Raw genomic sequence first — 72,089 nt, 5'->3', positions numbered from 1 at the left:
CCTGGTTCCCCCCCACCACCACCAAAATAAAGAAGATTTACAGGTGACAAACATATGAAAATATCACACATAAAGAATTGCAAATTTAATCCAGAGTAAGATGATGACCATACACCTATTAGAGTGCCTCAAATTTTAAAAAAACTGACAATATAAATTGCTGACAGAGATTGCAGATCAATAAGAACTCTCATTTATTACTGGCAGGAATAAAAAATGGTATACCCACACTGGAAGACTGTTTGGCAGTTTTGTACAGAACTAAACATGGTCTTACCATAAAACTGAGCAACTACACTCCTAAGTATTTAGATAATTGATTTGAAAGCAGGTCCAAATGAAAACCTGCACATAGCCTGGTACAGTGGTGAACACCTGTAATCCCAACAACTTTAGAGACTGAGGTAGGAGGATCACAAGTTCATGCCAGCCTAAGAAACTTAGCAAGGCCCTAAGCAACTCAGTGGGACACTGTCTCAAAATAAAAAAAAAAATTAAAGGCTGGGGATGTGGCTTTAAGTGACCCTGGGTTCAATTCCCAGTACCAAAAAAAAAGGAGGTAGGGAAAAGAGCCTCACATAAATGTTTATATCAGCTTTATTCATAATTGACAAAACTGGAAGCAACCAAGATGTCTTTCAAAAGGTGAACAGATAAGCAAACTCTGATATATTCATACAATGGAATATTATTCACTGGTAAAAATTAAAAAAAAAGGAACATTAAATGGGTATTTGTTAGTAATAAAAGTAGGTTGAACATATGGTTCTAACTATATGATAGTCTGGGAAAGACAGTGTTATACTTAGAGTTAAACATATACAAAAATTTAATAGTAACCCACAAATAGCCCAATTTTATAAAGAGTAACAGATCTAAACAGATATACCTCAAAAGAACACACACAAATGACCAACAGGTATATGGGGGAAATGTGCATTATCAGTAACCATCAGGGAAATACAAATCAAAACCACAATGAGATATCATTCATACTTGTAAGAATGACTATTATCAAAAAGATTGAAGATAGTAAATGTTGAAGAGAATGTGGAGAAAAAGGAAATCTTGCATACACCATTGGTGGGAATGTAAATTAATGCAATCATTATGGGAAAGTGGGGAGGTTCCTCAAAACATTAAAAATAAAACTACAATATAATCCATAAATCCCACTACTGGGTATAAATCTATCCAAAGGAAATGAAACCAACAATTCATTTCCTTTGCACTCCTATGTTCATTGTAGCCCAATTCACAATAGCTAAGAAATATAAATGTCTATCAGCGGATGAATGAATTAAGAAAAGTAGAACATATACACAATGGATACTTTTTGTTCAACCATGAAAAAAAGAATAAAATCCTATAATTTGCAACAACATGTATAGAAATGAAGATCATTGTGTTAAGTGAAATTAGGCACACAAAAAATACAAAAACCATATGATCTCACCCATGTAAAATCTAAAACTGTTGCTCTCATAGAAGTTCAGAGTAGAATTGTGTTTACCAGAGGCTGAAGAGATTAGGTGGGAAGGAGGCACAGGGAAAGATTTATCAGTAAGTACTAAGTTACAGTTAAATAGAAGCAAGGAATTCTTACATAGAAGGGTGACTATAGATAATAATAATGTACTAATCATTTCACAAAGCTAGAAGAGATTATTAAAGTTTTCACTATAAAGAAATGATAAACATTTGTGCAGACAGATTATGTTTACCCTGTTTAAAGCATTATACAATATAGACGTGTATTGAAACTTCCCATGGTATCCCATTGCTATATACAATTTTTATGTTTTCGTGTATCATTTGAAATAATAATTTAAACTAATTTAAATTTAATAAATAAACAAATAAGACTCAGTTATGAGATGACTGACTAAAGAAAAGAGAGTTTTAAAATAGATATGATAAAGATGAGAAAATTTAGCAAAAAAATTATTTAAAAAGCAAAAGAATTTTTTTCAGAAGTAAAAATTAAACTAGAAGGAACACAACATAATGCCTTAAGAAAAATGTAAGATGAAAATAAGAAATAATTAAAATCTTATAAAAAGAATTAAGTAGAATTTAGAACTGTTAGCTATTAAAGAAAGATACAGTATTTAATACATATGTAATTGGAGTCCTTAAGGAAAAAATCTGAAGTAATGATATAGAATACTAAAATCTATGATCTAGGAAAATAAAACTTGAAACTGCATATTGCAGAAAATGTCTGATGTATCTATCTGAGACAACTAACCCAGAATAATCAAAATCAAGATATATTTTCATAAATATACATGACACTAATGAAAATGTCAAGGAAAAAAACATGAATACCCAGGCAAAAATATTGGTAAATAAATACCACTTATAAAAAATAAAAATATACTGTCAGATATTTTGAAAGCAATACTTGATATGAAAAGATAAGAGCATAGTGAAAGAAATTCAAAAGCAGGTCTGCATCAAATCCACCACTGGCACAGAAAGCACTGAGAATTCCAAATTAATTGATTTGAAGGACACGTGAAGGGTTTCACAGGTGATGAATGCCGATATTAAATCTACTGGAGTTTCACATACAAGATAAAAAGAGATAACATCCAAAATTGAGATAAGATTTCTTTGAAAGGGGCATAAGAAATATGGATACTTAAAACTCTACCTTGAAAATAAGTACATTTTATCTCAAGATAAAGGATGGAATGTGGAATGGAGATTTAAGTTTTCATTTGGTTCATGAAATCTATAAGGCCATAAAACAGGTTATATAAAAAGCTTCATAATTCAATTTATATGTACATTAGAAGGAACTTCCAGGTGTTACTGTAAATCCTCAATGTATTGTTTCAGCAGTACTAATTTAATGCCAATATATTCTAGATGATGTTTCACATTGTTAAGCTCTTTCTGTTCCTTTGGGAACTGAACTCTTTTCTCCATAGTTTTTGCATTTGACATTATGTTTGAACTTTTATGTGGTAATTGACATGTGACAGGGCAATGACAGATTGGAATCCACCCCAAATCCAGGCATCATGAGTAAATCTTGCTTATCCTCTCAAAGTCAAATGGTAGGCATATCCCATCTCCTGTTTTCATTCAACAAGAGTGCCAGATTCCTTTAGCTAAACTGATTTCAGAGTAGAACTGCACTGACCTCAACTAATTTCAAAATGCTGCTTTTTATTACTGCATTTGTTGAATAATTTGCACAACTGAAAATGGTCAGCTTTGAAGGTGAAATGGAAAATCTTGAAATTAGAAAAGCAATGATGTTGCCAAATTTATAAATCAAGCATTTGGGAAGTGAAGACTAGAGTATTTCATCCATCATTGAGCAAATATGCTTTCTTCTCTTCTCAGCAGCATATGGATTCTTCTCTAAAATGGACCATACATTATGCCAAGAAGAACCTTCAGCAAATACAAAAAAAAGAAAGACTACTACCCTGCATTCTATCAGATCATAATGAAATAAAACTAGAAATCAATGTTAAATAATATAGAAATAAAACTAGAAATCAATGTTAAAATACAACATAGAAGCTACTCCAACATCTGGAGACTAAATAGCATGCTATTGAATGATGAATGGATAGCAGGAGAAATCGGGGAGAAAATAAAAAAATACTTAGAGGTTAATGAGAACGCTGATACAACATATCAAAATCTCTGTGACACTATGAAGGCAAGGCTAATAGGAAAGTTCATTACATTGAGCTCATACCATACATTAAAAGAATAAAAAGACAAAATATGTCCAAACATTACACCTCAAAGCCTTAGGAAAAAGGAGAACAAATCAACACCAAAATCAGAAGACAGGAAGTATTAAAATCAGAGCTGAAATTAATGAAATTGAAACAAAAGAAACAATTCAAAAAAAGACAAAACAAAAAGTTGGTTCTTTAAAAAATAAATCAAATTGATAAACCCTTAGCTACACTAACAAATAGAAAGAGAAAACACAAACTACTAAAATTTGTGATGAAAAAGGAACTATCACGGTGGACACTACTGAATCACAGAAGATAATTAGAAACTATTATGAAAATTTATACTTCAATAAAATATAAAATCTTGAAGACATCATCAAATTTCTAGAGGCATATGATCTACCCAAACTAAATCAATTGGACATACATAATTTAAACAAATCAACTTCAAGCAATAAAATAGAAGACACCATCAAAAGCCTACCAACCAAGAAAAGCCCAGGACTAGATGGATTCTTAGCCAAGTTCTACAAGAACTTCAAAGAAGAACTAACATCAAATACTCCTCAAATTATTCCATGAAATCAAAAAGGAGGAAATACTTCCAAACTCATTCTATGAGGCTAGTATCACCCTGATACCAAAACCACACAAAGATACATCAAGGTAAGAAAACTTCACACCAATATCCCTGACGAACATAGATGCAAAATTTTTCAATCAGATTGCAAATTGCATACAAAAACATGTTAAAAGATACTGCACCACAATCAAGTGGGATCACAGGGATGCAAGGTTGTTTCAACATATGGAAATAAATAAATGTAATTCATCATATCAATAGACTTAAAGACAATAATCATCATTATCTCAATAAATGCAGCAAAGAATTTGACAAAATATAGCACACTTTCATGTTCAAAACACTAGAAAAACTAGGGATACTAGTTACATACCTCAACATTGTAAAAGCTATCTATGCTAAGACCAAGGCCAACATCATTGTAAATGGAGAAAAAAATAAAAGCATTCCTCTAAAAACTGGAATGCCCTCTTTCACCACTTCTATTCAACATAGTCCTTGAAATCGTAGCCAAAGCAATAAGACAGACTAAGGAAATTAAAAGGATGTGAATAGAAAAAGAAGAAATCAAACAAATCACTATGTGCCTTCAACATGATTCTATATTTAGAAGATCCAAAAAAATTCCACCAGAATATTTCTAGAACTAATAAATGAATTCAGCAAAGTAGCAGGACATAAAATCAACACCCATAAATCAAATGCATTTCTATACATCAGTGATGAATCTTCTGAAAGATAAGTCAGGAAAACTACATCATTCACAACAGCCTCAAAAAAATAAAATACTTCGAAATCAATCTAACAAAAGAGGTGAAAAATATCTCTACAATGAAAATTACAGGACACTAAAGAAAGAAGTTGAAGAAGACCTTAGAAAATGGAAAAATTTCCCATGCTCTTGGATAGGCAGAATTAATATTGTCAAATGGCCATACTATCAAAAGTATTATACAGATATAAGGTAATTCCTATTAAAATGCCAATGATGTTCTTCATAGAAATAGAACAAACAATTATGAAATTCATTTGGAAAAATAAGAGTCCCAAAGAAATCCTTAGTAAGAAGAAAAAAGCTGGAAGTATCACAATACCAGAACTTATACTATAGAGCAATAGTAACAAAAACAGCATGGTATTGGGACCAAAATAGACATGTAGACCAATGGTACAGGATAGAAGACACAGATACAAATCCACATAAATACAGTTATCTCATACTTGATAAAGGTGCCAAAAACATACATTGGAGAAAAGATAGCCTCTTCAACAAACGGTGCTAAGAAAACTGGAAATCCATACCATATGTTAAAAAATGAAATTAAACCTCTATCTCTCACCCTACACAAAAATAAACTCAAAGTATATCAAAAACTTAGGCATTAGAAGAGACATTCTGTGCCTATTAGAAGAAAAAGTAGGCCCAAATCTTCATCATGTGAGCTTAGGACCTGACTTTCTTAACAAGACTTTTAAAGCAGAAGAGGTAAAATAAAAAATCAATAAATGGGATAGATTCAAACTACACGCTTATTTTCAACAAAGGAAACAATAAATAACATGAAGAGAGAGCCTACAGATTGGGAGAAAATCTTTACCACATGCATATCAGATACAGCACTAATCTCCAGGATATATAAAGAACCCAAAACACTTAACAACAAAAAACAAATAACCCAATCAACAAATGGGCACAGGAATTGAACAGACACTTCAAAGAAGAAGATATACAATTGATCAACAAACATATAAAAAAAAAGTTTATCATCTCTAGAAATTAGAGAAATGCAAATCAAAACTACTCTAAAATTTCACCTCACTTCAATCAGGAAAGAATAAGAAGTGTTGGCAAGGATATGGGGGGGGAGGTACATTCATACAATGACGATGGTACTGCAAATTGGTGCAATCACTCTGGAAAGCAATCGTGGAGATTCCTTAGAAAACTTGGAATGGAACCACCATTTGATCCAGCTATCCCACTCCTTGGTTTATACCCAAAGGACTGAAAATCAGCATATTACAGTGATGCAGCATGGATAAAAGTTATAAGACTCTTTAGAGAAACATTGGAGAGGACCTAAATAAGAAGAGACTATACTATGTTCATGAGTTGGAAATGCATGTTTTGAAGATATTAGCTCCCCAAAAAATGATCTATAGATTTAATTCAATACCAATCAAAATTCAAAACTCAACTAGAATTTCTTTTGTATATGTGAAACTTTAAAAACCACAGTTTAAATGAAATAGTGATGGTTAAGAATTATCAATTCTTGGATAAGATAAAACTGGAATATAAGGTGATTTTTTTCAGCACTGGGGATTGAACCCAGGACCTCAAGATAGCTAAGTAAGAGTTCTACTATAGAGCTACATTCCTGCTGCCCATGTGATGTTTTCCTCTAGGTGGATATTGAGACAGAGAATGGCAACTTTGAGGTCAGCCTGAGAAAATTAGCAAAACAATGTCTCAAAAATAAATATTTTTAAAAGAGCTGGAGCTGTGGCTTCGTAGTAGAGCACTTGCCTAGAATGTGTAAGGCTGTGGGTTCAATTACTACTACTGGGGGGAAAAATCTAATTTACATACCCACCTCATCAATTTAATTTTTATGGCGAGAATATAAATCTATTCCATAAAAATAACTATTAGCAATTTTGAAACACAGTATATTACTATTAACTATACCCAGAAATAGTAACAATTATTATTTGTCAATTAAAATTTACAGCAAAAATAAATAGAATTACTTCCCTTTGAACATCAAAGTAGGAGGATTTATACTACCAGCTCTCAAGCCTTAATTAAAACTACAGTTATAATAACTATGTGTTACTTGCGGTACTGATATAAGACAAAAAGATTAATAAAATAGATTTTACACCTATAAAGACTCATATAATTATGAACAGTATATATGTCATAGGAATGACACTATAAGCAGTAAAAAAAAAGAAGAGATTTTTCCAAGTATAAAAGACAAAAATCATAAAGCTTCTACTCTAAAATATAGGTATGTTTATTGGCTCAGGGTAGGGATGGATTTTTTTCCATAGAAATCTTGCAAGTGCTTTATTAGATTTATATCCAGATACCTGATAGTTTAAAGTGTAATATCTTTTAAAATTTCATTTTATTTGGGTGCACTGGTGCATGCCTGTAATTGCAACAACTCAGGAGTCTGGGCAAGAGAATTGAAGTTGGGAGTCACCCTTATCAGCTTAGTGAGGCCTTAACCAACCTACATGATTCTGTCCCAAAATAAAAAAATAAAACAGCTGCATGTGGTTCTGTGATAGAGCACCCCTGGGTTCAATTCCAAGTACCCCCCACAACAAAAACAAAAACCCCCCAAACCCAAACCCAAAACAAACTGAAGTTTAAAAAATTTTATTTCCAGCTGATTTTTCCAGTTGAATGTTTATATATATTGCCTCTGTCATTGTTTATATGAATTTTTTAAAATTAGAATTGATGTCAAATTTGTATGCATGTGCGAGTTTTTTCTCTTGCAAGAATTAATGTATTGAATGACATTTGTGGTTTTCCTTCGGCAAATGAACCTGTATTTTCTTGGAGAGACACATTTGATCATAATTAGATCACAATTTATAATTCATTCTATATATTCCTTGATTTACTTTAAGTTTAAAAAAATTCTTGCATTTAAATTTCAGAGTGATACTTCCATATCCTTGTTTTTCTTCCCGATTTATTTCTTTGCCAGTAGTATTCAATTTATGGTAGTTTCTTAAATAATATAAAAGTGGCATCTCCTTCTATACTCAAAGATTTATATACTCTTTGAATTATTTCTCACTTGAACATAGAACTTACTATTGAAATTATCTGTACCTAGAGTTTTATTGGTGGGAATGCTTCTGATTACTAATTCAGTTTCCTTAGTGGTCAAAGGACTGTTCAGAGCTTTATTTCCTCTTATGTCAGTTATAGCAGGTGACATTTTCAGAGTATATTCCCAATTAATCTAAACTGTCAGCTACATGTTAGCATTTTCTACATTCTAGTGACATTCCCCTTTTAATCATTTTTATTGGGGGAGCATACATTGAACTCAGGGGCACTTGACCACTGAGCCACATAGCCAGCCCTAGTTTGTATTTTATTTAGAGTCAGGATCTCACTGATTTGCTTGGTGCCTCACTTCTGTTGAGGCTGGCTTTGAACTTGTGATCCTCCTGCCTCAGCTTTCCAGGCCACTGAGATTACAGGCATGCACCACCACACCGACCAATTCTTCTTCTTTTGTTTTTCATTTTAAAAAATCATTTACTTTTTAGCAGGTGATTCTTTACACCAGAACAAAATATAATTTTGTATAAAATTTTAAAATTGAGCCTTGTAAATTCTTGATATCATTTTTTCTTCCTGTGTCTTTTTTTTCTGGTTCAACTGCACTAGAGGTTATCATTATTATTGATTATTTCAAAAAACCCACTTTTAGCTTTCTTGAGCCTGTTTTCTACATTTACTTTAAAAAATATTGATTGTATAAACAATTAAAATAATAATGTCTTCTAGGGCTGGAGTTGTGGCTTAGTAGTAGAGTGCTTGCCTAGCAAGTATGAGGCACTGGGTTTGATCCTCAGCACCACATAAATAAATAAATTAATTAAATAAAGACATTGTGTCTATCTGTTAGAGTCTGTAAACAAGTCAGGATGGTGCCTGGCATTTTGCCAGGGGGAGTGGTTTGTGAGGTGGTGCCAGCGAGCCATTAAGTGTGGAGATTCCTTATTGGTTGACTGCTGTATCTAGTTTATGTTAATTAAGATAAGCTGTGTGGAATGTATAAATACCCCTCCAGTCCTACAATAAACAGCTCCCACTCCTGCTGTATCAATCTACACAAGTTGTTCGTCACCGCCCCCCGCACCCCCTGTTATTTTGCTGCAGCCAGACTGTGGCATCTATCTACAACTAAAAAATAAAAAAATAAAAATTTAGGCCTCTAATGTTTGAAACCTGATAAAATGGCATATAATTCAAAGGAGATTAAATGAATTAAAAAATAGATCTTGTCATTAGGGCTGGTGATATGGCTCAGTTGGTAGAGTGCTTGCCTATTATATACAAGTCCCTGGGTTCAATCCCCAGCACCACCATCCAAAAAAAATATTTGCATTGTTCCAGTTCTTTGAGTTTACAGCATGTCTGATTTATAAATATGTGTTAATCCATACATGTTTGTTTAATCACTTTTCCATAAGTATGTTATATTCACAATTATAATGTTAAAATACAGAGATAAGTAGAAAAGAATATGAGCATTATTAGAGACAAAAACTATATTAGAACTTCCAAATTAAAAGAGGTAAGATAATAAGCATTTCTTTTTAGTAAATCACCAAAATCATGAAAATAAAAAAGGACATAAAAGTAAAATAACCAGGGCTGGGTTGTGGTTCAGTGGTAGAGCACTCACCTGGTACATGCAAAGCCCTATGTTCAATCCTCAGCACCATATTAAAATAAGGATATTGTATCCAACTACAACTAAAAAAATAAATATTAAAAAAGTAAAATAACCAAAAAACATGAAATAAAATATATAATACATATATAATGCATCACACTAAACATGAATGATCTAAATTCTACATTAAAAGAAAGGCATAATATTAAGTTTCAAAAGCAATATTGAGCTTCATCCTTTCATAAGAATGTACTTAATGTAATGAATAAGGTTTAAAATATAGGGGTTAATGAAAAGATATCCAAGTAAATTCTGATTTTAAAAATGTTTGTTGATATTAATAACAAACTCTTTGGAATTTAAAATTCAAAGAAAAAGAGTAGACAGACATTTTGCAATGATATACAATAATGTATGAACTTCTATTATATACCACCATGATAAACAATAAGAAAACTGCATAAAGTATATAAAGGAACTGTTTTCAGACAATAGGTAAGGAAGGCTACAATCTTCAAGAGAGAATACAAATAAGATCAACCTTAAGATTGTCCTCATCACACTAGGCAAAAGCAAGGGGGGAAAGTAAACAGCCCAGTGGCCTCACTGCACCAGCATAAAGAAATCAAAGCTAAGCAAGGGCCAGAAAAATAGAATTTGCAAAGAAGGATATAAGAAAATGAACTGAGAAAGAGCTCCACAGATCTGCAGAGGGGTCTTCTACAAAATTTGGTTGAATAGTAGTAATGTGCATGTGCATTGGGTAAAACTCCACAAATCCAGGGAAATACTCACTTCAAATGAGTAAGCAGAATAATTCCTAGAACTCATTCAGGGCTGGAAATATTTTGCACTCCCAACAGTCAGAGAAAAGAGACTTCTTAAGACTTTACAGGGCATTAGGTGGTGTCCTAAGGCATTATTATGTTAAAAGCTGGTCAAATTAGTCCTATGCTAAAAGTATCCTAAATGTGCACTAACAAAGTTTAAAATAAAGCTTTGAAAGAAAAAAAATTGTATCAAGAAACTCAACTTCACATCAAATTAAGTTCAATGCTCTTGAAAACAGAATTTCCCAGTAGCAACACTATTGATATTTTGTTCTGGATAATTCTTTGTTATGTGGGATGTTTAGCAGCAATTATTGGATATTTAGCAGTATCTCTGGCCTCTATCACTAGGTTCTATAGTAATACCCTAGTTGTAAGTACTAAAATGTATCCAGGTATTTTCAGATTATCTACTGGGGCAGGAGCAAAATTGTCCCTGGTGGAGAACCATCACTTTAAAGGTAATCACACACACACACACACACACACACACACACACACACACACACTTCAGTACCTAACAATGTAAAATTCACCATGTCTGGCATCTAATCAAATATTACCTGCCATGCAGATCCACACGATCCACTCCAAAAGAAAGATCAATCAAAAGAAGCAGAGAAAAACGTTCAAACAGGGAGACAAGAGTGTTAAAACATCTATAACAAATATACTTATATAATCAAGTATATAGATCAAAAGATGAATATTATGTGGAGATAAATAAAATGAAAGACCCAAGTGAAATCTCACAGAGATAAAAAAAATATACTGGTTAGGATTAGAGACATGACACTACAAAAGGAAAAATTAGTGGAGTTAAAAATATACCAGTAAATGTATCTTAAATGAGGCACAGAGAGTGAAAAGACAAAGAAAACATCAGGTGGTCCAACATATGTGTAATTGGAGTCACAGAAAGGCAGAAAGGAAGAAAAAATATTTGAAGCAATATGGTTAAAATTTTCCCAAATTTGGTGAAAATGGTAAATCCACAGATCAAGAAAATCAACAAATCCCAAATAGACTAACATAAAGAAAATAAGACTAAAGAACATAATGATCAATTTGCAAAAATCAATGATAAAAATGACATTTTTTAAAAGGATAGTTTAAACTGACACTATAAGAAGTGATGGAGGGGAAAGAAGTTACACACAGCAGAACAAAGGTAAAAACAATAGCAATCTACTCATCAGAAACTATTCAAGCCAGGAGGCAAGGGAATGAATAACACCTTACAAAAATTAGCCTATATATCCAGTAAAAATACATTTTCAAAAATGAAAGTGCAATAAAAAATTTTCACAAATTTGAGTGAATTCAATACCAGAACACAAGAAGTATTAAAGAAAATTTTCAGGCAAAAATTAAATGGCACCAATCTAGAAATTTGTATTTAACAACAAAAAAAAAGAATGAATTTCAGAGCTATATTCCTATTCGGTAAAACCCCTGGTATACAGAGAACATTGAATATGTATTTATTAAATAAATTTAATTAATGAGTTATATATATATTTATTTGTGGTGCTGTAGATAAAATTAAGTGCCTGGTGCATGTTAGTCCTGTGTTCTACCACTGAGCTTTACCCCAGCCCAGTGAATTTCAATACAGAGGTTAGAAAGACTTTTCAAACTAACCTTCAAACTTTAAAATGCATAAAATAAAAATTAGACATGTTTGACTATATGAATTTTGAACACTTTTATATTGCAAAATATTCTATAAACAAATCAGTAGAAATGACACTGGAGAAAAGTACATTTGTGATGCACTTAGCAGATAAATAGGTAATATTTATGTTGTCCAAAGAATTTTCCCAAATTAAGAACCACATTTTTTTTCATATATGAAAATGGGTAAAGAGTTTTATCAATAAATCAAAGACAATAAAGTCCAAAACAAAATAACATAAAATTCTCAATTCCACTGGTGACATATAGGAATTTAAAATTAAAATAACAGATATTTCTGTTTGTATATAAAGTATATTGACACCCAATTCAAGTCTTCATACTTGTACTTTGTACAATGATGTCCATCACATTCCACCCTCCTTGTTAATCCCCTGTCCCCTCCCTTTTTCTCCCACCCCCTCTTCCCTATCTAGAATTCATCTACTCCTCCCATGCACTCCCTCCCAATTCCACTATGAGTAACCTCCCTATATCAGAGAAAACATTCGGTATTTGTTTTGGGGGGGATTTGCTGACTTCATACTTAGCATTACAAAAAGTGTGGTATTTATGTGTATTAAGAATTGTAATGCAAAAAAAAAGTTACCTCAGATTAAGTAGAGAGAAATGAAAGGAGGGGAAGGCAGGGGATGTGGGGATAAGAAAAATAGTAGAATGAAACAGACATTATTACTGCATGTATGTATGTGACTGTATGACTAATGTGATTCTACAATATGTATTTTTCTCAGAAAAATGAGAAATTATATCCATCTATGTATGATACATCAAAGTATATAAATGCATTCTACTGTCATGTATAACTAATTAAAACAAATAATAAAATATTTGTTTGATATTTCAGACTGATCACAGCAATAGAAAGAAAATCCTCTATTGCTTCTGGAGATCAGATGAAAAGAATGGTCTTAACTGGTGGAAATTTCAAGTACTACAAAATTTTTGGAAAACCACCTGTTAACATACTTCAAAATTAAAATTATTGATACTTTTTGGTGATCAATTCCACTGTGAGAATCAAGTATCAGTTTTTAGGAAATACATAAAATTATAGTACAACATGTTCTTTGTAAAAGAACACTAAAAACAAAGTCTTTGCTCATCCCCAGGTGAATAACTGAATGTGTAGTGATATGTCCACACTATCATTACCACACAGCTATTAATAATATCACATTTGCAAAACCAAATGCCAAATGTTTTCTCTGATATAAGGATGCTGATTCATAATGGGCTTGGGGTGGGGAGCATGGGTGGATTAGACAACTCTAGATAGAGCAAAGGGGAGGGAGGGGAAGGGAGGGGGCATGGGGTTAGGAAAGTTGGTGGAATGAGATGTACATGTATTAAGAGATGTACATGTATTAATGTACATGTATTAATGAGATGTACATGTATTAAGACACAAATGGTGTGACTCTACTTTGTGTACAACCAGAGACATGAAAAATTGTGCTCTATACATGTAATATAATTTGTATTGCATTCTGCTGTCATATAAGTAATTAAAATAAAAGATTTCCCAAAAAGTCTTGTGACAAAGAGATCTAAAATACATAACGTGTTAAGTATTTAAAACTAAACAATAACAAAAAATCACTACATGAATGTAAATTAATGAATAATTATCTGAGTGCAAATAAAAATATGAAAGGAAAATCACAAGGAGCTTGTTATGGGATACCTGAGAGGGAAACATTGATGTGCCTAGAAGACAACAAAGGAGTGCCAAAAAAATTATTTAAAAGAAAGAAAAATGAACTGTGAAATGAGGCATTTCCGTGAAAAGTTATGAAGCACTTTAAAATAATATATGTATGTAGGCATATTTGTAAATTAAATAAAAAGATTCAAAAATTTAAATTTTGATTAGCCGCATTAAAACAACATTTTTAAAAAAATGCTGAAGTTCTCAAAACGTGGGATTTTTGTAAATGGTGAATACGTAATAAATACAGAAAACTATTAACAGGACAACAAAACCAAATTATTTCAGTTTTGGACACTTCATTGTGGTGACTTCAGGTTTCACTATGAAGAATAATCCAACCTAAATGTCAATAACCAAATTGTTAAAGATGATAAAGAGCAGGGAAATTAAAATTAACCTAAGAAACAATCTCAAAATTGGGGTTAAAGATATTTTAAATTAACAACTGTCAAGAAGGCTAAAATATTTAGTTAAGACTATTTCTTAAGATGTATGTATATATTTTAATATCTAAGGACAAAAAATTATCAGATTGTCCAGGATTTACAAAAATTCTTTAACCAAAAATATAAAGCAAATATGTTAAAAAAAAAAAAAAGTCTATTCTTTAAAATAGGAACTTACCGCTTTCAAGAACTCTGCCTGCCCTTCTCCCTGGCATGTTTCTTCTGCAGAACCCAAAACTGGAGCAAGACCCGGGCTAAAGGCCATTAAGTCGGTCTTGGCTGGGACCTCTCCAGAACACACCCTCTGTCGCCTCTGTTGCGAGTAAGACCAGCTCCCCACCGCACTGGAGCACACCAGCGTGGGCTTCCCACGGCTGCACGCGCCCTCCGTGGGCACCGCGGAGCAGCGAAATGCCATGTACAGCACCAGCGTGAGCACCAACAGGCTGGACACTATGCAGATCGCGATGATCGGGTACACGTTGACATCCACCAGCGCCACCTCTGGGCCAGAGGCACTGGTGGAGGACCGCGAAGAGACATTTGACACCTGACCACTCTCCACCAGTGACACCAGCACTGTGGCAGTGGCGGTCAGTGCTGGTTCGCCAGGGTCCTTCACTAGCACCAGCAGTCACTGGCGTGGCGCGTCCACCTCATCCAGGGCGTGTGTGATACTGATCTCACCAGTATACAGCCCTACACAGAACGGGCTGCGCACACTGCCCACCAGCGTCTGCAGCTCATAAGATAACCACGCATTGTAGCCCGAATCCGCATCAACAGCGCGAACCTTCGCCACCACTTGGCCCACATCCACTGACAGTGGCACCAGCTCGCTCATACAGCCACCTGCCTGAGGAGGCAGCAGCGTGGGCGCGTTGTCATTCTCGTCCAATACAAACACCTGTACCGTCAAGTTGCTGCTCACCAGCGTTGTGTGTGGTCACCTGGAATTGCAGCAGCTCCAACTCCTCATGGTCCAAGGGCTGCAGCACATACACCTTGCCGCTCCCTGCGTGCACTGACACGTAGCTCGACAGCTCACGCTGGCCCACCAGACGCTCAACCAGAGAGTAGGACACTAGCACGTTCTCCCGCGCGTCCGCATCCGGCGCGGACACTGTGAAGATGTGGAAACCCGGTGGGTTGTTCTCCTTCACGAACACGGTGTACTCGGTCTGCGTGAATGCTGGTGCATTGTCGTTCACATCGGCCACCTCCACAGACATGCTGGCTGTGGCCGACAACGAAGGCGAGCCCCCATCACGCGCTGTCACCACCAGCTTATAGTCAGATATAGTCTCAGGATCCAGAACGCTGTCCAGCACCAGCGAATAATAATTCTTGAAGGTGGGCACCAGCTTAAAGGGGACATGGGGCGTCAGAAAGCAGGTGACCTGTCCGTTGGCACCAGAGTCACGGTGGGACACGCTGATCAGGGCGATGACTGCACTAGGTTGTGTATCTTCTCTGTTGGGAAGTGACAGAGTAGTGATGGTTACTTCAGCGGCATTATCGTTTATATCTAGTACTTCCACCAAAAGGGTACAATGACCCGTCATTGGAATATTCCCCTTGTCAACTGCCTCCATGGATATTTCATATAATTTCTTTTCTTCAAAATCCAGTTTACCTTTTGTCCTAACTTCTCCATCGTTGGAATTTATGTTAAATGCATACACCACTGAGGGAGACACGGGCTTTCTAAAAGAGTAAACTATATCTCCATTAATAACTTCATCAGGATCTGTGGCATTTAGTTTAATCAGGAGTGTTCCATTAAGTGCATTCTCTAACACTTTAACTTTATAAACGAATTGATCAAATTCTGGAGCATTGTCATTCACATCCAGAATTATGATCAACAGTTGAACTGTGCCTGTCAGCTCTGGTTTACCTCCATCACTGGCTGTCAGTAATAAACTATGTTCCTGAATTGCCTCCCTGTCTAATGTTTTCCTTAACACAAGTGATAACGAAGACGTTTGTTCAGGATTGTTTTGCGTATCCAAAGTGAAATAATCGTTTCTTTCTCATTTCATCATCACTAAGAAAAAACTTACTACCATTTAAATTGATTCTGACTTTCCAAGTAAGTGACAATAGCAAGATAAAGGTGTTAACACATCATAAGCAAGGAAAAGAAGTGAATCGTTTATCCATTGATATCATTACCAGGTCCAGGCCAAATAACACAAAGAAAAATATATAATAGCTCTAATAAATATCTTTCTGATATTTATTTCTGTGCACAACTCTATAGGAAATGACAGCTGGGTTGATTTCTGTACCTCTTTCCCCTCTTAAACTTTACATAGAGTATTTGGTATTTGTTTGCTCTCATCATCCTCTCAAGCTCCATTACTTCTACTAACATACTTCATTCTCATAATGGGAAAATCTCATGATTATTTCTAATGATTCTTGTCTATTTGGCCCTCCACTGCTTCACAAACTTCTCCACATAAACTAAAATTCATAGTCAACCATTTAAAATATGTCCTTCCAGATATCATAAGATCAGTCACCTGTTTATCTTACTCCTCTTTAACATTCTTTAGCATCCAACACACAATTAACTATTCATTTTCTCTATTCTTCCTATTGACCTCAGTAAAAAGTAGTTATTTAATGATGATGACTATATTCTCTAGAAGTTTACTTACACATTTTCTACAGCTGGACCTCAAGTTAACTAATAAACTCTTCCTATTGCCTTCAGAAATTATTTTATATTGTCCTTCTCTCTTCATAATTCTCCATTCCATTCCTACTGCTTGACTTTTGGCTAATTTTCCTATTAGGAGAGTGAACTCACTGCTCTCTTCTCATATCAACAATTTTCTTTGTAGTCTCTACTTTTCTCCCTATTAGTTCACAGGAAAAAAACTGTCCCCACTTTTAATGCTAACCCTATAATCTGAAAAATATTATTTTCCATTTTCATCTCCTTCAAATTTTTATCTTCACTTCATTCCCTTGCTTCCTGTTTTGTCTTTCATATCACCTTCTTTACTTGCTTCTTTGCTCTCACACAAAAAACTTCTCAAATATCTCTAACTAAAATATGCATCAATTTATATATAAATAATTGTATTATATGTTTTTATTAAAACATTGTATATGAATATATATACTTAAACATGCCACTTCTGGGGGAAAAAACTTTTGTTTATCCCCTTTCCTTCACCTCTAATTTCTAACATTTAGTTGAAGTTTGATCTCAGCTGTGTATCTATTCTCCCTGAGATTTTAGGCCTACCATAGTAGGGTGAATGGTGGTTCCTCAAAAAGATATACCCACATCTTAAGACTCAGAACTTTTGAATATTACTTTATAGGCAAATGATGTAATTAAATTAAGAATCTTGCAAGGAGACATTTATCCTGGAGTATACAGGTGGGTCCTAAGTGCAATCACATGTACACAGAGAATACATGGAGAAGAGGAGGAAGCTATGTGACCATGGAGACAGATTGGAATGACGCAGCCACAAGCTAAGAAATGGCATCACCCATGAGAAACTTAAAGAAGCAAAGAACAGATATATTCCCTAGATGTATTCCCCTAGAGCTTCCAGAGGGAATACAGCCCTGCTAACACCTTGATTTTGGACTTCAGATCTCCAAAACTGAAAGTGAATAGATTTTTGTTATGTACCATCCAGTCATTTCTTATAGCAGCTCCAGGAACTAACACAACTATCCACCTAAATTGTTTTCTTGAAATTATTATTTTTTAAATGTTTCAGTTTCTCTCTTGGTGATTTTATCCTTTCAAGGATTTATATTTTTCCCTCAGGCATTTATTCTATAATCTCCTCTGAATTCTAGATCCATACTTCCAGCCATAGTAGTGTTCTCTTGAAACCTCAAAAATACCAGTTTCTTAAATGTTCCTCTTCATTCCTTACATGACCAAACATATATGAACTGTTTTTCCAACTCTGTTTTGCATATTTTTTAGGGCAATTACATCCTCCCTGTTGACCAAATTGAAAAGGGAGGGGGGGTGTTATCTTCAACTTTTTTCTTTCTCATCATTTATACTGAGTCATCAATCATCTGGCTGATTCTACCTTGCTACCATATACATGGTTCTTTCCTTCCACTTCCATTACTGGCAATTAAACTTGCACATGCTAGAGCCTGGGACATGCTAGGCAAATCCTCTACAGCTACATCTTATATTCCCAATTCCTGTACATGGTTCTTTTGATTCATTTCTACTGTCATAATTTAAGCCTTCAGAGAAATTAGAATGGAGATCAAGGAGGCTATTTTAATGGCTCTAGTACATAAGGAAAAATTAAGGAATCAGGTTTAATGAGTTTAGGTATTCTTTTAATTATTTTTGTAATTTGCCTGAAATCCTAAATTTATGACCAAATTAAAAAATAAGTTTAAGAGTTATCAAACACCTGGTCAGTTTTTAATTTGACATACTATTATTTTCAATGCTAATCACTCATAGATAGCAAGAAAAATGAGAGAAATGGAAATTTTCAGATGTGGTGATCTATAGTCTTCATTATATCTATGTAACTCATTCCCTAAAGTAATGTTGAATAACACATGAATATTCAAAATAAGAATGACTAAGACAAAGATCTTGACTTTTAGCTTGAGATGGCTACATATGTAGAGTCAAAGGTTTTCTAACTTTAATGATATTTACATCTAACAAAATTGCTTATGGCAAATCAAATTTTCAAACAAAAAACTAAAGAGTTATATACTATTCTATACAAAGTTCATATCTACTAATTTGGAATGAAGAAAGTGACATATAATTGTGAAAATTTTTATATGTTAATCAACATCAGAATTTGGGACATATGAGCTTCTCTCATTTAGAGTTCATTAAGGTCAGCAGAAGCAAAATAATCCATGTAAATTGTATAGAAAAGTTCATTATTTTTCTTTCTACATTTCTTCATATTCTCTTGAGATAACTGTTAATTAAATATGTTGTTTTTGAAAATAAGTAAAGATGTACACAGTTACTCAATGTAGAAATGAAAAAATAGAAGGAAAAGTGTTTCAGCTGAGAATCTCTTAATTAGCAGACAACTTGCTAATTTATAAAAACTCCTTATTGTTGCTATTAAACTTCAGTACTCTCTATGAACTTCAATAGGTCTTCCATTATCTTCCAATTATGCATGTAATGTTAGAATATGATAATACATGAAAATTATGTGAAACTAAAGTAAACAAGTGATAAGTGGTTTAAGATTTAAGAAAAGAATGATCAGACCAGAGAACAGTAGACATTTCATGGTTTATGGGATAACATTATGAAGAAAAGAATAAGAAAAAGATGATATGGTTATAACCTAAAATCAAGTTATTACAGGGAAACATATACATAAATGATATAAATAACTTACTTCCCTGGAAGAATTTAAACAATCTTCTGGAGATGGCTAAAGACTGGAACTGAAGAATAAGAGGTCAGTCTTAGGTGGTCCTCTCCAGAACACACTCTCTGTCTCTTGCAAGTACCACCCAACCTCCATCTCAAAAAAGCACATCCTCATGCACTATCCAAGCCGGCATGTGTGCTGGGCAGGCTCTACCAAGCACCGCAGGGTGGCATACACAGCAGCTTGAGCACAAAGAAGCTGGACACCACGTAGACTGTAATAATCAAGTACTCCTTGACATCTACCACCACCATCTTCTGGTCTGAAGCACCTGCCGGTTCCTTGGCTCCTGACTGTTCTCCAGGAGAGACACAAGCACTGAGGCAGTGGCCATCAGTGAGGGCTCGCCATTGTCCTTCACTAGCACCAATAGGCGCTTGTTTGGCGCGTCTGCTTAGTCCAGGGTGCGCCTTGTGCTAATCTCGTCAGTATACAGCCCCGCCCAGAACCGGCTTTGCGCGACACCAGTCGCCAGCAGCAGCTCATAAGATAGTCACGCATTGTATCCTGAATCAGGGTCACTGCATGTACTTCGCTACCACTTAGCCAGCATCCCTTGATCGTGGTACACGCTGACTCACTGTGCCACCTGGGATGCCCGCCCCTGACTTCCACAGGGAGCGAGCATTGTCATTTTCATTCAACTCAAATACCTGCAACGTCACTTTGCTGCCCAGGAGTGGCACGCGAGAGTCCTGCGCCTTCACCTGAAACTACAAAAGCTCAATCTCTTCATGGTCCAGTGGCTGCAGCGCACCCACACTGTCGCTCTCCACGTGCACTGACACGTAGTTCGACAGCATACGATCGCCCACTCACCAGCGAATACGACAGCTGTGCGTTCTCCTGTGCGTCCGCAGCGGGTGGGTTGTTCTTTTTCACCAACATCTTGTACTCAAGTTGCGCAAAAGTCGGCGCATTGTTGTTCACCTCCGCCACCTTCACGAACACTCTGGTGGTAACCCACAGCGAAGGTGAGCTCTCATCCCTTGTAGTAACCACGACTTTATAGGCAGATATGGTCCAAGGCACTGTCCAGAACCAGGGTATAGTAATTTTCGAATGTAGACACCAGCTTGAAGGGTATGTAGGATGACAAGGAGCAGGTGACCTGTCTGTTGGCCCCAGAGTCACGGTCAGACCCGCTAATCCCCCACTTGGGCATCCTCTCTCACAGGGAGTGATAGTGAAGTAACCATTTTCTCAGGAATATTGTCATTCAGGCACAGAACCTCCACCAGAACCAAGCTGTGACCTAACATTGAAGGAATCCCTTTTCAATGGCATTAACCTGAATTTCATAAGCATTATTCTCTTCAAAATCTAATTCCCTGTGGATTCTAATTTCACCTGTACCTGGATTAATTGAAAACTTGCAGTTCTCACTCACTGGCAAAATCATTCTGATTTCACAGGAAATTTCCCCATTCAGGCCTTCGTCCATATCCAAAGCATTTAGTTGAATTATTCTAGTGTTGTTTCTGACATTTTCAAACAATGCTGCTTTATAACCAGGCTTATCAAACTCTGGAGCGTTGGCATCACATTCAGGATGGTTATTCCAATCTGAGCAATCCTGTTAGCTCCGGTTTACCACCGTCAATGACTATCAGCAATAAATTAAGTTTGGGGGTTTCCTCTCTGTACAATAACTTCCGAAAAATTAACACAGGCAATGTGCTTTTATCTTTGTTGTTGCTGTTTGAAGTGCAAAATGCTCATTTAAACTTAGTGTATAAGTTAGGAGAGAGTTTATGCCAAATCCCTATTAGAAGCGCCTTCTAGAAGAAACTGTCCAGAGGAGCAGATTCAGACCTTATGTTGTTTTTGTCTGAGCACTGGTGGGTTGTCATTAATGTCCTTCACCTCCACCTCCACATAGAAAACCTGCAGCGGTCTGTCCACAATCACCTCCAGGTGGATGCTACACTCTGCACTCCACCTGCACAGTTCCTCCCAGTCGATCCGAGAATTCACAAACAAAATGCCATTCTGCAGATTTACATCCAGAAGGTCCTCGCGGTCCTTGGACACCACCCAGAACAGGCCCAGGTCCAGGGTCATGGGGCCCATGAAGCTGACCGGTTCCCCCTTCCCTGGATGCCAGGAGTAAAAGCTAGAGCGGCAATTGCAGGAATCAGTCCTCCACTCTAAAAACACCATTGCAGACAGTGAAGGCTGTTTTAAAGGAGAGCATACATGAGATTTTTATGACCCTTTATGTACCTATTTAATAATTCTTGACCTGCGTTCCAGTCAATATGGAGTTGACCTTATATGTAAATGGTTGATAACTATGTGTGCAGACAGAATTTTCCTTCTTCACCTTTTGAGTGTATAGTGACATATGTGACTGATTATGTAAATACAACAAAAAGACAAGAGGTTCTTTTGGGGCTAGCCATTTCTCAGTCACTCTAAATTCTATTTTGGATCATTTCATGGATCATTTGTGAATGATCCTATTTAGTTAACCTATATGTTATTAGCAACAAAACGAAAATGCCTATGTTGTAGTTTCTGCTTCAAAGTTTATCATTAAAATAACCTTTGATATATATACTCAATGGATATTACTCAGCATTAAGAGAATAAAGTCATGGCATTTGCAGGTAAATGGATAGAGTTGGAGAATATAATGCTAAGTGAAGTAAGCCAATCCCCCAAAACCAAGTGCCAAATGTTTTCTCTGATATAAGGATGTTAATTCATAATGGGGATGGGGGCAGCGTGGGAGGAATAGAAGAACTTTAGATAAGGGAAAGGGGAGGGAGGGGAAAGGAGGAGGCATGGGGGTAGAAAAGATGGTGGAATGAGACAGACATCATTACCCTAAATACATGTATGAAAACACGAACTCTGTGTACAACCAGAGACATGAAAATTTGTGCTCTATTTCTGTGATATGAATTGAATTGTATTCTGCTGTCATCTATAACAAATTAGAATAAATGAAATTTTTAAAAACCTTTGAAAATAAGGCATAAAAGAAGTTACCCTTTAACTATTTCGGGGAATAATCACTCCTAACCTTACACTGCTTACAATTCACACTGTTTTCATGATAAAGTGCTTCCCAAACACTTTATTTTAAGATGTTAGGAAAATGTTAAGAATGTCATTATCTAGTAGAGAAAATGAAACATAAGTATTTCTATGAGCTAAACATTTCACATATATAAATTGTACAACTCTATTGAATATTGTAATTCATCATAAATATGAACAATATTATTGTTTGGGATTCATTGATGTTTATATGTGATGGCTTTTCATACACCTGCTCTTATTCCCATAGCATGTTAAAGCAACGCAAAGCACAAGTTCTAGAAAGCTTTATTTGGAAGAAATAAAGCATTGCCATGAAAATGTATGAGTCAAGCTGCCAAATTTCACAATATTCTAAGCTAACAATGGCAGACCAATATGCAAATGATCTCATGAAGTGTTTTAAGGTACTTAATCTCACCAACCAGAGGCAAAAGAATGTGAACATAAAACAAACATGTTGGTTTCTCCATAAATCTTTCCCTACAGATCAGTTAGTAATTACTCAAAATATAAGTCTCTTCAGAAAATCAAAATGGTGACTATGGTTCAAGGTGAACCAAAAGAGCTTTCATAATTTTTAATGTCAAGATAATCATGAAAACAAAATAGATAAGAAAAATAAACATAGATTTTATAGTTTCATTAACATTCAAACCCAAATCTTCAAGCCCATAATTTGTTGCCACTCCTCTTACATACAACAATAAAGGTAAGTTAAGTATGAGGCCTTTATATAACCAGAAAAAATAACCACTGAGTATAAAATAACTATAAAACTGGCTCTTACTTAAGAAAACCACTTTAATTTTGATATAATCAAACTAATTATTTAAATTGCTGAACATCACCACCAAGTTTCATTTCCTATTTTCCGTTTTCAAAAATGTTATGTACCTGGATTGCTAAGGTACTGTCAGGAAAAAAATACTGTCATGTAGTTCTCATACACTGTTGTACATAATTAAATTATTAAGCAGGTAATAAAATCTGTTATCCTAGTACTTACCTGAACTAAAAAATAAGGTGAAATTATAATTTTACCAAAGAATGTAGCTCTGACAGTAAGAATAAATATGAATGACTCTGAATCTATAAAACTTATATCTGGCAATTTGGAATTATCTAAATGTGCACCAGCTATTTATGTGATGCAAAAGTAATTGTTTACAAAAATTTAAACTGTAATCTAAAATTCTCCAATGTCTTTTTAAAAGTAAATTTAGATGAACTTGACTTAATCAAATGACTTCATTTGGAAATGGCAATAATGTATGCCTTAATATTCATATTTATTATATTTATACAATTTCATATATCTTTTACCTACTTTTAATACTTAAAGAATGTTATTAGCCAATTAATATTGAAATACAAAAGTTTATAAGGAAGAAGAAGAAGGAGGAGGAGGAGAAACAAACAAATATAGGAGTTCCTGATCCAAGTTCCAAGAATGGACTCCTTTAGAATATTATGCCAAATGACATGATGTATAACATTAAAACGGCCATGTCTGATTCTCAAAGAATTCTACAACCATATCCATAACAAAAAAACCCACACAGAATTAGAAGAAATTCCTAGTGGTAAATGATCTTTGCTAGACTCTTACATGATTATCCTACACAGAAAGATTTTTTTCATGAACATTAAGAGATAAGACATTTAAAGACAGAGCAGTTAAAATGTGAAATAGTCAGGTACAGTGGTAAATTCTTTTAATCTCAGTTATCCATGAGACAGAGACAGGAGAATTCTAAGACTGAGTACAGCTCTGGCAACTTAGAAATATCCTATCTATATATAAATAAATAAGTAGGCCTAGGGAAATAGCATAGTGATAGATAGAGCAACCCTAGGTTCAAAACCCAGTACCACAAAAGGAATAAAAGTGAAATGCATACAACGATAATTATCAGTTTTGTTCACTTTAATGGAGTTAAATTCCAGATAAATTCAAAAAATGTAGGAAACAATGCCCATAAGCACTGTTGCAGATATCATAAACATATATGCCCTTAGCAAGTTTGTATGATTTGCTTGAATAATTTTAATAATTTTACTTGCCTAGTTTACTTTAAAAACATGAATCAGGGAGTTTTGCTTGAATATGTGCTAGATAAATCAATTGCAAGCTCACAGGAAAAAATTAAGAATGGACAATTTTATTATTTCCATTGTAGGATGTTATTTCCAGCATATTACAATGCAAGGCTGGATATTTTCCTTCAAATAATATAAAAATAGGTTTTGCCACAGAAGTAGATGCAAAATTAAATTTTATTTGAAGGATAATACATTTAAGATGGATATTAAGCTCTATAGAAAAGGAAATAATTTCAGACCTAATGAAGAGGGTTCAATCACTGACACAGGATTTTTTTAACCAATTAATTCAATAATGTGAAAATATCAAGGCCAATGCTGTTAAAAGAAAAGGGTTCAGGGTAAAAATGGGAGTTCATAATCCACTTGAATCAAATGTATGAAATATGATATGTCAAGAGCTTTGTAATGTTTTGAACAACTAATAAAAAAGAAAAGGGTTGGTAAATTTAAAGAATCCACAAAAAAAAATTGTGATTATTTGTACTCAAGTATCAACAGTAGGGTCAATCTTCAAAAACTTCTTTCAATGTATTTCAACAAACATTCGAAGAAAGAGCACATTCATTAAAAAGAAGAAACCTGGTTTTTCATTATTAAAAGAATGGATATATGTATCATCTGACATATATAACTAACAGACATTGTTCTTTAAAACAATATTCAAAATACAGAGTTCTCATTTTAAAAATTTCTGTGAACAAACATTCCAAATAATTTAACATAAACATTCTGAATAGGTGGAATTTTTAGAAAACTCACCTGTATTGGGTTATTTGATCCTGCCTCCTGCCTTCCTTTTTCATCTTCTCTGTCTAGTCCTGGTGGAAGACTGGGGCTGAAGGCCATTAGGTCGGTCTTGGGCGGGTCCTCGCCAGAACACACCCTCTGCCTCCTCTGTTGCGAGTATGACCAGCTCCCCACCGCGCTGGAGCACACCAGCGTGGGCTTCCCAGGTCCACACGCACTCTCGGTGGGCCCAGCCGAGCACCGCAGCGCTGTGTACAGCAGCAGTGTGAGCACCAATAGGCTGGATACCGCACAGATGGCTATGATCAGATACACGTTGACATCCACCAGCGCCTCTGCCTGGCCCGCAGAGCTGGCAAACATAGGTGAGGCGGCCTTTGGCGCCTGACCACTCTCCACCAGAGATAAGAGTACTCTGGCCGTGGCCATCAAAACTGGTTCACCGTGGTCCAGAACCAACAGGCGCTGACGTGGCGCATCTGTCTCGTCCAGGGCGCGCGTGGCGCTGATCTCACCGGTGTATAGCCCCACGCGAAATGGACTGCGAGCGCCACCTGCAGCTGGCAATAGCTGGTAGGAGAGCCACGCATTGTACCCGGAATCTGCACCCACTGCACGCACCTTACCCACCACGTGGCCGGCACCCACTGACCTTGATACCAGCTCATTCACGTTCACCTTGCCACCTACAGGAGTCCACGTCTCCAGCGGATACCGTGAAGTTGTGGGAGCCTGGCAGATTGTTCTCCTTCACGAATATGGTGTATTCAGACTGTGGGAACGCAGGTGCATTGTCCTTCACGTCGGCCACCTCCACCGACACAGTAGCTGTGGTCCACAGCGAAGGCGAGCCCCCGTCTCGTGCAGTCACGACCAAATTATATGCTGACACTTTTTCTCGGTCCAGATCACTGTCCAACACCAGTGAATAATAGTTTTTGAAGGTGGACACAATCTTGAAGGGAACATCCGGCGTCGGAGAGCAGGTCACCTGGCCGTTGACACCGGGGTCGCTGTTGGATACGCTTATCAACGCAATGACTGTGGTTGGCCGAGTGTCCTCACGTACTGGGAGGGACGGAGAAGTCACAGTAATTTCAGTAGCGTTATCATTAGTGTCTACAATTTCTACCCAGACTGTACAGTGACCTGCCATCGGGGGATTCCCCTTATCTGTGGCCTGCACTTCAATTTCATAAAACTTATTTTCTTCATAATGTAAAGTTCCATTGACCCTCACTTCTCCATTATTTTCATCTAGTGTAAATAAGAGTTTTCCATTGGGCTTAATTGACATTAAGAAGTATGTTACTTCCCCGTTTACTCCTTCCTCTCAATCGGTGGCGTTTAACTTTATCAAAAGAGTTTCTTTAGCAATGTTTTCCATCATTCTCACCTTGTATTCTAATTGATCAAACTCCAGATCATTGTCATTAACATCCAAGATAGAGACCAAGAGCTGAAGGGTGCCTGTGAGTTCTGGTTTCCCTCCATCTGTGGCAGTCAGTAGCAAATTAAGCTTCAGAGTTTTCTCTCTGTCCAGTGACTTCTTTAATATAAGCGACAGTCTTTTAGTCGGCTTACTATTCGGTGGTGATTCTAAAGCAAAATACTCATTTTGACTTAGTCTGTAGGTCAGTAGAGCATTCTCGCCTATATCCGCATCAGAAGCTCCCTCTAGCGGAAATCGCGAGTCTGGCTGCTTAGATTCAAAAATCAGCAGGCTTTGTTCTCTGAGAGAGAACGTTGGCGGGTTGTCATTAATGTCCTTCACCTCCACCTCCACATGGAAAACCTGCAGCGGTCTGTCCACGATCACCTCCAGGTGGATGCTACACTCCGCGCTCCGCCCGCACAGCTCCTCCCGGTCGATCTGAGAATTCACAAACAAAATGCCATTGTGCAGATTTACCTCCAGAAGGACCCTGCGGCCCTTGGCCTCCACCCGGAACAAACGGGGCACCAGCTCTTCCAGTTCCAACCCTAGGTCCTGAGCCATGCGGCCCACAAAGGTGCCATGTTTAGCCTCTTGCGGGATGGAATAGTGGAGCTGGCCACTCCCTGCCTCCCAGGCTGCCAGAAGCAGAAACGAGATCAGTAGTCGCAGAGTACCCAAACTCCTTCGCTGAAAACCTAACATTGCATACGAAGTTGGCTTCCAAAATAAGATTTTCTTACACTTACTGTATCAGATACTTCAATTCAGGTTTAAAATCTCGCTGAATTTTTGAGAAGTTTCGAAGGATCCTTTCATAGTAGCATCCAACATGATGGAGTGGTTTTTTAGGAGGAATGCCTTACCAGACCAATCCATGAGAGGAATCTTTCTTTCAAGCAAAGAGCGACAACTTGTGCCTGAAATTGTGAGTACTGTGAACTGCATCCACCACCCCAGAATTTTCATGTTTTACCTTACTTTTTTCTAAACAATTCCAAAGTGATTTTTATGGAATGTTCAGATTTTAAGTTGTATTGAAATCAAATATATGTGGAAATGGCACTTTGTTTCTTGAATAACATCAAATTTAAATTCTTTCTATGGTTCTTTTAGAATTATAAAATTATTATTTCACTTATCTAAGTACTTAGAGAAAGAGAGAGTTCACTTATTTAAAAAACCTGTTGGAAAAACAGAGTTAATGTTTACCTAAAGTATCGTCCCTCATACAAAAATATTATCAAATCTAAAATACATATTATCAAAATTGAATTATTTTACTTCCAAATTCCTTTGTAACTGGGTCTGCTAGAAAACTCAAAAATAATTTTGACACTGGAGCTTGTTTTTTGTTTTTGCAGAAGTTAGGGCCCTTTGTATTCTAGGCAAGCCCTCTACCACTAAGCTACACGCCTCACCCTCAAAGAAAAACTTTAAATCTTAGTAATAACAACTCTTCAGACTTTATGTTCTGCATACTGTGCTTTTATCTATATGAATATGCCTTCTCATGTCTCTTTTAATTTTTAAAATTAACATGTAATACTTGTACAAATTTATGGGGTACAATTGAATGTTTTCATTTGTGTATATATTGTGTAATAATCAAGCCAGGGTAATTAGCATATCTACCACCTTAAACATACATCATTTCATTGTGATAAAATGTTCAAAATCATCTCTTCTGGCTATATTGAAATAAATAAAGCACTATTGTTAATTATATCATATCTTTTTTCCTTCAGTTCTTATTCTTCATTATTTACATTTAACTGTCTTCTTGTTACAAGTGACTTTATAGCCATTAAAGAACAATAGGAAAATAATCAGAAAAAATAAATAATGTATTTTCAAGTTTGTTAATTTAAAATACAGAATTTACAAAGGAAAAGTCCCTTGGCCTAGATGAATTATGAATTTGACATAGATGATTTCTCACATAAGTTACATTGTTAATACTATGAGACATCCAAATGGAACATTAAGTAATGGAGGAATAATATAATAGAAATAATCCTTTCAACTGTAAAATGATTTTTTCAAAGAAATAACTCCATGAAGTTAAAAATCACCACAAAACAATACCTGTACCATTTTGCTACTTCCAAATCACCAACATTGGTTTTCTCAATCCAATCAAAATACATTAATTAAAATGGCTTGTTGTTGAAGAATTTGGGAATTTCAATAATATATTCATCCAGAACAAGCAAAGTGATTTCTAATATATCTCCTCTGAGTGTCTAAAGATGTGCTTAGAGTTTGGAAATGGAATTTCATAGAATACTAAGTGAAATGGGATTTTTTTTGTTCTCTTTAGATATACATGACAGTAGAGTATATTTTGATATACATATATGGAGTATAACTTTTTCTAATTAGGATACCATTCTTGTGGTTGTACATGATGTGGAGTTTTACTGTTGTGTATTCATATATGAACACAGGAAAGTTATGTCTGATTCATTCATTTGTGTTAAATGTATCTGGAATATACTTTCCTATTCCTATCCACTCTCCCTTCCCTTCATTCCCCTTTGTCTAATCCAATGAACTATTATTCTTCCCTCCCCTGCTTGTTGTGTGTTAGCGTTCCTATATCAGAGAGAACATTCAGCCTTTGGTTTTAGGGGATTGGCTTATTTCACTTAACATGTTAGTCTCCAGTTCCATCCATTTACTGGCAAATGCCATAATTTCATTTTTCTTTAGGCTAAGTAATATTGCATTGTGTGTATATACTACAGAAAATCAGAATTGTTGATGTGAGTTTTCATTGCCTGACACTGTGATTTGGTTATGTTTTCTTTGTCTTCTCATAACCACTTAGGAGAAAAAAGATGACACAATGTAAGTTTAGAGTAGAAAGTGACTCAGAATAAAAATTTTAGCTTAAATATTTTGTTACATAAAGTTGCTTATTTTATATAGGTTTTTTAAGAGTCAAGATCTCCCAGGCTGCCTTCAAATTTGGGGACTCAGGCTATTTTCTTCCTCAGTGTTCATTTTGATGGATCATCTGCAACCGAAAATTATTGCAATAGCATATGAGAAAAATGGTCATCATACTTCTTTGTTGATATTTTTATTAATCTTGACTTTAAAAATACATTCTACTACTAATTTGTGATTTTGTTTCACTTTTTTTTCATTTTTACTCTTTCCCCATAACATTAAACTCTTATTAAAGTAAATTAAAATTCTGTTTAAAAATTTAAAAAGTATACACATTTTATGGCACTGAATTCTATTATACACCTGTCATATTCTATTATACATCAGTCATATGAACTTTTAATTCAAATACAACATTTGACCAGATAACAGTGTATTTAAAATGACATTTGAAGCATGTCAATTTTTTATTTTTCAACAAGATAAGCAACAGATTTCCAGCCACTTAATTATGGGAACTGGGAATTGAGATGTCATGCACAATAAGGTTTTTTCCTAAATACAGATATAAATATGAGAAATTTTACTCATGATAGATGATAATATATATTTGAATTAAAAACAGATGTTAATTTAGGGGTCAATTTTCAATAATATGATATTTTGTGATTATACAAACTGGCCCTGGGCAAATGGCAAGTCAATGAAACATTCAATATGGTGTGTGAGTCAATGATCCATCTTTTTCATTAACTATAATATTTCAGGTGTCACCATCTAAATCACCCAGAGAGAAAAAAAATGCTCTATTCAAATTCATTTTGTGGGATGAGCCTAATATTTGGCTCTAGGCTAATGCCAATAGGTCATATCATTATAATCATTAACTTTGACTTTGCAAAATCAACTGAGGACTAAGAAATTTTGTTCTAGACCTTTACAAAATTAATTTGGTTAGCTTTAAATGCTACCTGTGTATCCTGCTAGTCCTAGTTAGAATGCATAGCTTATGTTATATTAGTGCTATATTTCTTGAAAACATAAAACACAGAAATTAATTTTGTAGCCATTCACAGAACCTCAGGAAGCTCTTTAAAATCAGATTAAAATTCAATATCCAACCACTGTAGGATCTACTGAATGAGGCTGACTCTGCTCTAGCGTGACTTATTTAGTAAATACAATTTCCAATCCTTGTTTAGTTGGCACAAGTCTCTCAGCCAACAATAAGACTGAAGAAGGCTGAACTGAGAAAGACCTACATACATTTAAAGATTTTCATGGAAAACCAAAGCCTTTAAAGCTGTTAAGGAAGTATGAAACATTGTAAACACTTCTGAATCCTTTGACCATGTTCAGGATCCTTGAAGTTACATTATCATTTATACTTGTATAAAACACTATCCTTATTCATGAAAAAGAACAAACAAGGTCACTCTGTTATGTGATATTTGACTTTGGTGTTTTGCAGCATTATTAGAAAATGCAGCCTATGATGTTTCTCATGTATTAAATAACTCTTCTTTATCTCTATCACTTCTAAACAATTTATCCATAGTTCTTATAATACAATTCTTAATTATTTACTGATTAAATAATATAAATGCCTCTGTCAATGTAGCAATTGATTAAAACATGTGATAATCATGAATTCTCCTAAGAAAAACTTTCACCAAAAAAAAATCCTAATGTCCACCTCAATCATAGCACTGCACAAAGTTAATGATTAATATAATCATGAAGGGCTTTTTAAAGCAAAACAGAAAGGAATTCCCTGTATACCAATTGCACTCAATTTTCATAACCAGCACTATTTGATAAAAGAGAAAAGATTTACTGAAGAAAATTCTACATAATGATGAATAAAATAATGGCTCTGGGTCTGGAGTTGTGGCTCAGTGGTAGAGTACTCACCTAGCACAAGTGAGACCCTGGGTTCGATCCCCAGCACCACATAAAAATAAAATAAAGGTATTGTGTCCAACTACATCTAAAAATAAAATATTTTAAAAAGAATGGTCTGGATTGTGAAAGATATGCATTTGAACATTATCTCCATTATGTACTAGTTGAAGGGAACTGGAGAAGATAGATAAATATCTCAGTTTCCCTTATCTTTAAAATTTGGATAGTTCTATGTACAGTATTTTACAAATTATCACAAATGAATTGGGATTAAATGAAAAGATGTATTTTAAGCCCTTCATACCATGCCTAACAAATAGAAATTCTCGCAGTCCGGCTGCAGCAAAACAACCAGGGGGTGATGATGACTTGTTTACAGACTCTAACAAGAAATAGCTTATACAGTGGTGGTTTACTATATAATCACCAACATTTGCTCCTGTTCTCCCCCATCTACAGATGGAGAGATTCACACATAATATATGAAGGCGTGGGTGATGGTAACCCTTTTCTAAAGATTTTCCTAATGTTTATCTTCATGGAAATCATCCTCCTAAAGTTCCTCTTTCTTTTTTTTAATACCTTTTTTTTTAATATTTATTTTTTAGTTTTCGGCGGACACTACATCTTTGTTTGTATGTGGTTCTGAGGATCGATCCCGGGTTGCACGCATGGCAGGCGAGCGCCCTACCGCTTGAGCCACATCCCCAGCCCCTAAAGTTCCTCTTTCAAAACAGAAAATAGCCACTAACACCTTCAAAGTGTTTCTTTGGACTTTACCCTGTCCATAACTTGACTCTCCTTCCAAATGCAAATATGTATTCACACAGCAGAATCAAAGAGTATCTCATTTGTAATTGAAGTCCAAAAGAACAAAATTGTAATTAACCTTCCATACTATTTAATAGATATCTTTACAGGTTTAATTACAAATTCTCTGGGATTTCTTTAAATAAAACAACTCACATGGTGATGGTGCTGAAACCACAAATTTTTTTTTTCTTGCACTGTTGATAATTGAACCCAGGGTTTTGTGCCTGTTAGACAAGTGTTCTACCACTAAAGCTACAACCTCAACACAAAACAAAATATACTTTGTGTTAAATGTATCTGGAGTATACTGTGTTAAATTCTGAATAATCAACAATGAGGTACTCAAGTGGAAGTACCTTTACTGATATTTCATTATTCCTATGCTTAAATTATTAATGTCATTTTAAAGACCACACATCTTGCTAAGCACAGGCAACAATATTGCACTTCACCATTTATGCGAACAATGTCTTAAACTGAAAGCACAAGTACTAATTTTCCTATCTAAAATATTTCAGTACAGCCTTATGACAAGTGCTAAGAATGGAAGAAAATGAGTATGATCTGTGCCCAAATAAATCTTCAAAATAAGTAGAAGAGCTCAATAAATTAAACTGGAAGAAAGTAGCAATGGGTTTAACAGCTAATTAAGCAGAATTGACATCATGTTAGTAAAAGGGAAAATATTGTCTATCTAAAAGAGTAGACTTTGAAAAAAAATGAGTTTGATAATACAAGGGTATTAATGATCCTCCCCCAAAATACTAAAACGACCTCCAAAGGCAAGGCTAAAACTCTACCCACTGCAAAGACCATCTCAAAAAAGCATGCTGTTGTTTATAAAGAAAAAAATTGTATATAAAACGAAGCTGCCTCAACCATGCCCATCTCCATTAGCGACAGATAATTTAAAGATATAGAAAGTTAAGAAATAAACATGTTTTAAACTCAAATTATAAAATAAAATGGTGGTAGTTTTGAATACATAAACATGATAAAAAATGGAGGACACCAATTAGAATAGGAAGAATGAAATTGCTGGAAAACTGAGAAGTTGATTGGAGCCTTGTCCATATTCTACATTTCCCATCATGATCTTTGCCTTCTTCCTAGCAAACTTAACTTTCCGAAGCAAGAGGAAATGTTGACTCATCCTATTTCAATATTGGTATTTTGTTATTATATTTAGCAACTGAAGAATATTACTAAGAAATATTCTCAATGACTGAAATAAAATGTGATGAAGATGGCTAGATTTGCAGTAGGCTTTTAATAAACCATCAAAAGAGAAAGGCAAAAACAAATTTAAGAAAACAATGAATTTACAATAGTAAATTGGTGAACTAATATGTCAGTGACATTAACGGGAATGAAATTCATCACGGTATTGCTGTACTCACATTCTCAAAGATCTCCTGTTGGACTCCACTATCTTCAGAACCTGAACCAGGAGGAATACTAGGGCTGAAAGCCATGAGGTCAGTCTTGGGTGGGCTCTCACCAGAACACACCTGCCGCCTTTGCTGAGAGAATGACCAGCTCCCCACAGCGCTAGAGCACACCAGCGTGGGCTTCCCAGGCCTGCACGCGCCCTCAGTGGGCGCCTCTGAGCACCGAAGTGCTGTGTACAGTAGCAGCGTGAGCACCAACAGGCTAGATATAGCACAGATGGCAATGATCTGGGTGGGCGTGTCCTGGGTGGACGATGCAGAGCACCGAAACGCCAAGTACAACACCGAGGTGAGCACCAACAGGCTGGACACCATGCAGATGGCTATAATCAGGTACACATTGACATTCACCAATGCCACCTCTGCGACAGCAGCTCCAGCTGACGCTCGCAAAGAGGCCTTTGGCGTCTGACCATTCTCCACCAGAGACACCAGAACTGTGGTAGTAGCGGTCAGTGCCGGCTCACCGTGGTCTTTCACCAGAACCAGCAAGCTCTGGCTGGGTGAGTCCGCCTCATCCAGCAAGCGCGTGATGCTGATCTCGCCTGTGTACAGCCCCAAACGGAATGGACTTCGAGCACCGCCCTTCGCAGGCAGCAGTTCATAAGACAGCCACGCATTGTAGCCAGAGTCTGCATCTACCGCCCGAACCTTCGCCACCACGTCGCCGGCACCAACTTACCGCGACACCAGCTGGCTCACAGAGCCGCCTGCTCCTTGTGTCCAAGGTCTCAGCAGTGCTGGCGCGTTGTCGTTCTCATGCAGCACGAACACTTTTAAAGTCAGGTTGCTGCCCAGGGGTGGCACACCAGAGTCCCGCATGCTCACCTGGAACTGCAGCAGCTCCAACTCCTCATGGTCCAAAGGCTGTAAACAAGTCAAGATGGCGCCTGGCAAAATGCCAGGGGGAGTGGTTTGTGAAGCAATGCCATGGAGTCATTAAGTGTGGAGATTCCTGATTGGTTGACTGCTGTATCTAGTTTATGTTAATTAGATAAGCTCTGTGAAATATATAAATATCCCTCTGGTCCTACAATAAAGGGCTTCATCTCCTGCTGTATCAACATATACAACTTGTTCGTCATCCCCCCACTATTTTGCTGCAGCCAGACTGCGGCAATATACCAAAATTTAATACTTATAACATTTATAAACATTGATGGGGCTCACCATAGAGGTGAGTGAGCATGCCCCAGGAAAGCCTGGATTCCATTCTCATCATCAAGTCAAAAAAGTTAATTACAAGTTGTAGATATATAAATGACTTTGGAAATCCACCGTTTAAAAGAGGAAGGTGAATCCATAATTTCAATTAGCAAAATATTTTTAAAAAACAATAAAATGAACAGTTGATTTTAACAAGAAAAATAAGGCAATACTTTTTCTCAATTAATTGTTGGAAAAATATAAGACTCACGTTTTCTATAGAGGTAGGTGCCTGAGGCAAACTAGGGATGAAGGCCATGAGATCAGCCTTGGGTGGCACCTCTCCAGAGCACACCCTCTGCCTTCTCTGCTGGGAGCAGGACCAGCTCCCCACACCAGCGTGGGCTTCACAGGACCACACGTGTCCTGGGTGGGCAACGCGGAGCACCCAAACGCCAAGTACAGCACCGAGGTGAGCACCAACAGGCTGGACACCATGCAGATGGCTATAATCAGGTACACATTGACATCCACCAGAGCAGCGTCCTGGCCAGCGGCACCTGCCAGCGCCCTGGAGGAGGCCTGGGGCGCCTGGCCACTCTCCACAAGAGACACGAGCACTGTGGCGGTGGAGGTCAGGGCAGGTTCGCCATGGTCCATCACCAGCACTAGCAAGCTCTGGCGTGGCACATCCATCTCATCCAGGGAGCGTGTCGTACTGATCTCGCCAGTATAGAGTCCCACGCAAAACGGACTACGCGTGACACCGGCCACCGGCAGAAGCTCATAAGACAGCCACGCATTGTAGCCAGAGTCTGTGTCCACCGCCCGCACTTTCGCCACCACGTGGCCCGCACCAACTGACCGCGACACCAGCTCGCTCACAGTGCCTCCTGCTCCTTGTTGCCAAGGTCCCAGCAGTGCTGGTGCAGTGTTGTTTTCATCCAGCACGAACACTTGCAGAGTCACATTGCTGCCCAGGGGCGGTATGCCAGCGTCTCGCGCGCTCACCTGGAACTGCAGCAGCTCCAGCTCTTCGTGGTCCAGAGATTGCAGAGCATACACCTTGCCGCTTTTCGCGTGCACTGACATGTAGCTCGACAGCGCGCGCTTGCCCACCCGACGCTCCACCAGAGAATAGGACACCAGAGCGTTCTGCTGTGCGTCCGCGTCATGCGCAGACACCGTGAAGATGTGGCACCCTGGCGGGTTGTTCTCCTTCACGAACACCGTGTACTCAGACTGAGCGAACACTGGCGCATTGTCTTTCACGTCAGCCACCTCCACCAACAAGCTGGCAGTGGTCCACAGCAAAGGTGAGCCTCCATCCGTGGCGGTCACCACCACTTTATAGTCAGATACGGTCTCGCGGTCTAAGGCACTGTCCAACACCAACGAATAGTAATTCTTGAAAGTGGACACTAGCTTGAAGGAGACATGAGGCATCAGAGAGCAGGTCACTTGTCCATAGGTACCATAATCGCGATCAAACACACTAATCAAGGTGATGACTGTGCCAGGCAGGGTATCCTCAGATATGGGAAGAGACAGGGAAGTGACAGTCAACTCTGGAGCATTGTCATTAGTACAGTGACCAGCCAGTGGTAGAGAACCTTTCTCAATTGCCTCTACTTGAATTTTGTAAGTTTTGCTTTCTTCAAAATCAATATGTCCTATCACTGTGATTGCCCCACTCACAGCATCTATGTGGAACTTGGATTTTATATCTGGAGAAACATCACTGGAGAATGAGTAAGCAATATCCCCATTCACTCCTTCATCTAAATCTGAGGCATTGGGGTTAATTACCAGCGTTCCTAAAGAAACGTTTTCTGGTAATCTCACTGTATAGAGTGCCCTGTCGAATACTGGGGCATTGTCATTGTCATCCAGCACTGTGATGAGTAACTGAACAGTGCCAGTCAGCTTGGGTTTGCCTCCGTCGGTAGCAGTGAGCAATAGGTGAAGCTCTGGAGCTTCTTCCTGGTCCAATGGTTTGCGTAACACAAGTCCAAGAGGTTTTACCTGTTCGTGCCTGGGTGGTACATCCAATGAGAAATATTCTTTGGGGCTCAGTCTCTAAGTCAGCAGAGCATTGGCTCCGACATCTGCATCCGAGGCGCCCTCTAGTGGAAACCGAGAGTCAAGTGGCCTGGATTTTGCTATAAACAGATTCTTTTGTGTGACTGGGAACACCGGTGGATTATCATTAATGTCCTTAACCTCCACCTCCACATGGAAAACCTGCAGCGGTCTGTCCACGATCACCTCCAGGTGGATGCTACACTCCGCGCTCCGCCCGCACAGCTCCTCCGGGTAGATCCGAGAATTCACAAACAAAATGCCATTCTGCAGATTTACCTCCAGAAGGTCTCCAGGGCTCTTGGAAGCCACCCGGAACAGGCAAGGCAGCAGCTCCGTCAGTTGCAATTCAAGATCCTGGGCGATGCGGCCCACGAAAGTGCCGTGTTTTGCCTCCTCCAGGACCGAGTAATGGAGCTGGCCGCTCCTTTCCTCCCAGGCTGCTAGAATTACCATAAACAGAAGTAGTTGTCAGCTCTCCTTGTTGCATCCACTCAGGTCCACCATTTCAAATTATTGACTTTTATTCCCATTAGAGAGACTTGCTTCAAAATTTAGAAGAATCTTAATATAACTTCATTCCACTCCTTATATGCTGGCCATTGTTTTGCATCCAAAGAGTGAAACAGCAGAACGTCTTTTCAATGGATAAAGGATGAGTTGGTGAATAGGAGAGCAATTGACGGTTTAGAGCGACATCATGTGGCCCAAATTGTAAGTAGGAATTATAAAATTTAGCTTTTTACTAATAAAATTAAAAGTGTATTTCAAACGCTGAATATATTCCTTCATTGTGTTAAAATGTGAAACAATATCTTTCATGCTTCTTGGAGTTATAATTATGTACGTTTAATGAGACCATAATTGTAGCTTTTGAATATTTGGTAGCACCATAATGGCTTTTATGCCTTAGAAGAATTTTTATCAACAGTTTTTAAATAAAGATAAATATAAGTGAAAAATAATGCTAATCATTTAAATAACACTAAATTTAAATTTCTTTGGTTCAGGAAACTTCATATTCTTAGGTTTAATATAACCTGTTAAGAAAACTCCATTGCAATCTGGGGATTTAGTGTTTGAAGTATGTACTAATGGTAGGAAGTTTAGGCTTTTTCTCTAAGGAGGTAAGGAGTATGTGAATGACTTAGATAATTTTCTTATTAAAATAAGCTATTACAAGATTTTTTGAATATATGAAGATAAGAATTTGTATTTGGGTAAGTTTTGAGGAACAAGTATTCTGAATTTCTCTTTTTTTCAGAATTTACATATTCTGATGTAGGAATTCATATTTGTTTACTCTTTCCATCCTTTCTAAGCCTTACGTTTTATGATTACATGCCTTTATTATAATCTCCAATATGATTTGCAGTATTTCTTTCAATGTATAAACATTTCATTAACTAAATGTTTATGCTAATCTGCCATGTGACCAGCAATTGCTTTCAGTCAAGGCTTTTTAGATCTGCTTAGTAATGTTACTTTTCTCAAATGTTTTACCCTGTTCCCAAAAGCAGGTAAAATAATCACATTTTTCTTTTAATGCTTTCCATGTTTGTTGTCTTCCTAAATGAGTTTCTAATGATTGCTGCTTTCCTTGACTATTGCCAAAGCATTTTATTGTGTAACCTTTTCCATCTCAACCTCATTCACCCTCACCAGATACTTACAGTAATATTCCTGAAACACCTTTATCACTATTGCTTCACACTTTCTGATGACTTTCCAAATGACTCTCAAAGAAAGTAAAAATTTCTGTCCAGTTACTCAAAGAGATGTGTGTGTGTGTGTGTGTGTGTGTGTGTGTGTGTAGTGTTGGGGATTGAACCCATGGCTTTGTGCCTGCAAGGCAAGCTATATCTCCAGCCCTCAAGAGATTTTTCTCACATTAATTTTCTTGCCTTATTTCATACTCTCTTGTGAGAATCATATGCTTTAACCAAAGTGGATAATTCCCTGATTTCAGAAATATTTGGAATTTTCTGTGCACTCATTTACTTAAATTTTTCTCTTCCTAAGAACACCAATTATTCTCAATATTCTTAAAATCACTAATATCATCATGACTCTGGAAGATTCACCTCAACGTAGGAAAATAGGCAGAGTTTTCTGTTCAATTCTAATTATACTATGATTTATCTTTCTTCTACCTCTTACAATATTCTGCATTTTATTAGTCATGTTTATGTATGACATGTCTTTATTGTTCTATGAAATTCTAGAAGCCAGGGATTGCATTTTGAGTCAGTGGTTCTTGGCAGGCACAGTATTATAGAGACTGCATAGAAATTTTTTAGAAATGATGACTCAGTAGCAATGGTTGTGGTTCTTCTCTAATTCCTAAGAAAGCAAACTGTTTTAAGGTTGCTAGATACAATCATATACACAAATTTTGCTTTTTATTGATTGGTGTAAAAAGCACTGATTTTGCTGTTCTTAACTAGGGGAGATTTGGAGTTTTTCTTTCTTTTTTGCTCTTTAGTGCAAAATAAGTGTTTACAAATCATTATATATTTCTTTTTAAAAACTCAGAGCAGGACATGCTGAGGTATGATTTGTCACCTCCAACTACTCCAGAGAATGAGGATCATAAATTCAATCCCAGCCTAACACATCTTGATCCAGTCTCAAACAAATAAACAACAGCAACAACAACAACAAAAAAAACCCAGAAAACTCAATAGTTTCTTTCATTAAATATTAGAATTGAGCACACAGCAGGGAGAACAAACCCTAATTCATTCCTTTAATGAAACTTGAACAATTTCAAAATGTGGGAAAATATTTCATTCAGGTTTATGAAAGTCTGGTATTTACTAAAAAACATGAACAACAGAAAATCCTAAAAAAAAATCTTCAGGAAATCACTGAGGGTTCAGCATCTTAAATGTCCTTTGAATTCAAAAGCTTTTCACTGTCAAAATCTCAATTCAATATGTATCTTTGAAAACTGATATCATTTTCTTCAATGTAACACATGGCACTCAAAATGATAGATATATCTCTAATTTGGCAATTATGACCACCCTATGAATACCATAACAAATATCTTTACACCAAGTAAAATGATATGGAATTCATAATAACAACTTTCTCACATAAAAGCTTTTATTTCCCTTTCAGAATAATAATTACTAAATTTAATTAAGCATTTATGACTTGATAAACATTGTTACAAGTACCATATACTTACCAACTTGCTAAATCATTACAATAATTCCCTCTTATTCTTTTGTAAGTAGGAAACTGAGATCCAAAAGAATAATCTATCCAATGTTGCACAACATAAAAATGGTAGTGGTGAAATTTAGCCAAGGGAAAAGAGTATCACTGCTCAATACATTGAGTCACTTCTCTTTGCTGCCTCTCATATAAAGAAATAATGAGTAGTTTAAATAATTAAATAGAAAAATAGTAAAAGTATTATACTTAGTGAACCCCACCAAATGAAATTCACAAATAAGATAATTGCAAAGTCACAGGAATGCAGTTTTTTGTTTTATTTTATTGTTGTTTATTGAGATTTTTTTGTGTTTTTTTTTCCTTTTTGTTTGTTTTTTCAGGATTTGAACCCAGGGTCTTTCCTGTGTGAGCTAGGTACTCCTCCATTGAGCCATACCCCAGTAATGCAGATCTTGTATTAATACACTCTGGTCAAAGTCTAAACTCACTGCAATTACTATTTCTACAGTATTTGTGTCATTAATTAACTGAGTAATAACCATGGGCTAAATAACATTATTGAAGTATGAAATCTCTTCATTCACTCCTTCATATCCATCACAGGTATGCAATCTGATAACCACTCTTTTGTATTTTATCCCTAAATGAGCAACATTAAAAATCACTAATGCCTCTTGGAATCAAAGTGGCCTGTGACACAACATGTAAAATAAAATATAATGGGTAGAGTTTTGGCACAAAATAGATAAATTGAAAGTGTTATGTAATAAAAGTTAGCAGCAGAGGATATTTTAAAATGGAAAATGCAGGGAAGGGGATTTAGTGGTACAGCATTAACCTAGCATGCAGAAGGCCCCAAGTTAGACATCCAACACCAAAAATACAAACAAAAACAGCCGGAAGGGGATGGGGTTGCGGCTCAGCGGTAGCATGCTTGCCTATCATGCGTGAGGCACTGGGTTAGATTCTCAGAACCACACACAAATAAGTGAAAATACAAGTCCATCAACAACTAAAAAATATTTTTTTAAAAAACCCAGAAAGTATAAAACATAAGTGAAATAATGATGTTGAGATTTCAATGTTTGATCAAAGTAAAAGCATATTCAAAATAACTTTCCTGAAGTTCAAGTCCAAAAAGGTAAAATCCTAGGAAATCAACCACAAAAAAGGGAAAATTATATAGAAAATGACATTTCAAATAAAATTTTGATTTTGAGAAAAAATCACGAGATTCACAATATGGTAAATACCTAATCCCACTCTCCACTAAAACCAAAAAAACAAACCAATGAGATTATAATAAGAAAAGAATAAAAAGATATAAATATAGTAAAGTGAATCAAAATTTTAAGAATAAAAAAAATGTAAAACCTAGGCTTTCAGAAAATACTTATAAATTTAAAATAAACACATATTAAACAGTAATTATGAAAATTTAGACTTACTCTGGCACAATGATCTTCATTCAAATCGTGGCTGTCACCTATGTCCGCCCCAATTAGACAAGGTGGAAGGCTGGGGCTGAAGGCTATGAGGTCGGTTTTGGGCGGGCCTTCTCCAGAACACACCCTCTGCCTCCTCTGCTGCGAGTAAGACCAGCTCCCCACTGCACTAGAAGACACTAGCGTGGGCTTCCCAGAACGCACACGCCCTTGGTGGGCGGAGCTGCGCACCGCAGGGGGTGTACAGCAGCAGCGTGAGCACTAATAGGCTGGACACCGCGCAGATGGCGATAATTGATGTCCATCAGTACCACCTCCTGGCCTGCTAGCCCACGGACACCAAAGAGGAGACCTTTGACGCCTGGCTGCTCTCCACCAGAGACACCAATATCGTGGCAGTGGCGTCAGAGCTGGCTCTCCATGGTCCTTCACCAACACCAGAAGCCCCTGGCGTGGTGCGTCCGATTCATCCAGAGCACGCGTGGTGCTGATCTCCCCAGTGTACAACCCTACGCAGAACGGGCTGCGCGCTACACCCGCCGCCATCAGAAGCTCATAAGACAACCACGCATTGTAGCCAGAGTCTGCATCTACCGCGCGCACTTTCGCCACCACATGGCCCACGCCAATGGATCGCAACACCAGCTCGCTAACAGCGGTGCTTGCTCCTTGTTGCCAAGGTCCCAGCAGTGCTGGTGCATTGTCATTCTCATCCAGCACAAATACTTGCAGAGTCACATTGCTGTCCCGGGGCGGTATGCCAGCATTGCGTGCTCTCACTTGAAACTGCAGCAGCTCCAGCTCCTCGTGGTCCAAAGGCTGCAGAGCATACACCTTGCCGCTCTCCGCGTGCACTGACACATAGCTCCACAGCGCACGCTCACCCACCCGCTGATCCACCAGTGAATATAACACCTGCGCGTTTTCCTGCGCCTCCGCGTCATGCGCAGACACCTTGAAGATGTGACAGCCTGGCGGGTTGTTCTCCTTCACGAACACCGTGTACTCCGGCTGTGCAAACACTGGCGCATTGTCGTTCACATCTGCCACCTCCACCAACAAGCTGGCAGTGGCCCACAGCGAAGGTGAGCCCCCATCCTTCGCAGTCACCACCAAATCATACTCAGATATGCTCTCGCGGTCCAAGGCGCTATCCAACACTAGCGAGTAGTAATTCTTGAAAGTGAACATCAGCTTGAAGGGGACATGAGGCGTCAGGGAACAGGTCACCTGTCCATTGGCTCCAGAGTCACGGTCTGACACGCTGATCAGGGCAATGACCGTACCGAATTGAGCATCCTCCCGGACAGGCAAGGATAAGGACGTCACTGCAATCTGAGGAACATTATCATTTTCATCCAAAACGTTCACTAAAACCGTGCAATGACCCGCCATTGGAGGGTGGCCTTTGTCCATCACGTCAATGCAGAGTTTGTATAAACTTACTTGTTCAAAATCCAAATTCCCTTGAATTGTTATTTCTCCAGTGTTTGCATCTAGACTAAACTGGTCAGTAACCATGGGTGGAACAAGATTATTAAAAGTGTAGGAAATTGCCCCGTTCGTTCCTTCATCCCGATCAGAAGCGTTCAGTCTCACAACTGTAGTTCCTTTGTCTGAGTTTTCGAATAGTCTCACTTCATATTCAGACCTTTCGAAACTAGGAACATTATCGTTCACGTCCAGCACAGTGACCAGCAGCTGAACAGAGCCCGTGAGCTCAGGTTTGCCTCCATCAGTGGCTATCAGGAATAAATTATGCTAAGGAGCATCCTCTCTGTCCAAGGATTTCTTATCACGAGTCCAATTTGTTTATTTTCATCACTGTTTGTTTTCACATTTAATGCAAAGTATTCGCTGGAACTGAGTTTATAGTTTAAGATGGAATTTGATCCAACATCTGCATCTGATGCGCCCTCCAGTGGAAACAGAGAATCTGGCAGCCTAGATTCATAAATCAGCACTCTTTGTTCCTTTACCGGGAACACCGGGGGTTGTCATTAATGTCCCTCACTTCCACCTCTACATGGGAAACCTGCAGTGGCCTGTCCACGATCACCTCCAGGTGGATGCTACACTCTGCACTCCGCCCGCACAGCTCCTCCTTTTCGATCCGAGAATTCACAAACAAAATGCCATTCTGCAGATTTACCTCCAGAAGATCCCCGTGGTCCTTGGATGCCACCTGAAATAGGCGCAGCACCAGCTCTTCCAGTTCCAACCCCAGGTCCTGGGCGATGTCGCCTACGAAGGTGCCGTGTTTGGACTCTTCGGGGACGGAGTAGTGGAGGTGGCCGCTCCCCGCCTCCCAGGCTATGAGGAGAGAAAAGGAGAGCAGCAGACATCGTATTCCCAGTCTGCCTTCAGTGGTAAAATCCATGTCAAATATTTCTTGTGTTAATTCCATTAGAAGATATCTTCTGAGCATAAAAATGAAATGCTGAATGTTTCCAAGTCTATTAATTCAATTCTTCTGAGTCCACCATCATTCAGCAGTCTTGTAAAGAAGTAATAGGACGAAAGGGTTTTGTATATTGGCTACTTGTAATTTCGTGGTAGACAGTGACATCATGCGGTTCCCAAGAGTAAGAAATGGATTCATTCAATGGATTAAAGTATCATTCTTTGGTAATTCGTATCTATATGTACACATAGATATACAATATACATAAACTGAGAATATCAAAGAATGCTAGTATATATATTTTTATTTACCTTACTTTGAAAGTAAATCCTTGTCTTTATTATTTTCAAAGTCAGTGCCATCTCTCCTAACTTCTATTATTAGAGGAAACCCTCTATTCATAGAAATACAAATTTTCTTCCAAAATTTTAAACCTTTACTTAAAAAATTTAAATTTGGTGCCAACTAGTCTTGGAAAGTTATAAGTGTGGATGGATAAGAAACTTGCCCATGTATGGCTGTCACAAAACATAGTAATGTTATTATATATACATACATATATATGTATTATATATTGCTCTAGGGAAATAACATAATTTAAAATTACATAATTTTGTCTAAAAACTTAAAACCTCATAGATCATTGATGTCCATTCTTTATTTGTACCATAAATATCAATAATCTTTAGGTTCTTTATGTAATAATAGAAGGTACAATTTTAGTTAACATTCTTTATGACATTTCTTAATTTCTGTGCAGCTTATATTACTCCTCCCACTTAAAATATTTTCATTCCATATATTTCAACACCTCAAATTCTAGTGTGAATTTTACAGTATATTTTTATTCTTGATTCTTCAGTTGTCCAGAATGAGCTCATCCTTTTCTCTGAACCCCAGCCTCCTGGTATATCTTCTAAATGTTCTTTCTCATCCTCTTTCATGCTTCATCTTTCTAGGGTATTCCTAATCCCACATCTTCATCTTTCCTTTCTGTTTCTGATTGTCACTTTCACCCATACATGCTGACTCCTTGAATACAATCTGTTTAATGTGGGAGAATGACTAGTCATTAATAACCTCCAAATTCAAATCTTCAATATTCACATTTTTTTTTCTGAGCATAGTGACACATACCTGTAATCCCTGTGACTTGGGAGGCTGAGGCGGGAAGATTGCAAGTTCAAATTCAGCTTCAGTAATTCAGTGAGTCCCTAACTTAGCAAGACCCAGTTTTAAATTAAAAAAAAGTCAAAAGGGGCTGGGAATGTAGCTCAGTGGTAAAGTATCCCTGGGTTCAATTTCTAATACCAAACAAATTAATTAATAATTCACTTTTTAATACTACTAGGCATTAAAAACAGGGCCTTTTGCAAGCTGGGCAAGCACTCTACCAGTGAACTATATCCCTAACTCCATGTTTTTTTTTATAATGGTATACACATTATCTATGTTATCCATGGTAACTTATTATTACTTCTTCTCCTTTACCAGGCTTATTCAAAAATCTGCCCACAGTCCCCCTCACTTTCACATACACCATATCTATGTAAATGAAGTACAACTCTTCATTGAATTTTACTTAACCTAGAAATGCTAAGACATGAGAATCACTTCAAGGAGAGCTATGTTGTGATCATAACCCAATATTTCAAGAATTACTTTCAATTATTCTCCAATGTGAATTGTATTTTGCAGACGGTATAGAACACTTGCACTTCCTCTTCCTCAATACAGACTTTGGTCAAAGCAACTTTGTTAACATCTCTATCATTACCTGTAAAAATGTTGTCATATATTAAAATCAAGCCCAAATATCACCTTCACCATTAATTCATTTAATGTCATCAAGTGAAGGTGATTTAATTCCTTTTTCAAAGAAGAAAATAAGAGTCACCAATAAAACTTCACAAATGCAAGTGACCATCTCCACCTTTCTCCATAATTCTTCATACATTAAGTCTCACAAGTGTAATACAAAGTTCTTCCTTCCATTAAAAAAAATTGTTAATGTAATTAATGTGGATCCATTTTGCAGTCTTTTTCACAAATTTCCTACTGCAGTTATTTTGAACAATTAAGGAGTTCATTTGCTAATCAATAAAAAACCCCAAAAGGAAAGGTTCTTTTGCTTACGTGAAGATAGGTCTTCATAAAAATACATTGATCTGAGGTCTTCTGATTGAAGGTTTTCTCTAGTAGCCATTCAGTTAATTGTACTTTCTACACTGAATTTCTTGTAAAAATTAAATAAAGTTAAGTATCTTACTTATCTTTCCATTGCAATTCTTAGCAATTCTCAAAAGCTTAATAATGCAACGATTGGGATACCATTAATATTATTGGCTCCAGGGAGAAAATTATAAACCATACTGAAATCCATTATGTAAAATAAATTGATATGGAAAAGAAAAATATTGACCTCCTGATAAACACCTTATGCCTTGTCTTTATTTTGTTTATTCAAATAGTTCATTCTGGTAGAGGGAGATTATGTGAATAAAAATATCCTTAGTCAATCTTTCTATAAACAAGCAGCTTCTTCCACCCCACACAGAAAAGTTTAATAGTGATAATATAAGCTAAAGAGTTATTTCAAAATTAACTTAATTTAAAAAATGTTGGCAGTTGTTAACAGTGGCAAGAACCCATTCTCAATTTCTAAGATTTCCCCAAAGTAACTCAAATATTAGAAATATCTAACTAGTATGGCAGAAGGATATTATAAAATTAAATGCATGTGATAATAAAAGAAATCAGCAATGCAATAAAAAAGGGAACTAACATTTTATTATATGAAGCATGTAATAATTTCTGTTAAACCAACACTTATGCAAAAAAATAAATTATAACAAAAATGGAGAAACATTTCTCATTATTTGATATGAAGAGGACTGTTGTGTGTGGCAAATTCCAATGTACAGTTTTGTGTAAACAACTCTATTTGTAAACAACAAACTCAAGAGAGGAGTTTGCATTATAATACATTTATTTTTTGTATTTGTCTAAACATGAAAAGCAACAATAAGTAGCACAAATTTCTAACTAAATATAAAAGGATTTTTGCAACTGAAAGTGATCACAATCATTTCTCACCAATATAAATAATTTATAAATTGAAAAATATGCAAGTTTCAGATGAATTAAATAATTGATCCATTAAATGTCAATGTTAAGCTTTGGGAAAATTAAATTATCATATAAAATAATTATATAAAATAATTATCATATAAACACATGGAACAGTATAGAATTAGATAAAAATGATAAATTTTATTTTATTTAATGAGTAATGATCACAAAGACATCTTGTAAAATGGGGAGGAGGAAGCAAGATTTAAAAAATTTTTTTTTGCAGTGCTGGGGATTGAACCCAGGGCCTTATGAGTGTTGGGCAAGCTCTTTCCCAATGAACCATATCCCCAAAGCAAACAAGATTAAAATTGATATTAATGTTACATTTTTAAGGGAGTAAGAATGTTTAGTGTATAAAGATTAAAAATCTGTAGAAGTATAACCAAGAAATAGAAATGTTTGAAGTGCTGAAAAAGGAATATAAGGAATATTAAGTAGCTTTGTGGTGAAGTGGAAGGGAAATTATACCTGTCCTCTTTTGTATTACTAGAATTTTAGGTGATAATACATGCATCTCCCATTCAGTAGGAGACATTAACCCTAAAATTTTAAACTATACATAACAAATTCATAGTGAGTAATCAAAGTCAACTCTTTAGACAGAGTTGAAAGGAATAGCATACAAATTGACTGACAAAAGAAAATTAAATTTTTATAGTGTAGTAAAAAAGTAATTGCATTTAAACAGAAAGGAAAAAAGCATACTTGATGGAGTGGTGTAAAAACACTTTTGTGTAGTCATAAAATGAGACATTGGAATAAATAACTCTAAAATACATGTCTTACAATATTTCCCAGAGACTAAAATTTAAAGTGTTTAAACTCTAAAAACTTTGAAAATATTATAACACATGGAAATAAGATGATTAATTGTCTATTTTAGTAACATCATATAAAAATACTAACTACAAGTCATATTAATGCAAAAATATCTTGAATAAGCTAGAATTTTTAAATAATATACTTTTAAGTATAAATTAGTAAAAATATAAGAAATATAAGAAGCTGATATAATAATTACTAATTAATTATTTTATTAATTATTTATTATTAATTTTCAAAAACTAAAGAAATTATCGAAGAAAACATGCAATATGTAATGTTCAAGAATTAAGAGGGAAGAATAAGACTCACATTGTCTGTAGAGTTGGGACCTTGAGGTAAGCTGGGGATGAAAGCCATGAGGTCGGTCTTGGGCAGGCCTTCCCCAGAGCACACCCTCTGCCTCCTCTGCTGCGAGTAAGACCAGCTCCCCACCTCGCTGGAGCACACCAGCGTGGGCTTTCCAGGCTTGCAGGAGCCCTCGGTGGGCGTCGCCGAGCAGCGAAATGCTGTGTACAGCAAGAGCGTGAGCACTAACAGGCTGGACACAGCGCAGATGGCTATGATCAGGTACACGTTGACATCCACCAATGCAGCCTCCTGACTCCCAGCGCCCACAGACACCCGCGAGTAGGACTTAGGCACCTGGCCGCTCTCCACAAGAGACACCAGCACTGTGGCGGTGGTGGTCAGCGCTGGCTCTCCGTGGTCCTTCACCAGCACCAGCAGACTCTGGCGTGGCGCGTCTGCCTCCTCTAGGGAGTGCGTGGTGCTGATCTCGCCAGTGTACTGCCCTATGCTGAACGGGCTGCGTGCTACACCTGCCAAAGGCAAGAGCTCGTAGGACAGCCACGCATTGTACCCCAAGTCAGCGTCCACCGCCCGCACCTTCGCCACCACATGGCCTGCACCAACTGACCGCAGCACCAGCTCGCTATCAGCGCCGCCTTCTTTTTGTTGCCAAGGTCCCAGTAAAGCTGGCGCGTTGTCGTTCTCATCCAACACAAACAGTTGCAGAGTCACGTTGCTGCCTAGGGGAGGCACACCAGCATCGCGCGCGCTCACTTGAAACTGCAGCAGCTCCAGCTCCTCGTGGTCCAGAGGCTGCAGCACATACACCTTGCCGCTCTCCGCGTGCACTGACACATAGCTCGACAGTGCACGCTCACCCACACGACGCTCCACCAGAGAGTAGGACACCAGTGCATTCTCCTGAGCGTCCACGTCAGGCGCGGACACTGTGAAGACGTGGTAGCCTGGCGGGTTGTTCTCCTTCACGAACACCGTGTACTCCGGCTGCGCAAACACTGGCGCGTTGTCGTTCACATCTGCCACCTCCACGGACAAGCTGGCTGTGGCCCACAGCGAAGGCGAGCCCCCATCCCTCGCAGTCACCACCAACTCATACTCGGATATGCTCTCGCGGTTCAAGGCGTTATCCAGCACCAGGGAGTAGTAATTCTTGAAAGTGGACATGAGCTTGAAGGGAACATGGGACGTCAGAGAGCAGGTCACCTGCCCATTGGAACCAGAGTCACGGTCGGACACGCTAATCAGGGCGATGACAGTACCCAAGGGAGCGTGCTCTTTGATAGGCAGAAAGAGGGAGGTTATGGCCATCTCAGGAGAGTTATCGTTCACATCGAGGAGTTTCACTATTACTTTGCAGTGTCCTGTTAATGGGAATGCACTTCTATCTACCGCATCAATATTAATTTCATATAAGTTACAATCTTCGTAATCCAGTTCTCCCTTAACTTTTATTTTACCACTATCAGAATTGATTGAAAATTTAGATTTTACACCATCAGAAACAAGATTACTGAAGAAATATGTTATTTCCTTATTGCTACCCTCATCTTCATCTGAGGCGTTCAGTTTAATAACCAAAGTCTCATTCGGTGTGTTTTCCAACATTTTTACATTGTAAATGGGTTTATCAAATTCTGGGGCATTGTCATTCGCATCCAATACATTGATCAATAACTGAACTGTACCTGTTAATTCAGGTTTTCCTCCATCAGTTGCAATTAGTAATAAACGATGCTCTTGTGTTTCTTCTCTATCTAAAGGTTTCTTCAAAACTAGTTCTAAAACCTTTGTTTCTTCTTCATTTCTTTTAACATCCAAGTCAAAATATTCATTAGGATTTACCTTGTATCTCAATTCTGCATTTACTCCTATATCCAAATCAGATGCGCCCTCTACCGGAAATCGCGAATCTCGCATTCTTGATTCTAAAATATTTAATCTTTGTTCTGATCCAGAGAACCTAGGCGGGTTGTCCTTAATGTCTCTCACCTCCACCTCCACATGGTAAACCTGCAGCGGTTGGTCCAGGATCACTTCCAGGTGGACGTGACACTCTGTGTTCCGCCCACACAGCTTCTCCCGGTCGATTTGAGAATTCACAAACAAAATGCCATTCTGTAAATTTACCTCCAAAAGTTCTCGGTGGTCCTTGGATGCCACACGGAACAGGCGAGGAACCAGTCTGCCAGCTCCAGTCCCAGATTCTGGGGATGCGGCCTAGGAAGGTGCAGTGTTTTGCCTCCTCGGGGACTGAGTAATGGAGCTGGCCGCTCGCGTTCTTGCATGCTGGGAGGAGCAGCAGTGAGAGCAGCAGGCACCAGGATCCTGGACTTCCTCTTTGGGAATATAGCATCGCAATCTGGAGATCTCGTTGCACTTCTCCAATTTCTAGTGCATCACCACAAAATATCTTCTGGAAATTTAATCAAAATTTACATTTTTTTCCCCAATTCCCTCGCCTGTTTGATTTTTTGTAGCAGAGCCACAAATGGAAGGTCTTTTTCCTTCCTGTTAAAAATGTACTCACCATATGCTTTGTGTGTTGGAGGAAGGAGAAAAGATTTGTCAGTGTCCAGCGACATCATGTGGATGAAAGGGTAAGTATTTTTCCATGTTTTGCTTTATTTACCTTATGTTTGTGAAATATTTATCAAATATTACCCAATTTCAGTGACATATTTTCTATGACTCTGTATATCTCCTTTCTCTGGTCAAAATATTAAAACCTAAATTGAAATGAATCAATACAAGCACATCACTAAAATATTAAAAAAATCGCTTCTGAAATCATGACACCCAAATCCCTACTAAAGTAATTTGCAATGTTCTATTTTATTTAGTTAAGGGTTTATATATTTCCAACTGATAAAAAATGTTTTTCCAGTACCAGGTATTTTTTGGTATTAACTATTTATTTAATATTACTATATAATTGTCAAAATAAATAAAAATTTTGAGGTTATCAAAGATCATTAAATGCTTTTGATCTTTTAAAAAATTTTATTTGTTCTTTTTAGTTATATGTGACAGTAGACTATTATTTTGACATATCATACATACATGAATGTATGATATGACATATCATATCATACATACATAACTTCCCATATTTGTGGTGGACATGATGTGGCAGTAGTGGCTATTTTATTTTTGGTACTGGGGATTGAATCCAGTGGGGCTTAACCACTGAGTGAAGTCCCAAGCCCTTTCTAATTTTTTTTTTTTTGAGATAGGGTGTTGCTAAGTTGCTGAGGCTGGCTTTGAACTTGCAAAACTCCTGCCATGTTCACCTCCTCAATCACAGGGACTACAGGCCAACCGTTTTTTAATTTTTATTTATTTTGAGATAGGACCTTGCTAAACTGCCCAAACTGGCTTCAAATCCTCCTGCTTTAGCCTCCTTACTTGCTGGGATTACAGGCATGTACCACCAGGCCTGGCATAATAACATTTAATAAAATTTTGATTTTTCTTTCTCTACTTAGATATCTTCTTTAAATTTTTCCATATCATTTTAAAGGATATGTACTACCTCTGCATTACTCATTAAACAAATTTTTATTCTAATTTGTAATGTTTAGTCCTGAATTTCTATTAATGTTATTTTAAAATAACTAAACTATTTCATTTCATGACATCCTTTCCTGAGTTCCTTTTTTGGAAGTCCAGTTTCCAAATTAATGAAAATTTTGTTCTTTATGTTTTTTATAATATCACCACTTTTGTGTTTACTCAAAATTGTGATATGGAAATTTCAATTTTCTAGAAGTCAAAATATACTTAAACAATTTTTAGTATATACTAAAACAATTTTTAGTAAGCATCTTGATACTATTTTATTTTTTATTTTTATTTTTTAAATTATACATAGGCACAATATCTTTATTTTATTTATTTATTTTTTGTGATGCTGAGGATCAAACCCGGGTCTCACATCTGCAAGGCGAGCACTCTGCCACTGAGCCACAACCCCAGCCCCTGACAGTATTTTAAAATTAGACATATCTAGACAGCATTTCTCCAAGTTGCTAATACTGTACAATTTGAGTAATCATATCTCTTGTATTTATTCAGTAAGTCAAAATCCTACAATTCTCTGCCAGATGTGTAGATTACAGTAAAAGAAATCATGTGAAAAGTATACCCATTTTATAACCAGCTTACTTCTATATTAGTTCCATTATTCCCTCAACTGTTCTTCTGCATGAACTTACATTTGAATTTTACTCAGTCAATATAGTTGACTTCGCTTAATAAATATAGCCAAAAGAATATATCACCAACATTTTAATTGAAATATTTAATATTCTGCTTCTATATACACTCCATAGATTTCTTTAAACATTACAAAATCTTCCTTACCTTTGAGGACAAGAGGACTAACAGAACCATAATTATATTTCTGCATACTTTAACATTTAAAACATGTAATTCTCAGTGTCAAGAAATTCATAATAAAATATAGCTTGGAAAAAATAAGAAATTACCAGAAAATGCAGTAAGCTGAAAGTTATTTGATTTCCAGAGGTCAATCTTGTAAAGAAAGAAAATAATGTCACAGAATTTGTTTTGGTTATAATCTTTGAAAATGTGTTCATCATTGCCTTTATATTTTGTAAGATTATTACTATCCCTATTATCATGACTTTCCTTTAACATTCAGATCAGTTAAACACTATTATAGTTACTACCTTAATGTCCCTAAAGGTTGACAAGGCAAAATCTTTCTTCCCAGGGTGACACTTTGGGAGGTAAAGAATCTTTAAGATATGGGGTTTAATGGGAAGATTTAGGTCTCTGGGAGGGCGGGACATGACTTTAAAAGGGATTCTGGGACCCTGGTTTCTTCCTCTTTTTTTTTTAATTTCTTGGCCAGAGGTGAATGTTGTAGACTCCTAACAATGATTGGTCCTGCCTCAACACAGGCCTAAAAATGAGGTGGCCAACTGATCATGGACTGGAACCTCTGAAACCATAAATCTAAATAAACCTAGTAAGTTGATTATCTCATGTATTTGTTATAGTGACAAAGGATGATTAACAAAAATACGGATCAATTTTTAATACTATGTATTGAACATTATTCATGATAATTTGAAAATATTTTAATACTCAATAGAAGGAAAAAAAGAAAATGATAAGTTTTTTTCAGAATAACATCAGCAGACGGTACTCACATTCTTTAATTTTTATTTTTTGTTTGTTTTTTATTTGGTATCAGGGATTGAACCCAGGGATGCTTAGCCACCAAGCCACATTTCCATGTCCCCAATCCACTTTTACTTTTCTTTTTTATTTTGAGAAAGGGTCTTGCTAAGTTGCTTAGGGACTTCCTACACTGCAGGAGGCTGGCTTTGAACTTTCCCATCCTGCCTCTGCGCCCACCCCTCTGCGGACCCCCTCCCACTTCAGCCTCTTGAGCCACTGAGCTTACCATGCCTGGTAGTTATAGTCTACAGAGCAGTAATTGATGTGAAATGACAAGGCTATTGCATAAATTATTGTAGAAAATTTTATAAAACATTAAATATCCTTTCAAAAAAGTAAATATCAAGTATTAAGAGGTAAAACTGACAATATGGTATTAATAATGTGGTATTGTTTTAATACTTCTGGAAAATATTGATTACTTAAAACTATATTCAATGAAGAAAAGGATTCACATGCATGTCTTTGGGAAAATAGTTCATGGTATTATATAGATATTTCAGGAGAAAATAAGATTCTTGACATTTGATTTATCTTTAAATGTATTGAATTATAACCATGTTTTAAGTTATCACTAGCATTTGTCTTCAAAATTGGTCCTTACACAAAGAGACAAAGAGTTAAACTTAAGCATGTGATTTCAGGTAAGTTTTGTTTTGTCTTGGGGATACAGTTGATTCATCATTAAATTGAGGGGAATGATGTTCTCTTGGGTTACATTCAGTTTAAAAATGCTAGCCAAAGTACATAGAAACTTTGGGGGAGGAAAATTTCTAATGCAATTATTCAATATTCCAGGTAATCAAAGGGAAAAAGATTCAATAATATTGGTTCTTGAGATTCAGTAATGGAGAAGAAAGAAACAGATTTTTCAAATATGGTACAAATCCTGAGCCTGATGCTTGTTTTATTTTAAGTAGGTCTATAAAATAGAATGGGGGAAGTGAATTGAAAGAAACAAAAATAAGATGTTGAAAATATTTGTAATGCCAGATTGCATAGTATCCAACAAAAAAAAAAAAGAAGAGGTAGAGTACTTATTTCAAGTTAAGCTCTATCATAAATACCCTAAATCCACATCTAGCAGATAACTAGAAGTTCATTGTTCTGCTGAGGAAGAAGATAACATCATCCAGAACAATTACAGTTTTTATTCACAATATCCAAACTCAATTCAAAATTATTAGGCATAACAAGAAAGAGGGTCATAAAAATAAACAATAGAAAGAAACACACAGATGATTCAAATATTAAAATGATCTGACAGATCAAAAATACCATGAGTAAGGTTTTGAATTAAATGCATAATAAATTAAAGAGCTCCACCAAAAAAAAACCTGTAATGTATGTTTTAAAGGCAAATTACATTTTAAAACTGAAAAAGCCATAACTGAATTTAAGAATTCAATTGATGATTTTGATAAAGGACTAAAAGAAGAAAAAACTACCAATGTAAGAGAAGAGTCAGAATAATATATATACTATGTAACAAAAAACAAGTGATTAAAAACAATAATGGGGGATAATGCACATAAAGGATATGTTGAGAACATTTAAGATACATGTACTTTGAGTCAAAGAAGAGAGGAAATATGAGTTAAAAGCAATATTTGAAGGCAGACTGCTAAATTTTGTTTCACACTGATAAAACATATCAACCCACAGATATAAGAAACTTTAAAAAGTGTAAGCAAGATAAAAATAAAGCAAACTAGGCATTAATAATAAAAAAGCTGTTGAAATTTTAATATAAAACAGTATAGAAAAAGGCACAATATCTAAACAATAAACTTGGTAGCCATATTCTCAAAAGACATCTGTGAGCAGGTATAGTGGCACATGCCTGTAGTCCTAGTGACTCAACAGACTGGTATTAAAATGTGTGCATTGTACCTAAATAGAATAGTTCTATTCTATTAAGAATCACAAGTTTGAAGCCTGCCTGTGTTTTTTGTTTGTTTGTTTGTTTTGTACCAGATGGAACCCAGGGAAAATTAAACACTGAACCCTTTTTATTTATTTATTTTGAGACAGTTGAGACAGGGTCTTGTTCAGTTGTTCACTAATATGACTAAATTTCAGGGATATTTTGTGTTAAAATAAAAATTAAAAGGGATGGAGGATGTAGTTTAGTTGTACAGTGCCTCTGGATTCAATCTCAACTACAAAGGAAAAGGAGATGGAGAAGAAGTAGTGAAAGAAGAAGAAAAAGGAGAAGGAAGAAGAAAATAGGAGGAGAAGGAGACAACTGTGAAAACAACTACAACTATGGAATGTCATCTTCAAAGTGCTGGAAAATATAACTTCTGATCCAAAATTTAATACCCAGCAAAACTATATTTGAAAAGTGATAGTGAAAATAAAGATATCTACACAAACAAAAACTTGGGGATTTCTTCACCATCAGGTCACTTTAAAATAAATAATTAAAAACTTTTTTAAAAAGAATATAAACCCAGAAAGAAGCCTAAACATAAATTTATGTTAACTGTACAAAACAATGATAATGATGCATTATATATGTATTACTAAAAGATATACCAGTTAAAGAAAGTGAGGAACAGGTAAATAGAGATACTATTCAAGGCCTTAGCATTGTTTTGTCATGGTAAAAGTATTAATTTAATTTAAGTTTTAATAAGACTAGAATGTGGTTTTTTCAGAATGTGGATTTTAATCTCTAGGAAAATTATGTATGTATGTACATATATCATGTATTTATATATGTGTTACATATATATTATATTATTAAAGGTTAACAGGTTTTGACATAAGCAGGATGATGTTTTAGGAATCCTTACACCCTCCACTAACAGACATAAACAAGTCAACAACAACAACAACCCCCCCAAAAAAACCACAGACCAGTTCCCATTGTGACAAATGTAGAAATGAGGTAAGAGGTAAGAGACTCCTGAACTTCAAATATAAAACTTCGATATTAAAGCTGGTTAAAAAAATTTATGGAACTTTCTCCCCATATTCCTCCCCTAGCATGGTGCCACTAAATCAGGAGGAAATACCCAGCTTCCATCTGCTACCTGGGGAAAACTACAAGAAGAGTGAAGCATACATCCCACATTCTGACTTTTCAGCACAATCTGCCCAAGGGGTTGGTTTCTGTCTCACAGGTCTTCTAATGCTAAGGGATTCCTGAAAATTTTAGATGTCTGAGGGCAGCTGAAAGTAATAAAATCTGAGTGGTGTGTTGGTATTCCAGAGGACCTGCAACTCAATAGATAGAAGTTGACACAGTTTAGCAGACTTTCCTTCATAAGAAAATGAGGAGAGTGGAGTAGGTATCCAATGTTCTGGTTTTTCAGTGGGCAGCCCAGATATCTCATTTGAATCAAGGCACTGATAACACAACATATTTTAGATGCCTGGGGACTACTCAGAACAAACAAAAACAAACAAACAAACAAAAGAGGTGAGCAAATACTATGGCTTTAGAGCATTCATGGCATAACAGACAGACACCAAAGTGAACAGAGAATGAGTTACAGACAAAAGAAACCAGTAAATCCCTCTAACTAGGAATTATGCACAAAAATCCAAAGAAGATGTATGCACAGAAGAGGGTTCAGTGAGCCACAGAATTTCTACCAAAACAACTGGTGAACAGAAGTTCAGAAAGACTTGTAAAAGATGACTGTTTTCCAAATAAAGTCATATCAACAGAAGGGAACAGGAAAATATGGCATAATAAAAAGACTTTCAAGAATTTCCAGAATCTAAAGAAATGGAGGGATATGAATTATCTGTCAAAGCATTCAAACTATCATCAAGATGCCAGTGAGCTCCAGAAAATAAAACATAAACAGAAGAGAATTTCAACAGACATAGAATTTTAAAAAACTAAACATAAATTTTAGAGTTGAAAAATACAATAACTGAGTGAGAAAATTCACTAGAGGGATTCAACAGAGGATGTGATCAAAGACAGTAGGTTACCTCATGGATGGGTCATTTGAAATTACTCAGGCAGGGAGCAAGTTTTTTGAGGAAAAAAAAGAGTGAAGAAAACGTAAGGGACTTATGGGACATCAAAAAGGGTCCAATATATGCATTATTTTCATCACACAAAAGGAGAAGAGAGAAAAACAGGCAGAAAACTTGTTTATTTCTAGAAATTATGGGTCACAATTTCCCAATTCAGAGAAGGAAATGAACATTCTTCAAATGGACAGATTCAAGAACCCAACAGTCTTCAGATAGGATGAACCAAAGTAAACTGACACCTGAAAACTAGAATTAAATTGTTGAAAGTCAACAACAAATAGAGGATTTTAAAAGCAGCAAGAGAAAAATAACTAATTATTCAAAAGGGAATACCAAAAAGACTATCAGAAAATTTCTTACCAGAAATCTTGAAGGCTAGAAAAGAGTAAGATATGTTGAAACTCCTGAAAGGAAACATTGCCAGACAAGAATACTACATTCAGCAAAACTGTCCTTCAAATATTCAAAAATGAAGAAAAGACAAAGGCTACTTCTGATAAACAAAAGCTGAGATTCATCACCACTAGATCTACCTTACAAAAAATGCTAAAAAGAAATTATTTGAGATAAAATGAAAGGACACTAAACAGTAACAGTAACATATAAGCATATTAAAGTATCTCACTAATAAAGGTAAATATATAAACAAATACAGAATACTATAATACTGTAATGGCAATGAATAAATTGCCTTTAAACCTGGTATAGAAATTAAATACAAACATAAAATACAAATATACAGAATGTTAATTAGTACATAAGTTTAAAAGAGGTAATTTGGGACATCAGTAACAAAGATGGGAAGGGAATATGTAAGAGTGGGATTTTTTGTTTTGAACTTAAGATGTTATCTATCTAAAATAGATCATTATAACTATGTTTCACATAAACCCATAATAATTGCAAAGAAAATACAAATAGAACATATGCAGAAGAAAACAAGAATGGAATCAAGATGCATCTTTACAAAAAATCAACAAAACACCAAAGGAGAAAACAAAATGACAAAATAACTCAAGACAGAAAACAATTAACAAAATGACAAATGAAAGTTGTTCCTTATCAATAATTTCTTTAAATGTAAATGGATTAAACTCTCCCAATAAAAAGACATAGAATAACTGAATGAGGAATAAGTTCCAAATATATTCTGTCTACAAGAGATTAACTTCAGATTTAAAGACTCAGAGCTTGAAAGTTAAAGGATGGAAAAGAAATATTTCATGCAAAGAATAACCAAGTGAGTGGGTGTAGCAGTAGTTATTTGGACAAAATAAACTTGAAGTTGAAAATTGTGACAAGAACAAAAAGAGCTCTTATGTAATCATAAAGAGGTCAATTTGCCTGGATGATATAACAATTTTACAATATATTTCCCAAAATCACAGCACCTTTATAATGAGGTAAACACTGACAGAACTGAAGAAAGACACAGATAGCAACACAATAAAAGTAGGATATTGCAATGCCCCATTCTCCAGGATAAATCATGTATTAGATCACTGAACAAGTCTTAACAAGTTTTAAAAGGCTGGAATCATACTATTTCCTGACCACAATGGAATCAAATCAATAATGGGAGGAAAATTGAAAAAATCCACAAAGATGTGGAAATTAAACAGCAGACTTTTGAACAACCAGTGGGTCAGACAATAAGTAAATAATGAGGTTAGAAAATATATTTATTAAATCAAAAAGAAAACATAATATACAAAAATTGAGAGGATGCAGCAAACACAGTACTAAGAGGGATTTCTATAACAATAAATACCTAAATTAAAAATAAGAAATATCTTAAATTAAAAATCTAATTTTATAACTTAAGGAATTAGATTAAAAGGCACAAACTAAGCCCAAAGAAGATGGAAGAATAATGATTAGAGCATAAATAAATGAGTGATAGAATAGGGACAATAAACACAACAATGAGTTGATTTTACAAAAAAATCAACAGAATTGACAATCCCTTCACTACACTAAGAAAAAATAAACAAAATTAGAAATAAAAGGAGTGGCATTAAGACTGGTACCACAAAAATAAAAAGGGTTATAAGAGACTACTATGAACAATTACATGCTAACAAATTAAATAACCTATAAGAAACTGACGAATTACTAGAAATATAAAACCTGTCAAGACTGAATTATGAGTAGCTGAACAAGTCAATAACGACTGAGAGGTTGAATTAGTATTATAATACACACACACACACACACACACACACACAAATACACACACGTGCTTTACTTGAGAATTTTATCAAACATTTAAGAAATCAACATCAATTCTTATCAAATTCTTCCAAGAAAAGTAAGAGATGGAAATGCTTCCATCCTCATTTTAGGAGTCAGCAAAAAGTTCAGGAAAACAAAAATTTCCCCCATATCAAAACAATGAAAAAATATTCCAAATGGATTGTAGAGTAATATGAACAATAAAATAAAACACAGGAAATTATGTTCATGACATAAAGAAGGAAAAATTGGTAAATTGAACTTAACTAAAATTAAGAGTTTTTATTCACTGAAAGACACAATTAAAAGAATAGAAAGAGGCCATAGAGTAGACTACAAAATAAAGTTTGTGTCCAGAATATTTTTAGTTTTTAAAGATCTAAGAAAAAATAACAGCATAAAAAGGAAGCTCCCTAGAAGAAATAAAGGGAAATTTAAAAAATATATATATAGAGAAAATAGGTAGGAAATCTAACAGCTAATAAATAAAATAAGATAGAAAAATGTTCAATAATCACATGGAAAGGTGCTACAACTCATTTTTATTTTTATTTATTTAAATAGAGTGCGGAGGGGGGGTACAACCCAAGTCCTTACTATGTTTAGCATGTTATATGCTAATGAGCTACATTATCAGCTTTCAATCTCACTTCAAATTCAGGAAACACGAAATAAATTCAAGAGAAAAATAAAAAACACACCTAGTAAAATGACTAACATCAAAATAATCTGGCAAATATAGAGATGATAGAGAGCAGCCAGAACCAGGTAAAAACAACTTGGAAAATTTGTTGTCATCATTTACTAAAGATAAATATGTATTCTGTGATACACTAATCCAACTCTTAGTTAAACACTTAGGTGAAATATATGTAGATGGACATCAAAAATGTACAACATATTTAAGAATAGCATTGTTTAGAGTAGGCATAATCAAACACAAGGCAAGCTCCTCAACTATAAAAGAAATAACTCACAGTATATTAAAATAATTTTCAATGGAGTTAAATAAATGACAACTACATAACAATACAGATGACTTCATAAACAATGATGAGTGATAAATATAAAGAACACACAAACAGACAAAACATTTTGTGCAGTTTTCCTTAGAGAATTGCAGGAAATATGCAATTAACCACAATTTGTTAAATGTGTGCTTACATTTGGGGGACAATAAGAGAAAGTGATTTGGAATGGGTATGTGAGGGGCTTTAAGCAAAGAGATGACTGATTTTCACTTTCAGAAAATTTAATAGAATTGTTCTGTTTCTGTCGGGCTATATTTGTGTATGTCTTATAGGTGAAAAATAGTAAAACATTTCCTAAATGTTAATTTCCACTGAAAATATGATAAATATAATCCTTACAATATGTTGGAAATTATAGCTATATGAATGTTGAATAATGAAGAATAAAAAGAAAGTAATGTACATGGTCTTCATGTTCTATTTTTTTACTTCCTTTTTATTGATTTATTGTTTTGTTGTCGTTTGTTTTTGAGATTGGGTCTCATTATTGCCTGGGCTTGTCTCGGCGGTTACTCCTTGGCTCAAGTGATCCCTCCACCACAGCCTCCCAAATACCTAGCCCACCATCCTGTCTTGGCTTCAGGACATTAGAAACGTATAAACAGAAGTAGAGAAAATTGATGGAGAGAAATTTGATTATGAGAAGTAAAATGATAGTGCAAAAGAGTATGACTATTCAGATTGAACAAAAGGATTATAAACTAACCTTTGCCAAGGAATCTCCAGTAGTTTGTGGTTGATCCTCTCTGTCCCTAGAATCAGGTAAACTGGGGCTGAAGGCCATGAGGTCAGTCTTGGGCAGGCCTTCGCCAGAGTACACCCTCTGCCTCCTCTGCTGTGAGTAAGACCAGCTCCCCACCGCGCTGGAGCACACCAGCGTGGGCTTCCCAGGTCTACAGGAGCCCTCCGTGGGCACCGCCGAACACCTAAACGCCGTGTACAGCAATAGCGTGAGCACCAACAGGCTGGAAATTGCACGGATGGCAATGATCAGGTAAACGTTGACATCCACTAGCGCCGCGTCATGGCCAGCAGTGCCCGCCAGTGCCCTGGAGGAGGTCTTTGGCACCTGGCCGCTCTCCACCAGAGACACCAGCACTGTGGCAGTTGCGGTCAGCGCCGGTTCACAGTTGTCTTTCACCAGCACCAGCAGGCGCTTCATCCAGGGCAAGGTCGTACTGATCTCGCCTGTGTACAGACCCACACGGAATGGGCAGCGCGAACAACCGGCTAACTGGAGCAGCTCATAAGACAGCCAGGCATTGTAGCCAGAGTCAGCATCCACTGCACGCACTTTCGTCACCAGGTGGCCGGCACCCACTGACCACTGCACCAGTTCATTCAAAGCTCCCCCTGTGTCACCTGTCCCAGGTGCCAGCAGTGTTGGCATGTTGTCATTCTCATCCAGCACAAACACTTGCAGTGTCACGTTGCTGCCCAGGGGCGGCACACCAGCGTCGCGGGCACTCACCTGAAACTGAAGCAGCTCAATCTCTTCGTGGTCCAGAGGCTGCAGAGCATACACCTTGCCGCTCTCCGCGTTCTCTGACACGTAGCTCACCCACGGCCGCTCCACCAGAGAGTAGGACACCAGAGCGTTCTCCTGCGCGTCCGCATCATGCGCAGACACCGTGAAGATGTGGCAGCCTGGCGGGTTGTTCTCCTTCACAAACACTGTGTACTCGGGCTGCGCGCACAATGGCGCATTGTCATTTACGTCAGCCACCTCCACGGACACGCTGGCTGTGGCCCACAGCGAAGGGGAGCCCTGGTCCCTGGCGGTCACCACCAGCTTGTAGTTAGATATGGTCTCGCAGTCCAGGGCGCTGTCCAGCACCAAAGAATAATAATTCTTGAAAGTGGACACTAGCTTGAAGGGAACATGTGGCGTCAGGTGTCAGGTGACAAGTCACCTGTCCGTTGGCACCTGAGTCACGATCTGACACGCTGATCAGTGCGACAACGGTGCCCAGTGGAGTGTTCTCTCTGATTGGAAGTGATAGGGACTTGAATTCCAAAGTTGGGACATTGTCATTGGTATCTTCTACTTCTACAATAACTCTACAGTGGCCAGAGAGTGGAAGCTGTCCATTGTCAAAGCCCTCTACAAGAATTTCATAGGATTTGCATTCTTCGAAATCAATATATCCTTTTACGAAAATTTGTCCTGTAACTGGGTCTATGTGGAACTTGGATTTCACATTTGGTGAAATATCAGTAGAAAATGAGTAAATAATATCTCCATTCGAGCCTTCATCTAAATCTGAAGCATTAACTTTGATTACCAAGGTTCCATTTGGAACATTTTCTGGTAATTTCACCGTATAGAGTGTTCTGTCAAAAACTGGAGCATTGTCATTAGCATCCAGTACTGTAATGAGTAACTGGACTGTTCCTGTCAGCTCGGGTTTGCCCCCATCAGTGACAGTGAGTACTAAAAAAATCTCCGGAGTTTCTTCTCGGTCTAAAGATTTCCGTAATAGAAGCCCAAGACCTTTTACCCGTGGGTCATCGGATGCTTTTTCCAAAGAAAAATACTCATTGGGGCTCAGCGAGTAAGTGAGCAGAGCGTTGACTCCGATATCTGCATCAGAGGCGCCCTCTAGTGGTAGCCGAGTATCAAGTGGCTTGGATTCTGCAATGAACAAATTCTTTTGTGTCGCCAGGAACACAGGCTGGTTTTCATTAATGTCCTTCACCTCCACTTCCACATGAAAAACCTGCAGCGGTCTGTCAACAATCACCTCCAGGTGGATGCTACATTCCGGACTCCACCCGCACAGCTCCTCCCGGTCGATCCGAGAATTCACAAACAAAATGCCATTCTGCAGATTTACCTCCAGAAGGTCCCCGCGGTCCTTGGACGCCACCCAGAACAGACACGGCACCAGCTCCGCCAGCTCCAGCCCCAGATCCTGAGCGATGCGGCCCACGAAGGTGCCGTGTTTGACCTCTTCGGGAATGGAGTAGTGGAATTGGCCACTCCCTGCCTCCCAGATTGCGAGTAGCAGAAAGGAAAGCAGCAGGCGCTGGGATTCCGGGCCACTTCCCCAGGAAAATTCCATGTCAAGCGCACAGAGCTTTATTATGATTAGGAATCTTGTCTCAAAGTTAGGAAAAATCTGTTTGGTCATTTCTGTGCAGCAGCATCCTCCATTTTTCAAACGCCAGATTGAGGATGCAGCTTCTTTCCAGTAAGAAGAGATATTTTCCCTTTTATTCTTGTTCCTGTCAGATGTATTTTATGGTAAAGAGCGACATCATGTGGCTTCAAACCGTAAGTATCGATTCCGGAAACCCATACTATTATCTGAACACATTTCCAGTTTTGGGATAACAAGAATACTGAGGTACCTATTCTGCACCAAAGAAATTTGATTGTGATTCTTAGTTTTACCGCAGAAGTAACTTCTACTACAGTGGAAATCCTTTTTTATACAGATCTTAAGTATTTACAAAGAACCAACTGTAGTTAATGAAAACTTTGAAAATATACAATTGTGAAGTGTTGATAAGGAAACTTCATGATAGTTTCCTTGTATTATTTTGCATTCTAGAGATTATTATTAATTATAACACCCTGCCTATCCTTGTACTTGCATTACTGATGTTGAAGCAAAGGGAATGGTACCTGGGGAAATTGGTTCCAAGGACAAAGCCATTGAAAGATAAATTTGCAAATATTTTTAAGAAGCATTCAAAGACTATCATAATTTCATTGAATATCTTCTTTGAGTCATCTAAGGGCCAAATGCTCAAGGGGGCTTTAACAAGGAAGTAGAAACTTCTAGTTAAAACACAAATATGAAAAATTGTGCTATATATGTGTAATATGAGTTGGAATGCATTCTACTGTCATATATAACAAATTTGATTAATTTTTTTAAAAAAGAAACTTCTAGTAAATAGCTTGTGTGGTGAAGTATTCCAGATAATGTTATTGACTGTAACTTATTTACCTCCTATAAGCAAGAAGAGTATTCTAATTTTTACTCTAATGGTTTATAAATACCTGGCTGATCTTCAATGTCTTAGATGACTACTTAGACCACTACTTTTCCAGTGTCTAAGATTCCTACTTTCTCCTATTGTACTCATATATTTTAGTCAAACAGGATAATTGGCTACTTTCAATTTTTTTCTTAAAATTCTCCTTTAGGGTTGTGGCTCAGCGGTAGAGCTCTCATCTAGCACGTGTGAGGAACTGGGTTCAATCCTCAACACCACATAAAAATAAATAAAGCAATTGTATCCAACTACAGCTAAAAAAATGAAAATGAAAATTAAAAAATAGATACTTAACATTTACTAGACATTTATGATAATAGAAATGGTTTGGTTTTAATTGCCGAATAAAATACATCAATATAAGGTGATCATAAGATTAATCTGGAAATATGATGTCTTAGCACTCTGAAAACTTTTGAAATAATACAAAAATATTTTCCCTACAAAATTGCCCTAATTAAGATATATTTCAATTTTCCATGTGGAAAACGTGGCTTTTAGCTTGATTTTCATGCCAATTTTTTACAGTCATCATCTCTGAATCGTCCCCAGTCTTAATGAGCAATTAAATCTTCCCAATACAGTATTATACATTTTTGTATAAACAGTACAGAAGGAGGTAGTGATAATAGCACTTGTCAAACTTTTTGCTGCTTAAATACTTAAATTCATTTCCTTTGTGTTTGCCTAAACAAAAAATGCCATCTAGTGAAATAGTTTCGGGTTCTCCTCTATGAAGAGCCACACTCACAAAAAACAAATTTTGGAATCATAACAGAAATCAGAGTAATTTCTCTGTTTGGGGACCCAACTTTTCGGTTTTACAAAATGATCATAGATCAAGCACACTGGGAGAAATTGAAAATAATTCAATTCTCAGTCATTTTATTTTAAAAATATTTAAATGTATAGATGAGGAATGCAACAGAATAAAAATATTTATTTGAAATAAATACCTATTCACTGTTCAGTTAGTATAGCATCGATACATCTCTAAGAAGAAAAAAAAACTCAAAAAATTTCAAAATGTTTTTGTCAAGAGTCTTGTTAGTCAAGAATTTCAAGAAGAAGAAAGCTCAATTTGAAGACCAAAGTCTCATATCCATCAAGGCAAGAACTTTGGATGATCATATTATTTACAACAGGATGATAATAGAATTAACAAAATAAATATTAAATCAAGGCTGGATTAATACTTGATGAACAAGTGGCAGCAAAGGATATGCTTGAAAATAAAATGCAAGTGGGAAAAGAGAGGAGTGAGGGACATAATTATTTTACATTTTGGACTCTCTACAATATCTTTGAGCGACAATTGGTTTCAATTTGTTACTAATTGTACACAAGGGGCTCTACACTACTACAATCCCAGCCCTTTAATTTTTTTATTTTCTCACTTAAATTGTTGAGGATGACTTTGAACTTGTGAACTCCTGTCTCTGCCTCCAGTCACCAGAATTACAGGAATGCATCACCATGCCCAACTTAAAAATTCTTTTTAAAATAACATTTAAATATGCCACAGAAGAATTAAAATTTCACTTCATATTGATATTTTTATTATTGCTAATAAAAATAATGAGAAAAATGAAGATAACCAAACATAGCGGTGCATGCCTCTAATCTTAGAGATTTGGGAGGCTGGAACAGAAGGGCCAAGAGTTCTAGGCCAGCCTACATGATGCAATGAAAAGAGGTAAAAGATAGTTATTCTGCAGGAAGCACTTGGCCACAAGTTAGAATTGAATTTTGTAAATAATGAAATTCGGCCAAGAAAAAAAATTTACTTGTACCCAGACATTTAGCAATAAAATAATCCTGCTACTGCACTTATCAACAAAACAAAATAACATTATAAATATTAATCTCACTGTTCATTTCTTCATTCAAAATTTAGTCACGAAGAATCTGACCATTTTAATCACAAAATCAGCAACTGAAAATGCTAATTAGTAGAATAGAGTGTAGTGTAATTAACCTTAAACATGTTTTCAAGGGGGTGAAAACACAGAAATTTTTTTTTTAAAAAAGAGAACGCTTTGGAAAGAATGATAAATTACTCACTTTGGCAGAGAGATCCATGTCCATAGCCAGTTGCTCCTCTCTATCCTGGTTAACTGGACATGGTGGAAGACTGGGGCTAAAAGCCATGAGGTCGGTCTTGGGTGGGCCCTCTCCAGAGCACATCCTCTGTCGTCTCTGCTGTGAGTACGACCAACTTCCCACCGCGCTGGAGCACACCAACGTGGGCTTTCCAGGACCACAAGTGTCCTTGTTGGGTTCCCCAGAGCACCGAAAAACTGTGTACAGCAGCAGGGTGAGCACCAACAGGCTGGATACCGCGCAGATGGCGATGATCAGGTACACGTTCACATCCACTAGCGCCACCTCGCGGCCTGGGGTGCCAGTCAAGGCCCTTGAGGCCTTTGGCGCCTGGCTGCTTTCCACTAGAGACAGCAACACTGTGGTTGTGGCAGTCAGTGCCAGCTCCCCGTGGTCTTTGACCAGCACCAACAGAGGGTAGTGCTGCGCATCCGATTCATCCAGGGCTCGTGTGGTGCTGATCTCGCCTGTATACAGTCCCACATGGAATGGTCTTCCTGCACTACCTGCCACCGGTTGCAGCTCGTAGGACAGCCACGCATTGTAGCCAGAGTCAGCGTCCACCGCGCGTATTTTGGTTACAATGTGGCCAGCGCCCAGTGACCGAGACATCAGCTCCCTCACTGTATCCGCTGGGCCACCCACCTGAGGGGCCAGCAGTACTGGCGCATTGTCGTTCTCATCCAGTATGAATACTTGCAGCGTCACGTTACTGTCCAGGCATGGTACGCCAGCGTCGCGGGCACTCACTTGAAACTGAAGTAGCTCAAGCTCTTCATGGTCCAGAGGCTGCAGAGCATACACTTTGCCCCTCTCCGCGTGAACTGACACGAAGCTTGATAGCGCACGCTCACCCACCCGCTGTTCCACCAGAGAGTAGGACACCAGAGCATTCTCCTGCGCGTCTGCATCATGCGCAGACACGTGAAGATGTGGCAGCCTGGCGGGTTGTTCTCCTTCACGAACACTGTGTACTCGGGTTGTGCAAAAGCTGGTGCGTTGTCGTTCACGTCAGCCACCTCCACGGACACGCTGGCTGTGGCCCATAGCGAAGGGGAGCCCCCTTCCTGGCGGTCACCACCAGCTTATAGTCAGATATGGTCTCGCGGTCCAGGGCGCTGTCCAGCACCAACGAATAGTAATTCTTGAAAGTGGACACTAGCTTGAAGGGAACATGTGGCGTCAGGTGACAAGTCACCTGTCCTGTCCGTTGGCACCTGAGTCACGATCTGACACGCTGATCAGGGCTATGGCCATGCCAAGTGGAGCATCTTCTAAAACGGGTAACGATAATGATTTGGTAACCAACTCAGGAACATTATCATTGGTATCCACAATTTCTACTAAAACCGTGCAGTGATCTGTCATTGGAGGATTTCCTTTGTCTGTCGCCTCTATTTGGATTTCATATGACCCAGTTTCTTCGTAATCTATGTTTCCTTTTACACTGATGTGTCCACTAACACATCAGTGATGTGTTAAGTGAAAGTTGATCTAAGTGAAATTTCGACAGAATCTCTGCTGATACATCTGTATTGAAAGAATATTATTTACTCCTTCATCCAAATCAGAGGCGTTAACGATCACTACTAAGGTACCATATGGAGCATTTTCAAATAATCTGACTTTGTAAACCGACCTCTCAAGTGCTGGGGCGTTGTCATTTACATCCAAGACAGTGATCTTCACTTGAGTGGTGCCAGTGAGTTCTGGTTTCCCGGCATCAACCGCAGATATTAGTAAATGATGATTAGGATTGTCCTCTCGATTTAAAAGTTTTTTCAATACCAGTCCAAGGGATTTAATTTCCTCATCATTTCTTTTAACGTCCAAAGCAAAATATTTACTGGAATCAAGACTGTAAGTCAACAACGAATTAGTTCCAATATCTGCATCGGATGCGCCCTCTAGCGAAAACCGAGAGCCAAGCTGTCGGGATTCGTAAATAAATAGATTTTTTACAGCCATGGGAAATACTGGCGGGTTGTCCTTAATATCTTTCACTTCCACCTCCACATGGAAAACCTGCAGCGGTCTGTGCACGATCACCTCCAGGTGGATGCTACACTCCGCGCTCCGCCCGCACAGCTCCTCCCGGTCGATCTGAGAATTCACAAACAAAATGCCATTCTGCAGATTTACCTCCAGAAGGTCCCCGCGGTTCTTGGACGATAACCGGAACAGACGCGGCACCAGCTCCGCCAGCTCCAGCCCCAGATCCTGAGCGATGCGACCTACAAAGGTGCCATGTTTTGACTCCTCTGGAACCGAGTAATGGATCTGGCCGCTCCCTGCCTCCCAAGCCTCCAGGAGCAAAAGCCAGAGCAGCAGACGCTGAGTTCCAGGATCTTTTCGCCAGAAAAACACCATTGCCAGCTTTTCCTAAATATTTGGTTCCTCTTACATCAATCCAAAATTTAAAAATAATAATTTTATTTCTTTACTCTTCATTTCTTAAACTCCCACCGTCACCATACTTCAGAGATGATGAAGAAAGGCTTCAACGTGAATACGTAATGCGGACTGCTTTTGTGGAGAAAGACCTTGTGGTAGACAGCGACATCATGTGGCTAAATATGTAAGTATTAAATATATTTATCTTCTTTTCCTTATATGACCATTGAACTTTCTCAAAATTTTAAATTTCTGTTCAATTATACTTTGAGTACTCACTCAATTATTTGTTTATCAAGCTGCCCTTAGAAAGTTTATACTGATTCATCAATTTCAATTATTCCGATTCATAACATACAGTAAGATATCGATTGTTTACTGTTGTAACAATGAACATCTATTGAAAATGTTTCCCGTGACAGGCACTGTTATATTTGTCTTAATGGAATCATTCCATTAAATTCTCACAAATATTCTCTCAGAAAGGCATTTTTTATATGAGTAGTATTTTTTCCTCTTATTGGTGCTTTATAGTTACATAATAGTTAGGTTCAATTTGACAAAATCATACATACATAAAACTTAATTTGATCCATTTCAGTCCCCAGTTCTCTCCCTTTCCCTCCTCTTTTCCCTTTCCCTATTCCCCTTTCTCTACTCTACTTGTCTACCTTTCTCATTTATTTATTCCACCTTTATGTTTTATAGGTATACATAAAGGTGGAAATCACTGTGGTATATTTATACAAGTACATACTATGATTTTGTTAAGTTTATTCCTCATTTCCTCCCCTTTCCCATCATTCTTCCCTCCTCTTCAGTCTCCTTCTTTTACTCCATTGATTTTCCTTCAATATTTATGATATTCAAACACTCCTTCACTCTTTTTTCCCCTTACTTTGCTCTAGCTTCTATATATAAGAGAATATTTGACCCTTGAATTTCTGAGTTTGGTTTATTTCACTTAACATGATGTTCTCAACTTCCATCCATTTACTGACAAATGCCATAATTTCATTCTTCTTTGTGACTGAGTAAAACTCTATTGTGTATATATACCACATTTTCTTAATCCATTCACCTATTGACAGGCACCTGGACTGGCTCATTATCTTGGCTATTGTTGAGTTGCACAACTATAAATATGGATTTGTCTATTACTATAGCATGCTGATTTTAGTTCTTCTGTATATAGATCAAGGAATGGGATAAGTTGGGTAATATGATGGCTTCATTCCCAGTTTTTTTGAGAATCTCTATATTGCTTTCCAGAGTGGTAGCACCAGTTTTCAATCTCACCAAAAGGTATGAGTGTACCTTTCCCCCCACATTCTTGTCAGAATTTATTATTCTTTGTGTTCTTATCAAAAATATATGAATGTGCTTCACTTTTTACAAATACACAGAAGTTAAGTAACTTAAGAATTACTTTAGGTAGTGTAAGGGTGGGATGTCAATCTGATTTAAGATGCCATTCCTTTAATCACTTAGCCTCTCAGACTACAGTTTATGGAAAAAGCAGAGTTTTTGAGATTTGTGACCATCACAGTGTAAAAAAGGAAACATTGGTAAAAATATATGTATACATAAAGTGTGTGTGTTTGTGTGTGTGAATACACACACACGCACACACACACACATCATTATGGCAATTATCAATATTTAAAATAGGTTCCCTTATATTTATTAATTCTAGGATATCTGTAAATTACTCCTATGTCCCTTATTCAAGAATTATATTCTTGTTAACTATCTTACCGGTTATTTAAATAAAGATGTAAGAAATCAGTATTTTCCAGTGAAGTTGTTTTGTCAATTTATTTCCTATTGCAGGACAACACTGTGTAATTGGATATTTGTTATACTTGTACCACAACAAATAAGAACATACTAGTTTTTAAATTTTTCACATCTTTATGTTTTCCAATTTACCTGTATATACTAAAGCATTTACCAAATGTGATAATTTTGTTTTTTAAATGCCTCCACTCTGTTTGGACACAGTGGCACACTCACATAATCCCAGCAACTTGGAAATCTGAGACAGGAGGATTCAAATTTGAGGCCAGCCTCAGCAATGTAGGAAAACCCTGTCTCAAAATAAAAATAAAAGGGGTAGGGGATATAGCTCAGTGGTAGAAGCACATCTGGGTTCCATCATCAGTACCAGGAAAAAAATCCACTCTGGATGAATTTTTAGATTTCCATTGCTTTAAAAGTTCTTATCTGAAAGAACTGGTGACTTAACCAATGACAAAAGAGAGAAAAGCATCCTTCAAACATGAGTCACCAGTCAATACAGGTAAGAGTAGG

The 72,089-nt window shown here is 36.9% G+C and overlaps 2 protein-coding genes and 6 pseudogenes across 2 annotated transcripts; all 8 read right to left on the bottom strand.

Annotated features, from left to right (window-relative positions):
- Positions 1–14,579: 14,579 nt before the first annotated feature.
- Positions 14,580–16,790, bottom strand: LOC143639939 (protocadherin alpha-13 pseudogene; annotated as a pseudogene).
- A 3,308-nt stretch (positions 16,791–20,098) lies between these two features.
- Positions 20,099–21,921, bottom strand: LOC143639938 (protocadherin alpha-12 pseudogene; annotated as a pseudogene).
- LOC143639937 (protocadherin alpha-11-like) lies at positions 21,918–27,901 on the bottom strand. Its single transcript, XM_077107963.1, is given in 3 exon segments — positions 21,918–22,007; positions 25,774–26,444; positions 26,446–27,901. Coding segments are annotated over 3 exon segments (2,217 nt in total).
- A 6,290-nt stretch (positions 27,902–34,191) lies between these two features.
- Positions 34,192–37,998, bottom strand: LOC143386433 (protocadherin alpha-7 pseudogene; annotated as a pseudogene).
- A 3,768-nt stretch (positions 37,999–41,766) lies between these two features.
- On the bottom strand, positions 41,767–44,502 carry LOC143386432 (protocadherin alpha-6-like; annotated as a pseudogene).
- A 4,269-nt stretch (positions 44,503–48,771) lies between these two features.
- On the bottom strand, positions 48,772–51,148 carry LOC143386431 (protocadherin alpha-5 pseudogene; annotated as a pseudogene).
- Positions 51,149–61,965: 10,817 nt separating this feature from the next.
- On the bottom strand, positions 61,966–64,390 carry LOC143386466 (protocadherin alpha-4 pseudogene; annotated as a pseudogene).
- A 2,911-nt stretch (positions 64,391–67,301) lies between these two features.
- On the bottom strand, positions 67,302–69,752 carry LOC143639936 (protocadherin alpha-3-like). Its single transcript, XM_077107962.1, is given in 6 exon segments — positions 67,302–68,305; positions 68,308–68,448; positions 68,451–68,589; positions 68,592–68,870; positions 68,872–68,930; positions 68,933–69,752. Coding segments are annotated over 6 exon segments (2,442 nt in total).
- Positions 69,753–72,089: the final 2,337 nt, after the last annotated feature.

Source organism: Callospermophilus lateralis, unplaced genomic scaffold (assembly GCF_048772815.1).
Source record: "Callospermophilus lateralis isolate mCalLat2 unplaced genomic scaffold, mCalLat2.hap1 Scaffold_101, whole genome shotgun sequence".
NCBI lineage: Eukaryota > Metazoa > Chordata > Mammalia > Rodentia > Sciuridae > Callospermophilus > Callospermophilus lateralis.
Note: the sequence above shows the minus strand (reverse complement) of the source record. Positions and strands in the feature narration are given on the sequence as shown.